Source organism: Glycine soja, chromosome 6, assembly GCF_004193775.1.
Source record: "Glycine soja cultivar W05 chromosome 6, ASM419377v2, whole genome shotgun sequence".
In the NCBI taxonomy this organism is placed as follows: Eukaryota; Viridiplantae; Streptophyta; class Magnoliopsida; order Fabales; family Fabaceae; genus Glycine; species Glycine soja.
In genome coordinates, this window is record NC_041007.1 from 40,684,326 (window position 1) to 40,756,414 (window position 72,089).

The window sequence follows — 72,089 nt, forward strand, 5'->3', positions numbered from 1 at the left end:
AAAATAAACAAATATAAACAAAGAAAGAAAGTCGAGTACCAAAATATAACTTCATAAAAAAAAAGTTTTAAAAAAGTTGAAATATCATCCTAATACACGACTTCATCAAACTTTCTTTTTTCTAAGAAAATGCAAAACTTGAATATTCATATAAATACACAACCTCAACAAATAAATATTAAAAAAATTACAAAAATTTAAAAAGTCCTGTTTGAAAAAATGACTTTTGTAATTCAAATTAAGAAAAAGTTGTACTTTAATTCAAAGTAAAACTCTTAATTTAATTATATTCACTACAAAACATGTAATCTTTAACGTATATTTTTTTTTTCTAATTCTTAATAAAAATATTGTTAATTTTTTTTATAACATTTAAAAAATGTTGTCAAACATAAATAAATAAATGTTAGTAACATGTTTTCACAACATTTTATAAAATGTTGTGTATAGCCCATTATTTTAGCAAACTATATCATGGATGTATGATCTTAAGGTAATCTCCTGTTATACTTAGTATATATATTTTATGAATAAAAATATTCCATGCCTTTCTTCTCGTTAAGTTTAACAAATCATTAACATTTTCCCCCAATAACCAAATCTTACAATTTGTCTCACGTTCTTCCAACACTCAAATCATCTCTCCTATCCAAGTTCACCCAACTACTTATGACATGGTGTAATGCATGTGATGACAAGCAAAGGAAGGCCACACTCTTGTGATAGTTTGCATAGGAATGTGAGTAGGGTGGAAACAAAGTGATAATTTTCAAACACCAATTACTTAGAGGCATGCCTTGGCATGACCTTGTTGGGATTTGGACAATAGTACTAAATCTGACAAGTAATAAAGTGATAAGTAAGTATTGTTTCTACAAGGCTTGTGCAACAATTGGGTAATTAATAGTATAATTTTGAGAGATTAAGGTAACTAAATCTAATTAAAAATTTGCATAAAGATAAAGAAATTGAGGGAAGAATTAAGGAAAGAAATCTAAGTTTGAGAATTTTCACAAACACTTGGAGTGCGTAGTAAACAAAGTCTAAATAAATGGAAGAAATTAGTTGGGATTTAACTTCATTAAATTGTCCTATCATGCAATCACTATTATTATCATTCAATCAATATCATGTTATCATCAACCCACAAATTTATTCAAATCATTATCCCTTATGTGAGAGAACCTAAGTCTCTTGATTCCACTATCAATCACTTGAATTAGTGTAATCAAAGTAATTACATTAAAAATAAGGGTTTTTATAATGCAAAGTCCTTTTTCATAAAAGTTATTGGGTGTTCTCTTTAGTTCACAATTTAATAAAATCTCTCAATTATAATTGAAACAAAAGAATCATGGAAAAGGGTGATCAAGCCAAGTGTAAACATTAAGCATGAAAGAGAAACAATAACAATCCCTAATTGAATAATAAAAAGCATAATTACAAGAAAGTAAATTTATTTACATTAAACTTCAACAAAAGGATGAAATTAGCTATGCATAATCATCGGGGGGAAAGAAATCAATGAAAAAACAATTGGAGAAGAACAAACAAGCATGAGAGCAAGGGACAATCATCTGAGTCAAAATTCTCCCCAAAAACTCACACTATGAACCCTAAGTCATGTGTCATAAGCTCCTTTAATATAACATGAATTTTCAATAGTTTAGATTTTTCTAACTAGCTTAAGCCGCCTTTGCAAGGCTCACTTAAGTTGTGACAAAAACAATCTTCTTCTCTAGAAACTTTTACTAGCTTAAGTCGTCCTTGTAAAGTCTCACTTAAGCAATGACAAACAACACTCTTTTTCTCCAAAATTTTATTGGCTTAAGTCGTCCTTAGTGTTGCTCGCTTAAGCCGGCTTTGCATATTCACAAATCCATTTTCAGAGCTTTGAATGGTGACATTAATCCTTCTTAAACATCTCTCTCAATTGTCCTTCCTCAATTCTACAAAATTGACCTAAAAGTATGAAAGATCACAAAGAAAAAATAATAAAAAATAAGCTCCTAATTATCAAAAGTATCTAATAATTCAAAAGCATAAAAAGTATCTAATAATCGTACCAAAAGTATTGTAGAATACAAGTAATGGTGGAATTATCACCTTGACTTAGCCTCAAAGCCTGTTTACATGGGCTATTTTATAGAAGGCCCATAAATAGGACAATAAGCCTATAGGCCTAATTAGTAGGCCATAAGTCTAATCAAGCAAACAAATTTATCGAGTTTATTATTAATGCTAATATTAATAATTATATATATATATATATATTATGTATATGTATTATATAATATAATATTATATGGTATTATATAAACAAGTGAGTCTATTAAGCTTAATAGTTTTTTTAAAGCCTAAAACCTAGTCTTTTTAATTTAAAAGTTTAAATCTAACCTTTTTAATAAACAAGCAAGATCAGACCAGGGTGTAGGCTCCTAACGGACTGTTTGACCTATTTCCGTTCTTAAGTGTGAGAGAGTAACAATATGCTTTTTTTTGGGGGGGGGGGGGGGGAGGAGGGTGGTTTCTAGGCTGATTTTGGGGTTTCTCATTCATTATTGTTTGGATTGTTTATATATGAAATGAATAATTAACTTGTGGTTCCTTATTTATTTATTTTTTTGCTATTTTTCCTGATTGATTGTTTATGAGATTTCTTGGTTGCTATTTTTGCTAGTTTTTGTTATTGGTTTTTCCTAAAATATTATTCTTTTTTTGAAGATGAGGTGGGGGGAGGGGGGAGAAGGATGAAAAGAAAATAGGGAGAATAATAAGCATAGGAAAAAGAGGGTGGTGTTAGGGGAGCAAGGTGGGTTGGGCGTTTTTCATAAACTTGGCTGAAACTTAGTTTGAATATATGTGGGGTAGTTGCAAAGGACACCATGTGGGAGGAAGAAACAAAGATAATCAAGAAATATGTTTTGAGACTTTGTTTCTAATTTTTGTTTTCCTTTCTTATAATGTTCTTTTAATATTATCTTTTGCATTAATTATTTTTTACCAAAATATCTTTAATTACTTTAAAAAAATAAATTGACAACAAATTTAATGCTATTAACTTAATTAAGTAACTTTCTTAAATTATGTGAATTAGGGAAAAAATCTTATATTTAGAAACGAAATTAGAGTACTGTATAACAAACTTTGAAGTTATTGCAATCTTAGAGCTCTTAATTTTCTAATCAGTGATGTTTTAAATTGCACATTTCTATCACAGTGACACAACCCTTTTACAAAAGAGCAAAATGAAATAATGGACTGATCGAGATTTTAACATTCTTGGTCATTCACTTTGTCCAGCTGAACTTTCAATTTCATGGTAACTTATTACCAAATCAGGCTTGAAGAGGCAAAGAAAACGATTATCTTGTCTGAGTTACTAAAAGCTGACGTTTGAGAAGTCATTGCTATAATTTTAACAGAATGGTGCAAAACTTCAGAATGTTATTTATTTGGTTCTTACTCTTATGGTACTTGAGAAACTCCACTTCATTGGACAGTTTAGCAGTGAGTCAATCTATCCATGATGGGGAGACATTAGTTTCAGAAGAAGGAACATTTGAAGTTGGTTTCTTTAGCCCTGGAACTTCAACAAGACGATACGTAGGTATATGGTATAGGAATCTATCTCCTTTAACAGTGGTCTGGGTTGCTAACAGAGAAAATGCACTTCAGAATAACGCAGGAGTTTTGAAACTTGATGAAAGAGGGCTTCTTGTGATTCTCAATGGCACCAATAGCACAATTTGGTGGTCCAACAACACATCAAGCAAAGTAGTAAAGAATCCAATTGCACAGCTTTTGGACTCTGGAAATCTTGTTGTTAGAAATGAAAGGGATATAAATGAGGACAACTTTTTGTGGCAGAGTTTTGATTATCCTTGTGATAAATTTTTGCCAGGAATGAAGCTTGGATGGAACTTAGTAACTGGTCTAGATAGAACAATAACATCTTGGAAAAATGAAGATGATCCTTCTAAGGGAGAATATTCTATGAAACTTGATCTTAGAGGATATCCACAAGTTATTGGATACAAGGGGGATGTAGTAAGATTTAGATCAGGCTCATGGAATGGACAGGCTTTGGTGGGTTATCCAATTCGTCCATTCACACAATATGTACATGAATTAGTGTTTAATGAAAAGGAAGTGTATTATGAGTATAAGACCCTTGATAGATCGACTTTCTTCATAGTTGCATTGACCCCTTCAGGGATTGGGAACTATCTCCTTTGGACAAATCAAACAAGGAGGATAAAAGTTCTCTTATTTGGTGAGTCAGAACCGTGTGAAAAATATGCTATGTGTGGTGCAAATTCTATATGCAACATGGATAATAGCTCTCGGACATGTGATTGCATCAAAGGGCATGTTCCAAAGTTCCCTGAACAATGGAATGTATCACATTGGTATAATGGCTGTGTTCCAAGGAATAAATCTGATTGTAAAACCAACAACACAGATGGCTTCTTGAGGTATACAGACATGAAAATTCCAGATACATCTTCATCATGGTTCGATAAGACCATGAACCTTGACGAATGTCAGAAGTATTGCCTGAAAAACTGCTCTTGTAAAGCATATGCAAATTTGGATATCCGTGATGGAGGAAGTGGGTGTTTACTTTGGTTTGATGATCTGATTGATATGAGACACTTCTCTAATGGAGGACAAGACCTTTATTTGAGAGTCGTTTCTTTAGAGATAGGTACTCAATTTTTTTGGTTACTTCACTTCCCTTTCCTTTTCATTGTCTGGTTAATCATATATTCCTTTTTTCTATATACATCATCCAAGCTAGGTACTCAATGCTTTTGGTTGCTTCACTTCACTTCCCTTTCCCCTTTGCTAATTGTTGATTATATAATGCTTTTTACTAAGGGAAGTAGAGAGAGTGGAGTGAGGTAATTAAAACTTTTTTTAAAAAAAATTAAAAGATGAGTTTAGCAAAATAATTTGATATTGCAGACCATGCTGATGTTGAGTTCAATTCATGATAATTGGGAAAAATAATGAGGGTGACTATCAGGGATGTTTTCAATGGTAAAGAGCTTCCATATTCACCCATCTATCAGATCATAGTACTGGTCATGACTTTAACTTTTCTCACATAGTACTGGTGATGTTGAATATACTGTTTTTCTCAAAATATTATTGCAGTCTTAAAATATGGAAGCCCTATACCAGTTTGTGTGAGCTGTTGTACGTACTTAAAGTTTTTGATTACTCTTGCGCACTTCACATCTGTCAGATTTTACTGCAGTCAATGACAAAGGAAAAAACATGAAAAAGATGTTCGGAATCACAATTGGTACAATTATTCTTGGATTGACTGCAAGTGTTTGCACAATAATGATACTCAGAAAGCAAGGTAAATTTTGTCTTGGATATTGATAACATCTAATATATGATAGTAGGTTTATGTATCATACGTGCACATTGTGAGTGTCATAGTGCTTCTCTATTGTTATCTTCAAACCTATCAGGGGTAGCAAGAATAATTTATAGGAACCATTTCAAACGAAAACTGAGAAAAGAAGGCATTGATTTGTCCACATTTGATTTCCCCATCATAGAAAGAGCCACTGAAAACTTCACTGAGAGTAACAAATTGGGAGAAGGTGGCTTTGGACCTGTGTACAAGGTGATATGGAAAACCAACTATAGATGTTTGTTTTCCTAACTCAAAATATTTCTAACAATTTGGTTAGCAGGGAAGACTGAAGGATGGCCAAGAGTTTGCTGTGAAAAGGCTTTCCAAGAAGTCAGGTCAAGGGTTGGAGGAGTTCAAAAATGAAGTTGTATTGATTGCGAAACTTCAACACCGTAATCTTGTGAAGCTTATAGGTTGCTGCACTGAAGGAAAAGAAAGAATGTTGATCTATGAATACATGCAAAACAAAAGCTTGGACTACTTTATTTTTGGTAAGAGGCTTTACATATTATATACTAAGATATCTGTTTGAATCTTCCATTTCTTATCTATGGTCTTGAACACTTACGAAGTCTACAAGTGGTATGCTAATCATGTGTATGCAATTGACTAGATGAAACTAGAAGGAATTTGGTAGATTGGCCTAAACGATTTAACATTATTTGTGGCATTGCTCGAGGACTTCTTTATCTCCATGAAGATTCTAGATTGAGGATTGTACATAGAGATCTGAAAACTAGCAACATTTTACTAGATGAAAATTTCAATCCAAAAATATCAGACTTTGGCTTAGCACGAGCATTCTTGGGAGATCAAGTTGAGGCCAACACAAATAGGGTGGCTGGAACATAGTAAGTGCTTTTCTACATTAATGTGGTTTATAGGATTATTCTCATTTAATTTACTTTAAATTCGATGCTTTCAGTGGGTACATGCCTCCCGAGTATGCTGCCTGCGGACATTTTTCAATGAAATCAGATGTCTTTAGTTATGGTGTGATAGTGTTAGAGATTGTATGTGGCCAAAGGAACAGAGAGTTTTCAGACCCAAAACACTACCTTAATCTTCTTGGACATGTAAGCCTAATGATATATCTACATTCTGTTAACACTTATTTGAATTATTTCTTACTAACCTGTTTATTTCTCACCATTAATATTTTAGGCATGGAGATTGTGGACTAAAGAGAGTGCATTAGAACTAATGGATGGAGTGTTAAAGGAAAGATTCACACCTTCTGAAGTCATACGTTGCATTCAAGTGGGCCTGTTATGCGTACAACAAAGACCAGAAGATAGGCCAAACATGTCATCAGTGGTTCTAATGCTGAATGGTGAGAAATTAATATTGCCCAACCCGAAGGTTCCGGGTTTCTACACAAAAGGAGATGTTACCCCTGAATCAGATATTAAACCTGCAAATCGCTTCTCAAGTAATCAAATTTCAATCACCTTGTTAGAAGCAAGATAGAGTATGAAGGCAATAAATAAATAAAAAAGACAAGGTTTTCCTTCGAATCTGAGACAAATTAGATATTTGCTATTATTAGCTCCTGTTTTATCTGTTTTCATTTACCAAGACACACATACAAGTTGAAATACTCTATGGAGACAATAATGTTAAAATGCAATTTGGAAGATTATGATTGTGAAAAATTTTCTGGTTTTTGGAATAGATAATTCGGGTCATGGCATTAAATAATTTGGAAGAATAAGGCATCGGTATTCAAGGAATGAGTACTGAATAAGGTTTGCAACCTAGGGCCTTCATCCTTGTAAACTCTTAGCATGAAAGATATTAAGTTATTTTTTAATACCATGCGTTTACATTATATTGTATGAATGTAATGTGCTTTCCCTAGGCATTGTAAAATGGTATTTCAAGTTAAGAACAATCAATGAAACAAGCTATATATGCCTTCCAATTTATATTTCATAAGCAGTTAGGTTGTATTTATAGTTGAGAAGAGAGACATATATTTTGGAATAACACAAGAAAATTTGAAACCAATCATTTATGTTATTATTCACTTTATGTTTGACTAACCATGATTTTTGTTTTAACTTTTATTACCTATCACTTATGAATTTTTTATCCTCACCAACTCATCATGTGACACATGTAGGTAAAGAAGAAATTTAAAGGATTATGGGCCAACAAATTCCAAGAACAGTAGATCATAAGATCCAAGATTTGCATTTTTAATAATTGATGTTTAGCAAGGTTTTGATGATAAATAAATAGGAAGGATGTCCAAAATGATTATGTTAACACTACTACACAAAATATATTTTATGTTACCATTACTACATTGGTTGTTTGATAACCGATGTATTAAATGGCGTGGTGGCATTTCTGTAACTAAATGCAACTTTACATAACATTAGTTATTGATAAACCAATGTAGAAAACATACTTTTACATCATTTCTTGTTTGAACCGATGTTGAAATTGCATTCTAAAATTGGTTCATGTTAAAATCAATGTGAATGCATGATTTTCTACCTTTTACTATATTTGAACTCCTCTTGTTGTTGCCTACTATTCATGCGCTATTCGCAAACCCTAATTTCTCTATCGATTGATCTAACTGCCACCACTTATCCAAAACCCCACCACCAACACTCACCACCACCTCGCATCCATCATGAACCCATACCATCACCTCCACAAACCCAAACCCCCTCACCATAACTTCGCCTCCACCACGAAAACCTACCACCACCATGGCACCCCACCTCCACAAACCCATACTACCACCACGACCCTTGCCACCACAATGAATGCATATGACCACATTTCCTCTATTCTCTGCTTCATCGTTCCTTCTCAAAAAATACCCTAGATCATGTAGTAACAACCATAATCATGACCTCTCTGCCACCACCATCGAACCTCCACTGCACTGGTTAAGGCCTTCTCAGTTTTTCTCCTCTTTTGTTCTCCCTTCTCTTTATCTTACTCTTTTAGCTCTAATTTCATCCATTTTGTGTGATTCTAATCTTTATTGTAGAAATTTTGTGTGATTGGATCTATTTTTGATGCTAGTTATGTCTAATTAAGTTTCTCCTCAATAATGTCTTTTCCTATATATCATTTATGACATACTTATTTTCACCTTGTCACTCATGAACTCATTCAATAAATAGATCTCATAAACCTCGAAAGAGCTATAAGGATACTTGGAAATAACATTGTAATGCGAGAAAAATCCTAAATGAGATAAAAACACCTAAAAACAAGTTGTAGCTCTATAAGAGTTCAATTTGTTTTTTTTTTTTGGTGTGTCATGTTTTATGTGTTCATTGTGTGCCATTTACACATCACGAGGGGGTCTTGTCGTAGGGGTTAAGGGGGATGTGGATAGATTAAGATTGATAATTCATTAAGTGATGAAAATGAAGTTGGTGACATGATAAGCGATATGGGTGCCTACCCCATGATCTAGCATTGGCTTTTTCCTTATTTTTAATTGTTACTAATACAATTTTGTATAACTTATCGTGTTATTAACTTTGATTACATTCTCATCATTCTTGACATTTACACCAAGGACAACTTGTGTTGGCTAAATGACAAACTATGAACATGTTGAGCACGAAAGACCAAAAATTTCATTTTGTAATCTTTTAGAGCTAAAATTCATTTTTTAGATGTTGATTGTCATTAGGACCTTTTGATAATTGCCTTAGGAACGTTATTTTAATGACCATTTTGTGGAAAATTATGTTAATATTTTATTACATTTAAGCTTGTTTAGTCTTGTTTATAATTAAGTTTTGAATAATTTAGAATAACTTTAAAATAGTTTAAATGTTTGATTTTTAATCTAATTTTAGTTTATTTTGTTGTAGAAATAAAGGAAAAAAGAAGAGAGTTGTTGTTGGAACCCAATTGAAGGCTCTTTTAAAGGACATTTTTTAGGCTGATCAAATTTTTTCCTCTTTATGGTATTTGGACTCAATGTGTATGGCTTAGCCTACAACCTCTTAAATTGGTGCAACTTTTCTATGCCCACTTAGCGAGCAGGTGTGCATTAAGCGCACAACTCAATTACATAGAAATGACAATACTACATGTTTGACCCTATTTAAGCACCAATGGTGCGGATAGAAGGAATATTTGATTGGGAGAACTATCTATGGTTTTAGGTTACAGTTGGGAAGCTCTTCCTTGCCCTTTATGGCTTCCCTACCATTTATCGTCCTCGTTTTCATCTATTTTCTTCTTTTCTTCTTGTTGTCATTTGGTTAGGTTTACCCATTTTGGGGATTGATGTAGTTGAACCCATCCTTATTTTTACATTTTGATTATTAATCTATGCTTATTGTTCATTATTAAGTGTTCTCTTCTATGCATTAATGCTTGCTTTGGCTTGATCACCCTTTGCATGATGCTATGGTTCAAATTGTTATTTGGAAATGCTTTTGAACTTAGAAATGGAGAGGAACACCTAATGGGTTTTGTCCTGGGATGGAGCAAAGCTTGTTAGTCATCTTTTAACTCTTATTCTTAAAGCAAGTCACTTGGTTAGACTAGTGAAGGGATTGATAGTTTGGTAAATGGGCTTTGATTCTTTCCATTCAAGGGATTGGGGTTTAATTTGAGTATTTTGTGAGTTGATGATGATAGTGTGGCTTTAAACTAGATTAGTGACCTTTGTTTGCATGAGGGGATGGTTTAGTGAAATCAACCCCAACTCTTTATTTTTTGTTATTTTACTTGTTTTTATTGTACTCCAAGTGTTCGTAAAAAAAATGAGAAAAATAGTTTTTGTTTATTTATGCTCTTGTTATTTACATTTCCACAATCCAATCATTATAATTGTTGTTTCTGAAAGCCATAGTTAGTGAACATTGCTATTTTGTCAAGTATTACGTGAGTCCCCGTGGATACGACACTTGGACTTCTATTTTATACTATTGGTGCGACTTGGTTTGTTTGCCAAGAAAACTAACAAGCACCTTTCATGCGTTATGATGCTATTGTCATCTATCCTCATAGCTCTTTCTTGATTTTTGAAGCTTGATCTAATTTTTCTCTTAAGCTCTTAATTGACATGTTGAAAATTGTAACATCCCATTTTTTTGTAAACTAATTTAAAAAAGGATTGTTATTTATAAATAAATAGAGTTTTAGAAAAATGATGAGGTTTTTATAATTAATTAAATAAGAAGAAATAACTTTATTAATTAAAATAATGGTTTGAGAGAAAATAAAAAAGGTATTTTATTTATTCATTTGATAGGGAATAAAATAGAGTTTCTTTTTATAAAATAATAAAAATAAATAAATAGAGTAAATGATAGGTTGTGAGTACACTAGCTATAAATAAAGACATGTTAGGTCAATTTTTAGACTAACGATAGTTTCTACATCTTCTCTTCCTCTCAATTTTGTTTTCTCTTTTTCCTTTCCAAAACCCTCTCTTTTTCCCACATACACTCAGATCTGTCTTAGTAAAACAATGATCTCAACCTCGTTAACCGTTGGATTCTCGTGATATTTCAGCACCAGGTTTGCAACTCAATTCCTATAATTTTTACATTGCAAATTGCTCAAAAATTTTGAAGCTAAGAGAAATTTCCTTCGCATTGTAGCTTCTCCTTTTCTGTAGAGACCCAAAACCTATCCCAGTAAAACTATGATCTCAGACTCGTTAACCGTTGGATCATTATGAAATTTGGACACAAGGTTTGGAATTCATTTACTCACATCTCCACCGTTGGGATTTTCAAATTATATGTGGAGAGGGAAAAATATGCATCACACGCAGACGGTGGAATGAAGGCTTCAATCTCTTCTCTTTCTCTCAAACGCTTGGAAACCTCATCAAGAGCAACCAGAGGAAAAGCTTGAGGAATCATAGGAAATTGCTAGAGATGCCGCTATCACTGTCAGAATACCCACATGAGCCTGCTTAGAGGTAAGTGATGAGTTTATCACAATTGGGGTTAAAATGAACATGTGTAGGGATCCTTAGAAGATTAAATTGGGTTTATTTTGGGATGTTTATTAAATTGGAATTTTTCCGTTATGATTATAAATACAATATTTATGTTCTAATGCAAATTGGTTGATAAAATAGAGTGCTCTTGGTGTTTTCATTTTTTATACCTATGATTTTGATTAATTGATTTTGATATAATTGTGTGAAATTATTTGAGGGATTTTACTCCCCATGTTGTGATAAACCTTTTGTATAGATTATTATATTGAGATTATGCAATGGTGGTTCAAATTATGAGTATGTGGTAAATTAAACCTGTGATGAATGGTGAAATACATGTGTATTGAGATGTGTGTATCGAGTTGTGAGCTATGAATCGTGCAATCACACAATTGTAAGACCCTTTAAGGACGACGAGTTTTTGTGTGATAAGTATTATGAAGGGATTCACTGTGCGGACCCGACGTGTTTAATCACAAGCGTGATGAGATAAAATTATTTTGAGAAAAATTGGGTAGTCGTGTGTAAATCATAGTTCATAGGTAAAGTGTATATGATTCATGAGGTGTGATAACATGTTAAATTGAGTATGTATTGACTTGTAATATATATGTTCATTGAGATGTTGTGTGCATTGAGATATATGCATTGAATTATGAGCTATGAATTGTACAATCACACGACTATAAGACTCTTTAAGGGCAATGAGTTAATGCAAGATGAGTATTGTGATGGGAATCGCTGTGGGGACCCGACAAGTTTAATTACAAGCGGGACGAGATTAAACTATTTTGAGAATAATTGAAGAGTCGTGTGTTTTGTACAGTTCATAGGTAGAGTCTGTTTGCTAAAATATTTTCTGGGTTGGACTTGAATTAGGAGGGAGAGGTCCTGACAGATTCTTTGGCGTGTAGGCCTTGGGCATAAATATACCCGGTTGGAGTGCTCCTTTAAGCCTATGTTGATCCTATATGGTTGGAGCATTCTTGCAAAACAGCGTGACCTTGACTGATCTCCCTATGATTTTACCTAGTGAGAGTGACCTGACTTACTAGTGTGTGGTTTGTCTTGTCATGTACTCCTAGGCGCTCGACAAGGTTTTTCACTTATATGGTACCACATTGCATATATGATTGAGTCTTAGTGTATTTGTTGCATAACGCTTGGGTATTGATCGATATTGATTGATTTAGTGATATTGTGTTTTGATCATTGAGTACGTGAATGTTGTGAAAACGAATGAGACGTGTGGTGTTGTGATGTGATGTTGCGCAACAAAGTGGTGAAATAACGTGAGCTATACTTAAGTAAGTTGTATTTTGTTTATATGATATTTATACCTACATGTTGTCTTATTTCTCTCTATTAGTTAGGAATGTGATAATTCACTCCTCGTGTGCTATTTGTGTTTGGATTCTGTGATGATCTCGAACTTTGTGTTCGTGGGAGAAGATGATTAGGTGGATGACTATGAAGAACCTCATGCTAGAGGATACGGGAATCCAATGCTCTTATAGGATGTGACATTGGGGTATAAGTTTCTATATAAATTATATGAAGTCTTGGACGACCTTATTTTGAGCCGAGATGATTTATTATTTATTTGGACAAGTTTTATTATGATGTTAGAAAAGTGAATGTGAGCCTTTTATCCTTTTGAAAGGCTTGTATTTAAATGTGTTTTAAAAACTTTTAATTAATTCTAATTTCTTATTCCTTTTATTATTAGTACATATATGTGAGGGGTAGAGGATGTCACAAAAATAAGCTGACCATAAACGATATGCAGCAAATAGTCATTTTTTCTCAATAATTTTTTTTCATATTGTTTAGCACTCTAATTATTTTAACCATGTACATGATAAGTTCTTTCTCTATTTAGTAACTTGATCTACCTTCAAAAGTCAGCCTATGAAGAGCTACGATGATAGATGAAACCCTCTTATGCCATCACTCCACTGCTATTTGATTCCAACTTTGCAACAAACGAGTACATTTTTTCTCTTCCTACTCATTGTGAATAGTTTTTACTGTAATAATTTTAAGTCAACACTATTTTTTCTTTGTCAAGCATGGCAAATGACAAGATCATGTGTGAAATCAATTGCTTGGATCAAAGGTTTGGAGTGGGAGAACACTTGTTAACTCTATAGACTATGTTTTGGGGATTTTTCATTTTGTATATTATTTGTCATTTTATAAGTTTTGTGCTTGGCTTAATTTTGATCATTTGTATGCATTGTTTGTGCACTCTTGGAAACTTTTTTTTTTATGTTAGTGAAGTTATTTCTTTGGTCTTGATGACCCATGATTTTTACCCTTGTTTATTTTGTCTCTTATGAAGTTTCATTTTATAATTTTATTGACTACAACTTGTGCCTTGATTATAGCATTGAATTTGAAAACTGACAACATATAGGTCACGGTGTATACAAGTATAAAATATGAGATAGTGAACACTATATAAAATGCAATTTTTTAAAAACAAGCAAACTAGATTCTATATCGATTCTAGCAAAACCCGATGCAGTAGGCAAAACTTTTAGAATCGATTTTGTCAATAACCAATGTAGGATGTGCTTTGACTGATCTAGATGTCTCACTTCCTACATTGGGTTTTACATGAACCAATATTCAATTTATGGATTTTACATCAGTTTGAAACTGATGTTGAATATGCCTACATTTAACATCGCCAACATCACATTGAACAACATTGATTCCTGAACTGTTGTAGTATGCATTCTAGAACTGATGTAAAATGGTTTCACTATAGTAGTGTAACAACCTAAGGTTTTCATAAGGTTGAATTATTGTATTGGTCCCCAACTTTATCCAAATTTTTAATTAGGTCCCTATACTTTGAATTGTTGTAAAATGGTTTCACTGTAGTAGTTTACAACCTAAACTTTTGCTTTTTCAGTAGAGCACTCTCATGTAACTGTTGTAATGAAAAATTAACCGTAGACACCTAATTAGAGGTTTGGACAATGGATTGATGCTTCTGGAGTATGTTGTAAGCACAACTAAATCAATTGTAAGAGATTTTTCTAGAGTTTCAACCTTTGTAGATCAATTCAACCCAAGAATTATTTCACAATTCAACCACTTTCTCAATTGATTTAGTCGTGCTTACATTATACTCAAGAAGCACTGATCAACTGTTTGCACCTCTTAATATATGCTTGTGGTTAATTTTTCATAACGACAATTAAACAGGAGGATCTAATTGAAAAACAAAAGTTCAAAGACCTAATTGAAAATTTTGTAAAAGTAGGGGGACTCATGAACTCAATTTAACCTTTTTATAATAACTAAATAGGAAGGAGATTCAAACTGTTATCACAAGATAATTGTAAATATTTTTGAAAAATATTTAATGTTTGATAAAGTCTTCACATTTACCAAGTAGCTAGGAATGAGGTTCAAATAATTATCACTAACAGTTTTATTTTTATAATTATAATTATTGAAGATTGTTTAGAAATGTTTAGTGTTTGATAAGGTCTTCACAATACCTAATTTAGGAAGAAGATACAAATGGTCGTCCAACTATCCATATTAGTCATGGGCAGAGATTTACAACACTTAATTATATCTGTATTACAAATGACTATATGCTTACTATAGCTATAATAGCAATAGATCTGTTGGGAATGTTTGAAAGGGTACAATCCGAAATCTTAGTTGTTGTGAAAATTGGTTAAATATTGGAAAACAAATTTGGGCAGACAGTACCATTAAAAACACTAGTAGTTCCTTTGTCAATTATTGGTTATATGGGTAATAAATGCTGTGAGAATGTATCTCACTTGTGATCCCATTTATTGGTGTGATGCCATTTTCTGCTGCTTACCAAGTTTCATTGGCATATGGATATTATTCCTTGTTGAATGAATGATCTAATAAATGACTGCAAGCTTTATCTTTGACCTTTACTAGGTTATATATCCCAGGTTCTAATTTTTCAATCTAGAATGGATTGGTAGTATAAGGATGGTTATTTGATTACTGATTTAGTCACTTGAATGCATTTTGCAAATTGACAATTTACAGATAAGTTTTAAGAGGTAATGTGAGATAAAGTTGGTGTTGACCTCTCGATTTGATGTTCCAAATAAACAATTTTGTCTTGTCAATGATACCTAGTGTTTAGACATTTTACCTACTTGACCACTATAAATTTAATTTCCTTTTCTACCAAAGTTGAAAAAAATTGTTTTGTTGACTTGACCGGTGATATTATTATTAGTAGTAGTGTTCTCTATATGATCTTTGTTTTCCACACTCAAAATATTTCTAACAAATGTAGTTGTTGGTTTGCAGGGAAGGGAAGATTGAATGATGGCCAGGAGTTTACTGTGAAAAGTCTTTCCAAGAAGTCAATTCAAGGATTGGAGGAGTTCAAAAATGAAGTTGTTTTCATTGCCAAACTTCAACACCGTAATCTTGTCAAGCTTATAGGTTTCTGCATTAAAGGAGAAGAACGAATGTTGATCTATGAATATGTTAGCACTCCCTAAACTACTGGCATCGAGGCACCAGCAACCTCCTAAGGAGAAGAAGAAAACACAGAGAAGAAGAGGTAATTTGTATATTTCTCATTGATTTCCATGCTTGTTATTTACATATATATATATATAGGCTTCCTAATAACATAAAAGCTTCTGGAATGATCTACAATAACAGAATTTGTCTCATAGTGCTTGGTGCCTTTGCTGAACGATCTCACCATTCTTCCTTTCTTTTGGGCTTTGCTTCCTCATGTACCCCTGGTTTGCTATTTCGACCCCTGCCCCTGCTATTATCTTTCGTTCCCTAACAATCCCTGCCCCATCAAAAAAACCTTGTCCTCAAGGTGTTGGGGCTACAACCATGGCTCCAAAATTCGAACCGGGATCCCAAATTAAAATGGGTGAAGGAATGAGTGAATGGAGGTTAGTGTTGCGAAAGTATAGCCATTTTACGGCGTCAATAGTAGCGTAAAAGGTGAAAAGGAAGGAGTGGTCGCGCTCCGTGCCCCCGACCTTGGCGGTGATTGTGACGAGGGAAAATGAGCAGAGGTCCAAGGGAAGGATGCGACAACTAGGGTACTCCTTGCAAATTTGGAAAAGAGTTGCCCAGCGACGGTCGAAGGGCGCGTGGGGCTTGCTGTTAACAAGGAGGGGGATGACAGCAATGGTAGGCGGGGACGACACCGGTGTGGGATGTTGTTGCCTTAGTGCGGGGAGTGGAGGTGGAGTTGGCGTGGGCGGCGGAGTCAGCATGAACGGCGGCAGTGGCGTGGGCGGTGGAGTCGACATGGGTGTGTGTGCGAGGAGTGCCTTCGCAGAGGAAGAGGATGGGATGGTAGTGGAAGAGGAAGGTGGCGGAAAGAGGTGGACTGGTGGGTGCTTTGGTCTAGCATGGTCGGAGTAAAGGGAGAGGCAGCCATGGGAGGCGGTGATGGCGGAAGAAGAAGGGAAGTAGCTGGGTGGTGCGGGTTGCGGTAGATGATGAATGAGCGCATCAATTTTATGCATGAGTTGTTGAATCATGTGAGTGAGATAAAGTTGGTGAGTGGTGAGCTTGGTAAGGGCATCCTCCAGCCGATCCGAAGTAGCTGTGTATCTCGTGGATTCCGCCATTGAAGGAAGAAGAAGAAGTAACGAGAGCAACAATGTTAGCACTCCCTAAACTATTGGCTTCGAGGCACCAGCAACCTCCTAAGGAGAAGAAGAAGACACAGAAAAGAAGAGGTAATTTGTATATTTCTCATTGATTTCCTTTCTTGTTATTTACATATATATATAGGCTTCCTAATAACAGAAAAGCTTCTAGAATGATCTGCAATAACTGAATTTTTCTCATAGTGCCTGGTGCCTTTGCTGAACGATCTCACCATTCTTCCTTTCTTTTGGGCTTTGCTTCCTCCTATACCCCTGGTTTGCTATTCGACCCCTACCCCTACTATTATCTTTCATTCCCTAACAGATACATGCCAAACAAAAGCTTGAACTACTTTATTTTTGGGAAGAGGCTTCAAAAACTATACCAAGACATCTGTTTGAATCTTCCGTTTCTTATCTATAGTTTGTAAACTTATGAAGACTAAGAGTGGTATGCTAATCATATGTATGCAATTGACTAGATGAAACTAAAAGGAATTTGGTAGATTCATTTAACATTATTTGTGGCATTGTTTGATGAAGTCTTTACTTTCATCAAGATTCTAGATTAAGGATTGTACATGGAGATCTAAAGACCAGCAACATTTTACTAGATGCAAATTTGGATCCAAAAATATCACTTTGGCTTAGCATAAACATTATTGGGAAATAAAGTCGAGGCAAACACAAATAGGGTGGCAGGAACATAGTAAGTGCTTTTCTTCATTAATGTGGCAGCTAATTGGATTGTTATCACTTAATTTACTTTAAAAATTGATGCTTTCAAAGGGTACAAGCCTCTAAAGTATGATGCCCGTGGGCATTTCTCAATGAAATCATATGTATTTAGCTATAGTGTGACAGTGTTAGAGATTGTATGTAGCAAAAGGAACAGACAATTTTCAGACCCAAAACACTACCTTAATCTTCTTGGACATGTAAGCCTAATGATATATCTACATTCTGTAAATTCTTATTTGAATAATTTCTAACTACCCTATTTATTTCTCACTGTTTTAGGCATGGGGATTATGGACTGAAGAGAGGGCATTAGAACTAATGGATGGAGTGTTAAAGGAAACGTTCACACCTTCTGAAGTCTTACGTTGCATACAAGTGGGCTTGTTATGCGTATAACAAAGACCAGACCACACATGCCATCAGTGGTTCTAATGCTTTCAATCTGAAATAAACGAGATATTTTCTATTATTAGCTCCTGTTTTATCTATTTCACTTAACGAGAAACACATACAAGTTAAAATACTCTATGGAGACAAGACAAGAATGTCAAAATAATTATTTGGAAGAATATGGCATCAGTATTCAATGAATGAGAATTGAATAAGGTTTGCATGGGCTTTCATCGTATAAGGAAGCAGTACAGGTTGAGCGAGATCGACACATACACACTATGAAGGGTCGAGTAGCGGAGGGATGGAGCTGAGGCCAGTGCAGTGCTTGAAGTGGTTATATCCACCCATTTGCTAGTGGTGTGTGACACCCTCTATCCTGATATACATATAAATAAATAAAATATATACAAATATTGATCAACAAATTCATGTGAGTAAAAGGTTCACATTCACTTCACTATTACCAAATAAGACTTATTAAAAACATATTCGGCTCAAAACAAGATCGTCAAAGTTTACAAAAAAATGTTTTGTTAAATCAATAAGGTAAAATAAAATAAAATAACATCATGCAATTAAAATAAAAACTCATCTCCAATGTCACATTCTATTAGAGCATTGTGTCCCAACGTCCTCTGACATGAGATTCTTTAAAGTCATCCACCTAGTCATCTCCTCCCACGAACACAAGGTTCAAGATCATCATAAGATCCAAACACAAATAACACACAGGGAGTGAGTTATCACACAAAAAAATAGCAAAAAAAAAAATAAACAAGACGTAATCAAAATAAATTATGGAAATATTTATAACATAAATCAACTTAATATAACCCACGTCACTTCACCACTTTATCTCTAAAATTCATTTTTCAATCACTAATCACATTACAAATGAATCACACACTCGAGTCAAGACGCAATAACACTCATCAATTTCATCATAAACGATTAGCAAGCGTTATGCAAAAATTATACTAAGACTCAAGCCTACATGCAATGTGATACCATGTTAGTGAAAAACTACCCTGTGACGCTTAGGAGTACATAACAAGACACACCACACAATGGGTATGTCAGATCACTCTCACTAAGTAAAATCATAAGGTAACCAGTTAGGGTCACTCCATTTTACGAGAATGCTCCAACCATATGAGATCAACATAGACTTAAAGGAGCACTCAAACCGAGTGTCTTTACCCCTAAGGCCTAGACTCCGAAGAATCCATTAGGGTCTCACCTTCCTAATTCAGGTCCAACCCCTAAAACAATTTTTTTTGCAAGTAGATACTTCTCATGAATTATACAATACCCATGACCTCACACTCGTGTTTCAAACACGTTTAACACATTGCGCTACAATTTAACACTGGTTCCTAATTAGGAACCTACACTTTCTCTTTAATACTGTGCATAAACACTTTTCTATATATAAGCACTGTCGGGTTATTGTATAATTCACAACTCACAACACAATTATTGTCACATCAAGTGTTAAACACACACACTTATTCACAACCAAATATCATGCCCACAATTTAACATCTCATAATGTCACAATCCACCATCACAGGTTTACATGTATCTCACAAATTAACACATGTTCAACTTTGTACTTATACTCAATTTCAACAATAATATTATAAGTAGGCACTACTCATGAATTATACAATACCCATGACCTCACACTCATATTTCAAACATGTTTAACATATTGCAGTACAATTTAACACTGGTTCCTAACTAGGAAACCTATATTTTCCCTTTAACACTGTGCAACAACATTTTTCTCAAGATAAACACTGGTTGGGTTATGGTATAATTCACAGCTCACAACACAAGTAATGTCACATCAAGTATTAACCACACACTTATTCACAACTAAAACTCATGTTCACTTCACATCTCATTATATCACAATCGCAACCATCTCATGTTTACGTGTATCTCGCAATTTAACACATTCAACTTTGCACTTATACTCAATCTCCATAACAATATTATAATCTGAAAGTAATATATTATTCTACAATTCATCATATAATCAATTTATCACTTATATACAATTTCAATCATAATTTCATAATCTCAATATAACTATTTATTATGCTAATCTTATTCAAAAGACAAACACATTATACAAAAATATTTCTCAATCCACGGGGAGTAAAACCCCTAAAATAATTTCACATAATCATACAAGAAGAATTTCAATACAATAAACATCTCAAAATAAATCCTAATTTGATCCTTTAAGAACCCGTACACATGTTCATTCTAACCCCAATTGCGATAAACTCATTCCTTACCTCTAAGCGAGCTCACGTGTGTATTCTGACAAAGATAGCAGCATCTCTAACAATTTCTTGAGATTCCTCAAGTTTTTCCTCTAATTTTTCTAATAGAGTTTCCAAGCATTAGAGAGAAGAGAAGGGATTGAAGCCTCCATTTCACTGTCTACGTGCAATGAGTATTTCTTCCCTCCATAGACATTATATTGTAAATTTCAACGGTGAAGATGTGTGAAAATGAATCGCTAACCATATATCAAAATTTAATGACAATCCAACGGTTAATGAGTCCAGGATCATAGTTTTACTGAGACAGTTTTAGATTTCTGTGGAAAAAGAAAAAGCTACGATGCAAAGGGTATTTCTCTCCGCTCCGACATGTTTTCGTAATTTCCATTGGTGATAATGTTTAGAAATGAGTTCTAAACTTGGGGCACAAATTTAATGATGATCAACGATGAATGAGTCCGAGATCGTTCTTTTTCTTAGACAGATTTTATGCTATGCGGGAAAAAAGAGGGTTTTGGGAGGAAGAGAAGGGAAAACGAAATTGAGATCGTCATTTTGAAAATTGACTTAAAATGCATCTATTTATAGTTAGGATACTCACAACCTATTATTTACTCTATTTTTCTTTGTTTATTAATTTATAAACAAATACTCTATTTTATTTCTTTTCAAATGAATAAAAAAATATCATTTTTATTTTCCTTCAAATCATTATTTTAATAAAGTTATTTCTCCTTATTTATTTATTTATAAAAATCTCAATATTTTTCTAAAACTCTATTTATTTTGAAATAAAAGTTATTTTAATTTATATACGAAAAAATGGGATGTTACATGGTGCATTTTCGATTGGTTATATAGTTAGACACACTGTGTGATCCTTCTATATTTGGTTAATAAAATTTCACTTTTGCTTGTCAAATTTTTTTGATAGTGGACAGGTGGGTGGATAACAAACTGTCGTAGCTGTGAGTGACGGAGGAGGAACAAAGTTAGTTAGGTTTACTAAAACGGTGTATTGTTGGGTGCGGAGTGCAGAGACTGAGGCTGGCTAAAAATGCTATTGCTTCGGTTAATTGATTGTTGATTGAATCTTGGGATTGCTTGGATCTTTGTTGCTTGTATTGGATTCAAATTGAAAGACAGCTATGTGCTGAAGTTGTATTTTTATGTTGGTTTAGTGAATATGGGAGTGTTGATTCTTTGAAGAAATTAGGATTTAAGGATTGCTTTTATAAAAATCTCATGCTTAAATATGTTTTTGATCCTTAATAAATATTTGATTTTTATGTTTGATTTCTAATAAATTTTTGTTTTGCGTTGAGTCCCTAATAAAATAACACTTTTATTTTTTATGCTTGATATTTTGTTTTAGTCCCTAATAAGTTAGAAAATTCTATGTTTGCTTCCTAATAAAATAGCAAATTTAGTTTTAATTTCTATTAATAACACATGAGAAATATTTATCATGCAGCAAACACAAAATTTACCCATTTATTAGGAGTTAAAAATAAGTGTCAAGAACCAAAGATAAAATTATTATTTTATTAGAGACTTATCGCAAAATAAAAATTTATTAGGGAGCAAATGTATAATCGGATACTTATTAGGAACAAAAACATATTTAAGCCAAAATTAATTTTAAACTTTTGGTTCATTTTATTCCTTTATCTTTTATAAAGCTCACTTTGATCCTTAATGTTTTTTTTAAAAAAAAACAAAATGATCATTTCTTCATTGCAAACTTAACACTCCTAACGAAATAAAAGTATTAAGGACTAAAAATCGTCATAAAATGTAAATTTTTTTCCTCCTCTTTCTACCTTCTCCTTCCTCCTTCCTCATCTTCTGCCATCTTCATCTCCAATTCAAAAAAATAAAAAAGCACAGCAATAACAATATCTTCTCCTTCTTCTCATTCAATTCCACTCACTTTCATATTCACGCTCTCACATTCCTTATCATCTTCTCCCATGAGTGCTGTAACATCCCATTTTTCATAAGTCAATTTATAAATAATTTTTATTTCTAAATAAATAGAGTTTTAGAAAAATGATCAAGTTTTTATAAATAAATAAATAATGAGAAATAATGATTTGAAGGAAAAAAAAAGACATTTGATTTATTTATTTGATAGGGGATAAAATAGAGTTCTTTTTTATAAAATATTAAAACAAATAAATAGAGTAATAATAAGTTGTGTGTGCTCTAGGTATAAATAGATATATTAGGTCAGTTTTCAGACTCACGATGCATCCTCTTCCCTTCATTTTCATTTTCCTCTCTTCTTCTCTCAAAATCCTCTCTTTTTCCCGCAGGCCACCAAACCTGTCTCGGAAAAACGACGATCTTAGACTCATTCACCGTTGGATCATCGTAAAATTTGAGCACCACGTCCGCAACCCAATTCCGAGCATTTTCACTGTTGGGAATTTGGATATCATGTTTGAGCTGAGAGAAATACCTTTCACATCGTAGCTTTTTTTATTTCCCGCTGAAACCCAGAGCTGTCTCGGTAAAACTATGATCTTGATTTCGTTAACCGTTTGATTGTCGTAAAATTTTGATATGTTGTTTGAAATTCAATTTCACACTCTTTTACCGTTGGGATTTGTGAGATAATGTTCGTGGAGGGAGAAAAAGGAATCATATGAAGATAATACAAATGGAGACTTCAATCCCTTTTCCGTCTTTCTGACGTTTGGGAACTCAATTGGAGCAGTCGAAGGAAAAAACTGGAGGAATCTCAGGGAACCGCTAGAGATGCTGCTATCGCTGGCTGAAGACACGTGAGCCCGCTTAGAGGTAAGGGATGAATTATTCACAATTGGGGATTAGTGAGAACATGTGTAGGGATCCTTAGAGATATCAATTGGAATGAGTTTTGGGGTGTTTTTGCAATTTTCATTTTATCCTTAAAATTATTATAGTGAATTATATATGTTTGATGAATCAGTTGATGTCCCAATGAAAAACTGCTGTGAAATTGATGTGTTCTTGTGTTGAGTGTGAACCCCTTAGAAAAATTAAGCTCCTTTTATTAGCGTAAATTATATTTTAAATAATATTATCCAATGACTTATTTTATACAAATTATTATCTTGTTCTAATTTTTCTATGATGATGATCAACATGTTATGTGTATATAATCATTGTAATACTAGAATAATAAATTAAAGAAAATTGTAAGATTAATGCTTAGTGGTAATTTCTTTTGATGTAATATTAAATTAATTGTTATAGAAATTCTTTGATTAAAAATAATGTAGTTTAATTTACTATATACATATACATATATATGTTTTGTATCATGCAAATATTATTATGGTGTGATGTGTATATGAGTGATAAGGTGTAATAAGTTATTATATTGGTATTATAATATTATAGTGAAGATTGAGTAGTACAAAGTTGAATGTGTCAATTTACGAGATACATGTAAAAATGAGATGGTTGACGTGATATGATGAGATGTTAAATTGTGGGCATGATATTTGATTGTGAATAAGTGTGTGTGTTTGACACTTGATGTGACAATAATTATATTATGAGCTATGAATTATACAATAACCCGATCAATGTTATCTTGAGAAAAGCGTTGATGCGCAGTGTTTAAGAGAAAATGTAGGTTTCCTATTCAGGAACCAGTGTTAAATTGTAGCGCAATGTGTTAAACGTGTTTGAAACGCGAGTGTGAGGTCATGGGTATTGTATAATTCATGAGCAGTGCTTATAAATGAAATATGTGATGAATTGTGGAATAATATGTTGCCTTGAGATTACAATATTGTTATTGAGATTGAGTAAAAGTGTAAAGTAGAACAGGTGTTGAATTGTGAGATACGTGAAAACATGTGATGGTGGATTGTGACATTATGAGATGTGAAATTGTGAATGAGTTTTGGTTGTGAATAAGTGTGTGATTAACTCTTGATGTGACATTATTTGTGTTGTAAGCTGTGAATTGTACAATAACCCGACCAGTGTTATCTTGAGAAAAGTGTAAATGCGCAGTGCTAAAGAGAAAGTGTAGGTTTCCTATTTAGGAACCAATGTTAAATTGTAGCGCAATATGTTGTATATGTTTAAAACACGAGTGTGAGGTCGTGGGTACTGTATAATTCATTAGCAGTGTCTGTGTGCTAAAATGATTTTAGGGGGTGGACTTGAATCAGGAGGGAGAAGAGCTAACGGACTATTCGGAGTGTAGGCCTTGGGGGTCACTGGGTTTGAGTGCTCCTTTAAGCCTATGCTGATTCCATATGGTTGGAGCATTCTCGCAAAACATCATGACCCTGACTGGTCTCCCTATGATCTAACTTAGTGAGAGTGATCTGACAAACCCATTGTGCGGTGTGTCTTGTTATGTACTCCTAAGCACCCCAGGGTGGTTTTTCACTGATATGGTACCACATTGCATATAGGCTTGAGTCTTAGCATAACTGTCTCATGCGCTTGCTAATTGTTTATTATGAAATTGATGTGTTATTATGTCTTGATCGAAGTGTGTGATTCTTGTGTAATGTGATTGATGATTGAAAAGTGTGATTGATGGATGAAAAGTGAACTTTGAATGACAAGTGGTGGAATTACGTGTAAGTAAGTTTTATTTGGTTTATATGATATGTATATCTAGTTGTCTTGTTTCTTTATTAGTTAGGAATGTGATAACTCACTCCCCGTGTGTTGTTTGTGTTTGGATCCTGTGATGATCTTGAACTTTGTGTTCGGGGGAGCAGATGACTAGGTGAATTGCTTTAAGGAACCTTTTGCGGAAGGACGTCGAGACACAACGCTCTTATAGGATGTGACATTAGGATATAGGGTTTTATATTAATTGTATGAAGTCTTAGACGGTCTTATTTGAACCGAGATGACTTTATTATATGATGTAGAAGAAAGTGAATGTGAACCTTTTATCCCTTTGAAAGGCTTGTATTTAAAAATGTAAAAAAAATACTTTTAATTAATATTTGAATTTTTATTCCTTTGTTAGTATATATGTGAGGGGTAGAGGGTGTCACAAGTGCTACGCTGGAAGCAAAACCCTATTCGAGAAGCACGCTGGAAGCCCAAGGCAATGGGGTCCATGCTCTCCAGGCCACCAAAGCCCCCAAACCCAAAATCGATCGACACCGCCATAAAAACCCTAAACACCCTCATTCTCTAGAAAAACTCCTTCGAGAGCTCCCTCATCGACGGCTTTGACACCTGCAAGGCCTTCTGTTAGTCCATGGTGAACAAGCCTGCAACATCGCCTCTTCTATATCCCTTCCTTTAAGATCTAATGCAGTGTTGCTGGCCTCTTCAACTACTGTCTCCAAGTTGCACCGTGGAGTCCAACGTCCTCTCCTTCTAGAGCAACCAGTTCAAGCCCATTTCGTGGGAATGGTCAATGGCGGACCTACATTAGATTGAGGGTGTGCACTTGCACCCCCTCATTTTTTAAAATCCACCAATAAATTTTCATTTAAATTAAAAATTGTAAATAAAATCTTATATTTTTATATTTTATTCCATTTATATTTATATAGTTGAACCCACTCTATTTATTTTTTATAATTTGCCCCCACTAACTTAGGGTCTTGGTTCCGCCACTGGGAATGGTGATTATGGTGGTGCTGTGATTTTCGTTGAAGGTTGCTGAGTTGGAGATGAAGATGACAAAGATGGCAAAAAATGAGGGAGGAGGAAGGAGAAGAGAGCCGATGACGAGGAAGATGAAAAGGAAAATTTTCATTTTATTTCATTAATGACGTTAACTTTGCACTAACAAAAGGATCATTTTGATCCTTTTTTAGGGTGCATTTGATTTGCTAAAATGACAGGATAGACAAAGCAGCACTAGATAAGTAACTGAGTCACAAAATAATTTTTTGTGCTATATGTTGTTTGATGATCAATGCACAGTACAAGTAATTTTGTGTTGTATCTTGTTTGATGTGTTTATGTACTGGACAAAATAATACAAATTTTACTATAATATCCTTTGTATTGTACAATGTTTGGTTTGCACTAAGAAAAAATATAGAACAAGATTTTGAAAATTTTTAAATTATTTTATTATTTAACATAAAATTTATCATCATGCTTTGCTAATATTTATAATTAATTAATATTGTGATATACTTTAAAGCATGATTTTAGACTTATTGTTATAAAAAAATTTACAATTTATTAATTATGTTGATATATTTATAACTATATCTTATAAGTATCATATTATAAATTGAAAAATAATTCAAAAAAAATTAACGAAATGCATAAGTAAGCTAATAATAATTTATGATACATTGTATCTTAGTAGTATTTATTTTAATTTAGACAAGGATCACCTTTCCTGCCCATTTCAATTCCTTTTTTTGTTTTGTTTTTTTTTTGGGGGGCTAGGGTTGGAACCAAGTTAGAGTGACCAAACCCAACCTACAAGTAAAGGAATGAGTTGGAAAATCCTAGGTGCATTAGCAGCACCTTAACGGTACAACAAAGGAGAGGCATCTCCACAGAGGAGGCGTGCCCCCTAATGCCACCGGATGCAGGGCTTGGCAGTGCAAGGCTGTCACAGGGTCAAAACGATGGCAGCGGCGGCACGATGGCACGACGCAACCTCTTTGGAGTTGGCAAAAAAAAAACATAGCAAGAAGGAGGAAGATGACGATTTGAACATTTGAATAAATTAACAATGAAAAGAAAAAAATAATAAGCACAAAAAAAAAACAATAACAATCCATACCGTCCTCGTCAGTGGCCAAGGTGCCCACTAGCGAGGTGAAGTGAAACAAACAAGCAAAAAGAGGAAAGAAATAATGAAATACGAAAGGGAAGAAGAGGGGAAGAGCGAAGATAGCGGTTCGGATCCCTAGCATATGAAAAAGAAAAAATGTGGGATAATGAAAAGTCAAAAAGTAAGGATAGTATTGTATTTTTACTTTTGTTAGACACAACAACAAGTTCTACAAGAATTTAGTGGGTTACAAGTTTTTTGGTATTTGTCCGGTCCATCATTTTTTATTTTGTACTATCTATCAGTCATCTTTTAAATCAAATGTTAAATAAATATTTTTGTCTTATCTCGTTTCTTATTTTTTAGCGAATCAAACACACCCTTAAAATATAAATGAACCTTCTAAAAAATAATTAACCAAACTAAACCAAAAACATAAAATAAATGACCAAATAGGTCATTTGTCTTAAATTAATTGTTTTAGTTAATTAAAGAATTAAAATAATTAATTTAAACATTTTTTCAGCCTTTAACCATCACTATATGTTAAAATCAATTAGCTATAAATATAATTTTAATTTTCATATTTTGCTTAATCAATAATTTTAGTCATTCCATTATAAAATAGAGATATTTAGTTCAAAGTTTTAGTAAATCTACAATTTAATGGGTTCAATATTCAATTTTGCCTGCATTGTATTTGTCTTATTTTGGTCTAATAGAATCATAAATCTAACATATACATTTAAGATATCATAAATATTATTAATAATTAAAAATAACAGTATATTATAACAAATTATTTATTATAATATAAAATATATTTTATATTTTATTGATATTTATTTATTATATATAAAGTATAAATTTTAGTTATATAAAATAAATATTTATTTGTTGGAATGCACATACTACAATATTATTCTTCTTCATTAAACTTCTGCACACAATTTTATTTCTAGGCTGAGTCACGTGTTTAATTTGCGAAAGAGGATAGCATCAATTTTTTTCCAAACAACTTTATTAATGGGTTAAATAAATGACAAAAATACTCGTGTTATGTGCTTTATATTTCTTTCATCCTTAAAAGCTACTTAAAATCACATTAGAGACGGTAGTTTGAGGAAGATGGAGACTTCCGTTGACCTGAGATGATGACACTTGTGCCTTTTGTGCACACACACATATATATATATATATATATATATATACTGGGACAGATTAATTTCACGGTTCAGTCTTATGGATACAATCACTTTCTTTGAAAAGTCTTGTATTATATATACTGACATCTAACTGCAAACCAAAAATTAATGGTTCAGCATATATAATTTATTTTTCTCCTCAACTAACCATCTAACATTCAAGCACACTATTCTCCCCATTCTTAACTCTTCATTTGAACGCTAACATATAACCTCGTTGTCTAATCTTAAGAATAAAATAATTATTCATCGGTCATTAAGGCAACAGATGCCATGTTCACTCTTGGTTTACTTGAAAAAATATGCACAAGCAACATGGAGAGGGAGATGGAACGAGTGCCCTTGAAGGAAAATTGAAACTGAAGAAAGAGAGGAACTGATAAAGCTCACCTGGAAGTATTACAAACTCGAAGAAGATATATATACTGCTAAAAAGGAAAGGGAAAATAAGATATCATTTCCCAAGAATTTAATTTCATGTGCCCCGGCAAGAAGGTACGTCCTGACTGATATTAAAATCTCATGATTTATATTGTGCATAAATCGCCATTTTCGTTGTTGAGTTTTATACCAAAATCTTGTTCTGTATTTTTTTTAAACTGCAAGTATTTTTCACATAAAATTATACTGCTGTCAAGTTGAATAAGATTATTATAAATATAATAAAATATTTTTTTTATATTTAAGACAATTATATATTCATAACTCAAATTTGAGACATTGATTAAATTAGAATAACTCAGCACCGATTGTTTCACACTTTTAAAGATAAGTCTCATACCATATTATGTTTAATTGTTATTTCGTTTAGCTAACTTCCTGCTGCATCTTATTTCAAAGTGGTTAGCCGGTTCACATCTATCTTAGTGTTTTTTTTTCTTTTGTATTCTAAGAACACCATTTGGTTTATTACAAACTGTTTATATTTAGTAAGCTTAAAAATATTTTTTTATCCCTAATAAATATTCGATTTTTGTGTTTGTCTTTTAATACATTTTTCTTTTGCGTGAGTTCCTAATAAAATAACATTTTTATTTTTTATCCTTGATATTTTATTTTACTACCTGAATTAATTGTTAAAAATGGAATTTTATAATTAAATGGATCTATGTAACTGTATTTTTTTTCTAAACAGAAACTTTTATGGTTTCTCATAGATCATTAAAGGCTTAAATATTTTTTATCCCAAACAAATATCTGATTTTGCATTTTCTTCCTAATAAATTTTTGTTTTGCAGTGAGTTTCTAATAAAATAATATTTTTTTAATCTTTGACACTTATTTTTAACCCTTAATAAATTATCAAATTTTGTATTTGTTCCATGATAAATATTTCTCATTTGTTATTAATACATACTAGAACAAAATTTGTTAATTTATTAAAAAGTAAATACAAAATTTTCTAATTTATCATATATTAAAAACATAATATTTAGGATCAAACATAAAAGTTTTATTTTATTAGAGACTCAATAAAAAACAAAAATTTATTAGAGAACAAACACAAAAATCGAATATTTTTATAGATAAAAAACATATTTAAGCCAATTATGAGTACAATTGGAAACATAATTGAATAATTGACTAAAAGCATGAAATCTTGAAACTCTTGCTAATGTGTGAGTTATATGATTCATTTGAAGCCTTACATAACTCACCCTTGAGTTTGAGATAGAATTAAAAGAAATACGAGACTTGTTAATGATGGATGACAAAATCTGTTTGGGGGAGCAAGTCTCTTGCTGACCTATGTAACTATATTAAGCGTACTCAAATTTGAATAGAGTTGTACTTTTTACTTTATCTTTAATTGGATACCTTTAGCATCAACATGTAGTGTATAAATTACCGAAATGGAGTAAATAAATGGATCTAAATTTAAGTATACTTGTCTTAATTATACTAGTCAGATAATTGTTTTTTATTTGGGATAAATTTGATGGATCTTTAAAAGTTAAGTGCATTTACAGTAATTGATTTAAAAAAAAATTATTATAAAAGTACATGGATAATAAACAATAATGAAGTTACTTACTAAGGGTTTGCCTTAAATGGTTGAGCAATGTACCTAAGTTGTTGTAAAACTATTTGAGTTCAATTCCTAAGATCAAAAGAAAACATTGAAGTAAGTTACAATCTTAACTCTTAATTTTCTAATCATCAATGTTCTAAAGTGCATTCATCTCATAGTGAGATAATCCTTTTATAAAGACCAATTTGAAAGAAAAAAACACAGATTTTATCATTCTTGGTCATTCAGCAGTTATGGTGTCTATTGTCTCACAGAACTTTCAATTTTATTGTAACTTATTACTAGATGCAGTCTTGCAGAGGCCAAGAAAACCAGCATCTTGTCTGAGTTAATAAAAGTTAGCATTTGAGAAGTCATTGCTTTAATTATAGCAAGATGGCGGACAACTTCAGAATGTTATTTATTTGGTTGTTCTTACTATTATCCTACTTGAGAAACTCAACTTCATTGGACAGTTTATTACCCGGTCAGTCTATCCGAGATGGGGAGACATTAGTTTCAGAAGAAGAAACATTTGAAGTTGGTTTCTTTAGCCCTGGAACTTCAACAGGACGATACTTGGGTATATGGTACAGGAATGTATCTCCTTTAATAGTGGTATGGGTGGCTAACAGAGAAACACCACTTCAAAATAAGTCAGGAGTTTTAAAACTGGATGAAAGAGGAGTTCTTGTAATTCTAAATGGCACCAACAGCACAATTTGGTGGTCCTACAACACATCAAGCAAAGTAATAAAGAATCCAATTGCACAGCTCTTGGACTCTGGAAATATTGTGGTTAGAAATGAACACGATATAAACGAGGACAACTTTTTGTGGCAGAGTTTCGATTATCCGTGTGATAAATTATTGCCAGGAATGAAAATTGGATGGAACTTAGTAACTGGTCTAGATAGAACTATATCGTCTTGGAAAAAGGAAGATGATCCTGCTAAGGGAGAGTATTCTTTAAAACTTGATCTTAAAGGATTTCCACAACTTTTTGGATACAAGGGGAATGCAATAAGATTTAGAGTAGGCTCATGGAATGGACAGGCTTTGGTTGGTTATCCAATTCGTCCACTCACAGAATATGTACATGAATTAGTTTTTAATGAAAAGGAAGTGTATTATGAATATAAAACCCTTGATAGATCGATTTTCTTCATAGTTACATTGAACTCTTCAGGGATTGGGAATGTTCTTCTATGGACTAATCAAACAAGAGGGATACAAGTTTTTTCACTTTGGTCAGATCTGTGTGAAAACTATGCTATGTGTGGTGCAAATTCTATATGCAGTATGGATGGTAACTCTCAGACATGTGATTGCATCAAGGGGTATGTTCCAAAGTTCCCTGAACAATGGAATGTATCAAAATGGTACAATGGCTGTGTTCCAAGGACTACACCTGATTGTAGAAACAGCAACACAGATGGCTTCTTGAGGTACACAGACTTGAAATTGCCAGACACATCTTCATCATGGTTCAATACGACCATAAACCTTGAGGAATGTAAGAAGTATTGTCTGAAAAACTGTTCTTGTAAAGCATATGCAAATTTGGATATTCGAAATGGAGGAAGCGGCTGTTTACTCTGGTTTGATGACCTGATTGATATGAGAAAATTCTCTATAGGGGGACAAGACATTTATTTCAGAATCCAGGCATCATCAGTGCTAGGTACTCAATGTTTTGGTTGCTTAACTTCTGTTTCCCTATTGCTATTTGTTTGATTATATATTTTTTTTTAATAATGGATGTAGAGGGAGTGGAGTGAGGCTGTTATAATATCTGTTGGAGATATACTTTTGTAACTGCATAATATTTTATTTTTCAGTTTTTAAAATAGGATTTAGTAAATAAGTTGATTTTCTATATTTTAGGAGTAAGTCAGTTTTAATGAATTAGTCTAGTCAATAAGTGGTTCCTCTTATCTTTGAGGAGCAAGTTAGTTTTAATATTCTGTTTTGCTAATATCTTGTTATCTAATTAGTTTATCTTTTGCTATTTATTGTATCACTGCTGAGAACAATTTGAATTAGAATAGAATAATTATATTTCCTCTGTATACGTATTGTCTCTCTTCTCTCCTCTGTTTTTTATAATTTCCTCCACAAAACCAATAATTGGTATCGAGAGCCTTATTCTTACAGGACTTGTAACATGGAAGGTGAAGCAAGTTTTTCCCACATAACTCTTCCAATCTTTGATGGAGAGAATTATGATCATTGGGAAGTGAAAATGCAATCCTACATGGAGTCTTTGGATTTATGAGATGCTATGGAAGAGGATTATGAAATATATCCGCTGCCTGAAAATCCCACCATGGCCCAAATTAAAAATCACAAGGAAAGAAAGATGAAGAAGGCAAAGGCGAGGTCATGTTTGTTCACTGGTGTTTCACAAATGATATTCATCAGAATCATGACTCTTAAATCATCCAAAGCAATTTGGGATTATCTGAAAGAGGAATACGCTGGAGATGATAGAATACAAAGCATGCAAGTGCTGAATTTAAGGAGGAAATTTGAGCTTCAAAGGATGCAAGAGTCAGAAACAATCAAAGAATACTCAAACAAATTGTTGGGTATTGCCAACAAGATAAAGTTGTTGGGAAGTGATTTTACTGATTCGAGAATTGTAGAGAAAATTTTGGTAACGGTGCCGGAGAGGTATGAAGCATCTATAGCTTCATTGGAGAACACAAAGGATCTGTCAAAAATCACATTGGCAGAAGTGCTACATGCCCTACAAGCTCAAGAGCAGCGAAGGTTGATGAGGCAAGATCATGTTGTCGAAGGTGCTTTGCCCGTCAAACATCATGAAGTTGATGAAAGCAAAAAGAATTTTTTCAAGAAGAATCAACCAACAAGCAGCGAAAACAATGCAAACAACCAAGGTAAGGATAAAAAGAAAAATTATCCACCTTGTCAGCATTGTGGCAAAAAAGGTCATGCACCTTTCAGATGTTGGAGGAGACCAGATGCAAAATGTAACAAGTGCAACCAGATAGGGCATGAAGCGGTGATCTGCGCCAACAAAAATCACCATGATGAGGGAGCTCAGATTGCTAATCAAGAAGAAGAGGACCAACTGTTTATGGCCACATGCTTCTTGAGTAGTGAATCAAGTGAAAGTTGGTTGATTGATAGTAGTTGTACGAACCACATGACATATGATAAGACTCTATTCAAGGATTTGAAGCCAACTAATGTCTCAAAGGTTAGAATTGGGAATGGTGGCTATATTCCTGTAAAAGGAAAAGGAACTGTTGCAATTTCAACGTGTTCAGGTATCAAATTAATATCAGATGTTCTTTATGTACCTAACATTGACCAAAACTTGTTAAGCGTAGGTCAGTTGATTAAAAAGGGATTTAAAGTGTCATTTGAACATCAACATTGCTTTATCTATGACAATTTTGGCCGGGAAGTTCTAAGGGTTAAAATGAAAGATAAAAGCTTCTCATTTGATCCAGCAGAGGAGGAGCATACAACCTATTTCACTCAAGTCACACCCACGGAATTCAAGCACAAGAGACTTGATCATTGCCATCTTGAAAGAATGCTAAACATGAAAAAAAAAAGAAATATGCAAAAAAAAAATTGAAGAAGTTTCAAATGGAGGAATGCAAATCTGCTAGCACACTAATGAATCAAAAGGAGAAGTTCAGAAAAGAAGAAGGTGTTGATAACATTGATGAAGGATATTATGGGAGCTTGATTGGATGTCTAATGTATCTCACTACAACAAGGCCAAACATTCTATTTGCTCAAAAGAACAAAACTGAATTTTTTGTTGACAATCAAGTAGCCATTGCTATTGCAAACAATCCCGTGTGTCATGGAAAGACTAAACATTTCAACATCAAGTTCTATTATTTGATAAAGATGCAACAAAGTGGTGAAGTGGACTTAATTTATTGTAAGTCTAAAGATCAACTGGCTGACATGTTTACAAAGTCACTACCTATCAACAAACTTGAACTCAAAGAATTGGAGTTTGCAGTTCCAAAAGCAAGGAGGAGTGTTGGAGATATACTTTTGTAACTGGATAATATTTTATTTTTCAGTTTTTAAAATAAGATTTCGTGAATAAGTTGATTTCCTATATTTTAGGAGTAAGTTTTTAATGGATTAGCCTAGTCAATAAGTGGTTCCTCTTATCTTTAAGAAGCAAGTTAGTTTTAATATTCTGTTTTGCTAATATCTTGTTATCTAATTAGTTTATCTTTTGCTATTTATTGTATCGCTGCTGAGAATAATTTGAATTAGAATAGAATAATTCTATTTCCTCTGTATACGTATTGTCTCTCTTCTCTCCTCTGTTTTTTATAATTTCCTCCACAAAACCAACAATATCTACTACAAATCGAAGATGAGTTTAGCAAAACATTTTGGTATTGCAGGCCATGCTGGTGTGGAGTTCATCATAATTGGGGAAATAATTATATAATATGAAGGTTACAGTTAGAGAAGGTTTGAATGGTGTTTGTCAATTGTTATAGGACTTCAATATTCTAGATGACTTTCAGTTTTATCACATAGAACTGGTGAAATTGACTATGCTCTTTTTCTCTATATTCTCGCTGTCGTAAGAAATTAGCTAGTAACTTTTGCAAGCTTGTTTGAGCTATCGTTCATATTTATAGTTTTTGATTAATCTTACTCCACATCTGTCAGATCACGTTCCCGTCAATGGCCATGGGAAAAACAAAAGGATGATAGGAATCACAGTTGGTGCAAATATACTTGGATTAACTGCATGCGTTTGCATAATAATGATACTCAAAAAGCTAGGTAAATTTTCTTTTGGTTATTGAGTTTATGTATCATATGTGCACATTGTGAATGTGATAGTTCTTCTCTATTGTATCTTCTACCCTATCAGGGGTAGCAAGAATAATTTATAGGAACCATTTCAAACGAAAATTGAGAAAAGAAGGCATTGATTTGTCAACATTTGATTTCCCAATCATAGCAAGAGCCACTGAAAACTTTGCCACGAGTAACAAATTGGGAGAAGGTGGATTTGGACCTGTGTACAAGGTGATATGGAAAACCAACTAAAGATATTTGTTTTCCTTACTCAAAAATATTTCTAACAATTTGGTTTGCAGGGAAGACTGAAGGATGGGCAAGAGTTTGCTGTGAAAAGGCTTTCAAAGAAGTCAGGACAAGGGCTGGAGGAGTTCGAAAATGAAGTTGTGTTGATTGCAAAACTTCAACATCGTAATCTTGTCAAGCTCATAGGTTGCTGCATTGAAGGCAATGAAAGAATGTTGATTTATGAATATATGCCAAACAAAAGTTTGGACTGCTTTATTTTTGGTACGAAGCTTTACAAATTTTACTATGGCATGCATCTATTAGAATCCTCCATTTTTTTGGTTTGTTAACTTATGGAGACTACAACTGGTATGCTAATCATATGTATGCAATTGACTAGATGAAACCAGAAGACATTTGGTGGATTGGCCTATACGATTCAACATTATCTGTGGCATTGCTCGAGGAGTTCTTTATCTTCATCAAGACTCTAGACTGAGGATTATACATAGAGATTTGAAAACCAGCAATATTTTACTAGATGCAAATATGGATCCTAAAATATCAGACTTCGGCTTAGCACGAACATTCTGCGGAGATCAAGTTGGGGCAAACACAAATAAGGTGGCTGGAACTTAGTAAGTTTTCTAATACATTAATTTGGTTTATGGGATAATACTCACTTTATTTACTTTAAAATTGATAGTTTGATACTTTCAGTGGTTACATGCCTCCTGAGTATGCTACTCGTGGGCATTTCTCAATGAAATCAGATGTTTTTAGTTATGGTGTGATAGTGCTAGAGATTGTAAGTGGCAAGAGGAATAGAGAATTTTCAGACCCAACACACTCCCTTAATCTTCTTGGACATGTAAGCATAATGATATAACCACATTCTGTTAACAATTACATGAATCATTTTTATCTCACGAGTTTGATTCTCACCATTTTAGGCATGGAGATTGTGGACTGAAGAGAGGGCACTGGAACTACTGGATGGAGTGTTAAGGGAAAGATTCATAGCTTCTGAAGTCATACGATGCATACAGGTGGGCCTGTTATGCGTGCAACAAACACCAGAAGATAGGCCAGACATGTCACCAGTGGTTCTAATGTTGAATGGTGAGAAATTATTGCCCAACCCAAAGGTTCCTGGGTTTTACACAGAAGGAGATGTTCACCTGAATCAGTCTAAACTTAAGAACCCCTTCTCAAGTAATCAAATTTCAATCACGATGTTAGAAGCTAGATAGGATATGATTGAAAAAAGAAAAAAAAAACGACAAGGTTTTCCTTCCATTAATCCAGGATAAATGATATTTGTTGTTATTAGCTCATGTTTTCATCTCTGTTTCATTTATCCAGACACATACAAGTTCAAATACTTTCATGCAAACAAGAAATTTAAACGAAATTTTGAAGATTACGATTCTGAAAACTTTTTTGTTTTTTGAAATTAGATAACTCGGATGATGACATTAAATAATTTAGAAGAATATGACATCAGTATTCAACGAATGATAACCTTAAAAGCTTTCTCGAAAACTCTTTCACATATATAAGATCGAAATCAAGTTCACAAAACAACGTCCATAAACAGAGTTTGAAAAAAGATTGTCTAATAGTGTTAATGTGAGGAACAATAGAAATGGACATTAGAACAAGATTATGAACTCTTCTTTTATATTAAGTTCACTCAACCTTGAGCTATATTCAGTTTCCGTCTAATTAATGAAAAATTACAATAAATATTATATTATTGTCACTTCTGAGTACAAGTATTCTGTAGGTTATTTCTGATAATTTTTTATTTTTTTTTACTATGTCACTCATGACTTAATTTCTCAAACAACATGGTCTGAAACATTTGCACAAAAATCAACTCTCAAATTAAGAGAGAATAAGCAAATAAAACGCAATACAAAAACAATTATGCTAGGCAAATGATTGAGCTTTTAGTATCGAAGCAGATTATCACTACAAGAAAATCTTATTTATTGACAAATTTAAATACGTCAATAATTTATTGACAAATTTAAATCTATTGGTATTTCAAATTTATCAATGGATATTCCAACGGATTCTAAAGCCTTCTATAATTTCTAATTGCCGACATATTATTAGGAACTTCTGTTGTAGGCCTATTTGAATCACACTTTAGATTCTGAAATTGCTCCTCCTCAATGTTTTCCAACTTCATAGCTTCTTCTAAACCAACGTGTGACCTTTTTCTTCCATATTCCACTGGAAAACTTTTATCCTTAATCTTAATCGATGTAAGTTCACAATCGAAATAATCAAATACAATGCAACTCATATTGTTAAAACACAAGGGATAATTCCTTTCTAGCATTTATCCAACACTCAAAAGACTTTGTTTTATCTTAGGCACAAATAAAACATCCAAAATATATTTTGTACCTGCTTAGAGTTTCAATAATAACAACAACTCATTTTCCTTTGACATCAACGCATATTTTTTTGTTGCCAATGGTGACTTTGGTGAGGTAAGACTGGTCCAATTTCTTGAATAAGCATTGTGGGTCATATGATTTGTACAACTAATGTCTATAAGCCACACTTCTTTGTTATTTAAATAAATGTTCTTCAATTTGTTCTTTATTCTCAACAAGTTGAGCTTGTTGTGCCTGTTGGTTTGCTTTAGTTTTAAAACCTTCTCCATATGACCAAACTGATTGCAAGCACTACATTTGATGATTCGCCTAAACAAACAAATTTTAGTATGATTGTTCTTCTTACTTACTATTGGGGCAGGGCAGAAACTTTTTCAAACCTCCTCCTTTCTTGTTGCCTTTTTCCTCCTCAAAAAATGGTTTTTTTCCAAAACTTTTGTAACTTTGGGCTTTGCCTTTTGTGTGTACCAAAAAGGACCTGCAATGTCTTCTTCATTCCCCAAAGATCTTTTATATATGTTTAGTGGCTTGCAAAGCATTAACAAGCTCTGAAATTGATACGAAAAGAGGATCATCAGAACAGCAAACAGAGGTGCAGGCACAGAACAAAGGGGTTCAGATAGCATGAAAGGCAAAGAGGGTCATCACAAGGCCCTCTTACCTTAGTGACTACGTATGAAGAAGGTTTCAATGAAGGAAGCTGACCTGGAATTTGCTCTGGAATTGCTAAGCGTGGCTGGTTGGTCTTGGGGCGGGGGGGCAGCATCACAACCGTAATCACTTGGCCAATTATTTCCTAAATATCCCTTGGCACAAAATGATAAATTCTGTTAGCCAGGAACTATTATAAATAAAGCAATTGTAATTCAAATTGGATATATGAAAATTATCAAGCTTCCTTCTTACACTTTCCTTTTTCTTATCCTTTCTAGAGGTGCTGGCCTCGAATCCAGTCCCTTAAGCTTGTTCTTCTAACAATTTGGTGTTCTCGTTGCTCTTTCCTTCTACCATGAGCTCCTATGACACCCTTTACCCTCAAATAACAAATAAAAGGAAATAAAATTATGCGAATTTTTTTTAAAAAAACACATTGACTTTAAATTGATTTCAATAGATAAAGAGTTCGCATTCACTTAATGAAAACATAGTAGAAATTGTTTGAATAAAAATAACAAAGTTATCCCGGCTCAAAACAAGGTCGTCCATGCTGAAAGAATAATAAAAAAAACTAAAATAGAAAACATAACACAATTATATCGTTTACGGAAAATATAACATGCGAAGTAAAATCTTATGCCCCAATGTCACACTTATCAGAGCATTTCTCTATCATAAACTAAGTCTCTTCGACCCTATCATGGAACTCATCATGTGATGACTCACGTGAACAAATGACAATAAGCCCAAACACAAACACACACCGGGAATGAGTTATCACATTCATATATGATAAAATATTAGAGCATGTAAAACATATAATACTTAAAGCTGAATTTATATAATTAACATCACTTCACAAAATCACACACATTATGCATCCATTCAAGTTCATCCACTCTAAAAATGACATCAAACCACAATTGTTAACTTAATGAAAGTCAAACACACGCGTTATGCAACAAATACTCTAGACTCAAGCCTCATGCAATGTGGTACCATTTTTCAGTGAAAAACCTTGTCGGGCGCCTAGAAGTACATGACAGGACATGCCTCACAATGGGTAGGTCAGGCCACTCTCACTAAGTGAAATCATAGGGAGACCAGTCAGAGTCACATTATTTTGCGAGAATGCTCCAACCATGTGGGATCGGCACATGCTTAAAGGAGCACTCAAACCGGATGACCCCCAAGGCCTACACTCCGAAGAGTCCGTTAGAGCCTCTCCCTCCTGATTCAGGTCCAACCCAAAAAAAATATTTGAACACACAGACTCTACCTATGAATTATGCAATGCACATAACTACTCAATTGTTTTCAAAACTCAATTTTTTTAAAAAATAATTTTAACTCATCGCGCTTCAAGTGATTAACTCGTCGGTTTCCACAGTGGATCCCATCACAACTCATGGCGCATTAACTCGTCGCCCTTAAATAGTCTTACAATTGTTTGATTACATAATTCATAGCTCACAACTCGATACAAACAACATCTCAACAATCATGTAATTTACAATCCATTGCTACCAGATGAGTATCACTTACACACAATCTCAATCACAATTTAATAATAAAATAATTTATGGCATCTCATGTATCCTACACATATCATTCAATAGTAACATTTACTTGACACAATAAAAATATAAATTAAATTGAAATATATTAATTCAACAAAATAAAATAAAATAATTTTTTTTACAACAATTAATTTATAAAATAACAAAAATAATCACTATGGAACAATAATTTCTACAACAACCTTATTTTATTTATTCTTATTATTATTATTATTATTATTATTATTATTATTATTATTATTATTATTATTATTATTATTATTATTATTATACATCACACTAAAAATACATACTTAGAATGCACTAAGACAAAAATAAATAGAGTACCAAATCATTTTTTTATACTTCCAATATTTCTTAATGCTAAAAAATATATTAATTCAACAAAATAAAAATAATTATTATCACACAATAAGTTTACAACAATATTTAATTTATTATATATATATATATATATATATATATATATATATATAACTGAAAAAGCAAAAAAGCATGCATATCAATATTACTATGGCTGCACTTACCAGTATAATATCTTTAATGATTAACATATTAAATATAACATTAAATTAACACATAAAATATATCGTATAATTAACATATATAAAACAATATATAATTTACGTATTTAAAACTGTTGTACAAATATTTGATTATTAAAATATATATATATATATATATATATAACATTTGCAATTATTAAAACGTGAAATATAAGTAACAATATTTAAAACGTAACTACTATTTAATTATTTAAATTTGAAATATATGTAACAGTAATTATTTTTAATTATTAACGTACATAACAGAAAAGAAATAAAATAATAATTTCACAATAATATTTGATTTATTTCTGAAAAACAAATAATTTCTATAACCTTATTTTATTTATATAAAACTGAAAAGCAAGGACATGGACCACAAGCACTATACAATGAATTAATTAAATTTGTTTGATATTTTTTCTTTGTAATTCGCAAGCATGTACGTACAGAGAATCAACATCTAGTATGAATATAGATACAAATAATTAAAAGCAAGAACCACGCGTATCAGTATTGTCAGTGTTGCACTTACAATTATAATATTTTTAATGATCATCATATTAAACATATATTATTGCACCTTGAAAAGAATTTTTTTTTCCAGCTACCATCCATTTACCAATTAGATATGCAGGATCATTAACAAATTAAACATATATATTACACCTTCAAGGGAAGCATCTAAGTATCAACATTTTTACCAATTAGAATATTTTGTTTTTTTTTCTCATGAAAAACATCAACGGACCCTAGGTTTATTGTTAGAATTAATCCACTCCGCACAACTCAAATTGGAGCCCCACTTCCAGTTATATACATATTATATAATTCAAATTGAAATCAAACTTTGCAATAGGCAAGCAATTCATGTGAAATTAAAACTTGCACCATATGTAAATAAATTGATCTTTGCACAAGTAAATTTAAATCACAATGACAAACAAAAAATTTAAGAAAAACAGAGTTTAAATTAAAAAGAAACAATCCAAAATAACCGAGAATTGATCCTCTATGGATTCTTGTACATGTTTATTCTAATCCCCAAGCGTGAGTAACTCATCCCTTACCTCGATGTAGTCACTCAAACGTTCTCCGTTAGCAATTGTGGCGTCTCTGGTGCTCTCTAGAGCTCCTCCTCCGATTGCTCTGTTAGGCTTCTTGTGCATCAGAAGAAGAAAAAGAAACAGAAGTGTTTTGTAAAATTTGTTCTAGGTTAACATTTGGTTTATATAATGGGAATTTATGACCTAATTACTTTTACTTATTTATTTATTTATTTTATTTTATAGGAAAACTTAAAAAAAAAAAAAACACGGCTATTACAGCTCCTCTGACAAGCTCGATGAAGTTCTGCTTCGCCTTTCCAACCATAAGCTATCCTTGGGGGAATCCATGAAAACCTTAACCCAGAAAATTGATGAGCTTCTCAACAAAGTCACTCCCATCCTCTTGCCATCCTCTTCTCCATCTCCATCACCTTCTTCACCAATCCCTATACACAACCATAAAATGAAATTAGAAGTACCATGATTTGATGGTACTGAACCGCTTGGCTGGATTTTCAAGATAAATCAATTTTTCGAGTACCATGGCACCCCTGAGAATGAAAGACTCACCATAGCCTCGTTCTAAATGGAGGGCAGGGCACTCGCGTGGTTCCAGTGGATGACTGGAAATGACCAATTCACCTCATGGCCAGTTTTCCTTCAAGCCCTACAAACACGCTTCGCACCATCACAGTACGAAGATGCCACAAGAACGCTATTCAAAGTAACACAGAGAGGGTCTGTAGCACAGTACCTTTCGGAGTTCGAAGACCTTTCTAATCGAACCATTGGGTTACCGCCACCCTTCCTCCTTAGTTGTTTTGTCTCCGATCTCACGTCGGAGATCCGCCGTGAAGTGCAAGCGCATCAGTCATTAACTCTGGTTCAGGCTGTCGGTTTGGCGCGCTTGTAAGAGGAGAAGCTCCTCGATATCAGACACCCACCACGTCCGCGAGCGGCTCTGGTAACACTAGGGTCAGCACCCCCTTTTGCACCTCCACCACTGCTATCGTCTCTTAGCCATGCCATGCCGACACCGTTGAAGTGCCTTTCCTCAGACAAAATTGCGTCTCACCGGGAGAAAGGCCTCTACTTCAACTACAACAAGAAATTCCATAGAGGCCACCGTTGTGCCTCTAGGGTTTTTCTTCTAATCGCTGAAGGAGAAGACAAGGATCTAGACCCTAATACAGTGCTCAATGACCCACCCGACCCGCCAGACAAAGTGGACTTACCTAACCCAAGCCCAACCCAAATTAGCTTTCACTCCTTAACGGGTCACCTTGCACTGAAAACTTTACAGTTGTCGGGCTCGCTTTCCGGTCGCCAGGTGGTGGTTCTAGTAGACGGTGGAAGCACCTACAATTTCATTCAACAAGACCTGGTGACGCAATTGAATATGTCTTGCCGTGATACACCATTTCCCTTGTGGGTCATGGTAGGAAATAGTCAACACCTATTATGCACAAGCTTGTGTGAAGCCACTCTCATTGACATACAGTCGATGCAGTTTGCTGTCGATCTCCATGTCCTCCCCATTTCCGGTGCCAATGTAGTGTTAGGTGTCCAATGGCTTAAATCATTGGGCCCGCTACTCACAGATTATAACATCTTGTGCATGCAGTTCTTCTATCAGGGACGCATGGTGGAACTGAATGGTGATCAGGATGACACTCCGAACTTCATCACACTATCACAATTTTGGCGAATTTCGCAGACCCAAGCTTTAGGACTGTACTACCACATCACACTTCTATCGAAGGACTCGCCCAACCCACAGGACCTTCACCCAGATATTCAGTCCCTCCTAACTAAGTTCGCACACTTGTTTCACCAACCCAGCACCTTGTCATCGAAGTAGGACACCGATCATCACATTCATCTCCTCCCTCAGTTCACTCCGGTCAACGTGAGACCGTATCACTACCCACACTTCTAGAAGTGTGAAATTGAAGCTCAGGTCGAATTAATGCTGCAGAAGGGGCTCATCCAACCAAGCATGAACCCTTTTTCTTCTCCAGTGTTGCTCGTGAAGAAACACAACGGGACGTGGCGGTTCTGTGTTGATTATTGCGCCTTGAACACCATCATTGTTCGCGACCGCTTTCCCATCCCAACCATTGATGAACTTCTGGATGAGCTGGGTGGTGCTAGATGCTTCTCCAAACTTAACCTCCTCCAAGGCTATCATCAGATACACATGCACTCCGTTGACGTGGCCAAAACAGCATTTCGCACTCATCACGGTCATTATGAGTTCCGGGTGATGCCTTTTGGGCTGTGCAACACTCCTTCCTCATTCCAGGCAATAATGAACAACATCTTCTAGACATATCTCCACCATTTTATCATTGTGTTCTTTAATGATATTTTAATATACAACACCTGCTTTGAGGATCATCTGCTCCACCTTGAATTGACATTCTAGGTATTATTAGCTAATCAATTTGTTTTAAAATTGACCAAGTGTTTCTTTGCGCAAAGCCAGGTAGAGTACATGGGCCACCTGGTGTCGCACAGAGGGGTGGAGTTTCTTGGGATTGGCCAAATTTTATCGCCGCTTCATCCGCAGCTATGCCTCAATCGCAACTCCCCTGGTCCACGTCACCACATTAACAAAATTTACCTGGACCCCATAAGCCCAGATTGCTTTTGATCAGCTCAATCAAGCTCTATCTCATGCTCCAGTTCTCACTTTGCTGGATTTCAAGCTACCTTTCACTGTCGAGACTGATTCCTCAAGGATAGGGATGGGCGCAGTGTTGGATCGAGTGGCCTCAGAATAATTAAGAAGGGGGGGTTGAATTAATTATTCCTAAACCTTTACTAATTAAAAATTACTCTTCTAAGGCTTTTACTAAATTGTTAAGAGAATGAGGAGTAGAAGAGAAACTTAACAGAAAGTAAAAGCGGAAATTAAATGCACAACGGAAAATAAAAGAGTAGGGAAGAAGGAAACAAACACACAAGAGTTTTTATACTGGTTTGGCAACAACCTGTGCCTACATTCAGTCCCCAAGCGACCTGCGGTCCTTGAGATTTCTTTCAACCTTGTAAAAATCCTTTTACAAACAAAGATCCACAAGGGATGTACCCTCCCTTGTTCTCTTTGAACTTAGTGGATGTACCCTCCACTAGAATTGATCCACAAGAGATGTACCCTCTCTTGTTCTCAGTCAAACCCAAGTAGATGTACCCTCTACTTGTATCACAAAGGATGTACCCTCCAATGTGTTGAGACAAAGATCTCAGGCTGTTAAACCTTTGATACTTTGTGAATGGGGATGCAAAAGAATTCTCAGGCGGTTAGTCCTTTGAACACTTTTGTATTAGGGAATGGGAAGAATCAAAAGAATTCTCAGTCTATGTCGTTTTGAATTCTTTGACAATGGAGATGGGATACACAAAAGAATTCAGGCGGTTAGTCCTTTGTTCTTTTGGAAAAAGGAGAAGAGAGACACAAAAAGAATTCAGGCGGTTAGTCCTTGGCGAATTCTTTTTGGCAAAGGGAGAAGAGAATGAAAAGATGAATAGCACAAGTTTTCAAGGTTTAGAAAACCAGAAAACTTCATAAAGCTTTTGGTACAAAGAAGAAGAAGAAGTTCAAAGAGATTCAAGGCTTGTAAAAGATTGATTGAATGAATGTAAAAAGTATATGAAAAGCAAATCAAAGCCTTGCTTTTATAGACTCTTCATATCTGGCCAAGAAGACCATTTAGAAGAGTTATAACTTTTAGAAAAACTTAAAACCAATTTGAAAAAGTCAAAACCTTTTTGAAGAGTTACATCTTTTGATTTATTCAGAAACAGTCACTGGTAATCGATTACCAAATAAGTGTAATCGATTACACAAAGCTTTTATGTGAAAAGATGTGACTCTTCACATTTGAATTTGAATTTCAACGTTCAAAGGCACTGTTAATCGATTACCAAAACATTGTAATCGATTACAACATTTTAAAATTAATTGGAACGTTGTAAATTCAATTTGAAAATTTTTCAAAACAATTTTGCTACTGGTAATCGATTACAACAATCTGGTAATCGATTACCAGAGAGTAAAAACTCTTTGGTAAAAGGTTTTTTCAAAAACTCATTTGCTATTCAAAGTTTTGAAAAACTTTTTAATACTTATCTTGATTGAGTCTTCTCTTCATTCTTGAATCTTGAGTCTTGAATCTTGATCTTGATTCTTGAGATCTTGACCCTTGAATCCTGATTCTTGACTCTAAACTTTCTTCTTAAGTCTTGAATTCTTCATGATTCTTATCTTGAACTCTTGAATTGTTCTTGATTCACTTGAGTTGTTCTTTGATTGATCTTTGAGCTTTTTGTCATCATCTTTTGTTATCATCATTGTTATCATCAAAACACCTTTGAATCATCTTTGATTCACCATGAAGCTTTGCTTCTACACGCAGTACTCTCACAAAGAAACCATCCAATAGCCTTCTTCAGTAAACAATTTCCTCCAAAATTGCTCCGAGCTTTGGCATACATCCAGGAGTTGTTTGTGATTACGACCACCGTCAAGAAGTGGCGGTAGTATTTTCTTGGTCATCACTTCACCATCATCATGGACCATAGAAGCCTCAAGGAATTATTAACTCAAGCGATTCAGACGCCAGAATAGCACACGTACCTCGCTCAATTGATGGGGTATGGTTACCAAATCCATTATCATGCTGGAGCTCACAATCAGGCTATCGATGCCCTCTCCAGATGCTTTCATCAAGATAATTATAACTCCTCTCTAATGAGTCTCTCGGTCCCTTGTCCTCTCTTCTTGGACGAATTGAGTCGACAACTGGATGACCATTAAGAATATTGTTTTCGCCGGCAAGAAATCATGACAAAACCAACGAAGCACCCTGAGCTTACTCTTGTCCATGACTTAATCAGAACAACAAACAGAGATGCAGGCACAGAACAAAGGGGTTCAAATAGCAAGAAAGGCAAAGAGGGTCATCACAAGGCCCTCTTACCTTAGTGACTACGTATGAAGAAGGTTCCAATGAAGGAAGCTGACTTGAAATTTGCTCTGGAATTGCTAAGTGTGGCTGGTTGGTCTTGGGGGCGGGGGGGCAGCATCACAACCGTAATCACTAGGTCAATGATTTCCTAAATATTCCTTGGCACAAAATGACAAATTCTGTTAGCTAGGAACTAGTATAAATAAAGTAATTGTAATTCAAATTGGATATATGAAAATTATCAAGCTTCCTTATTACACTTGCCTTTTTCTTATCCTTTCTGGAAGTGCTGGCCTCGAATCCAGTCCCTTAAACTTGTTCTTCTAATAGAAATTGTTATTTCGGAAAAGTCTTTATTTTTTTCTTCAAGAGAGGAAACTATCGACTCAAACCTCTTTGAAAGACAAACCAAAATTTTCTCCATAACTCGTTGATCGATGAGTTTTTCACTAAGCAATCTGATTTGTGTAATAACCTTTAAAAGTCTATCAGTAAAATTTTTACAAATTTACTTTCTTTCTTCTTCACTGCTTCAAACTCTCTTCTTATCAAGTTCAACCCCTGCATTCTTTTCACCCTTTCACTCTTTTGGAACTCCTCCTTCAAATGATCTCGTGCCTCTTTTGTCATCTTATGAATTAGGATCTTCACAAAAATATCATCATGTAGTGTTGCTTGTGTAATGACAAGTGCTTTGTCTTGCTTTGCCATATTTCTTCATTGTGTCTCCTTATTTGAGCTATTGTCGGGTTTTTTGTTAATTGGGGTGGTCTTAAGAATTATGAACGACTGAAATAGAAATAAGAAGAAAGGCATAGTAATGGATCAACATGGAGAATTGCATATATAGTAAGAAAGAAAATGCAATTGGATGTGTATGACAGCTTACAACCCGCCTGCCCATCATTGAGGTTGTTAGAAATGGAGGGAAATTGAAGAGAGAGGTGATGAAATGGATGGAAAGTTTGTTATGAACCTACTGAGTTGGCACATAAATGACTCATCCCTTTTTTGCTTATGTTGCCCGTTTTGCATCATCATTCATGTCATGTGCATTTGTAAGTTTTGCATCATCATCCATTATGTAATTTAACATCCCCTCGCAAGCTGGAGCATGGTAAATATCATCATGCTCAACTTGGAAATGAAAGGAATGAAAGCTGGAGGAGACAAGGCTTTTGTAAAGAAGTCAGCCAGTTGCTCTTTGGATGAAATTGGCAATAAGTGGTGTACACCCTCTTGAAGCTTGTTTCAAACAAAGTGGCAATCTATCTCCAAATGCTTAGTCCTTTCATGAAAAACTGGGTTAGCAGCTATGTATAAAGCACTTTGGTTATCACAATATAGGACTGGTGTTCTCCAGCAAGTGGTGCATAGATCATGTAAAAGGTATAGTAACCATTATAGCTCACATGTAGCGGTAGAAAGTACCCTGTACTCGGCTTCAGAAGAAGATCTAGAAACTGTTTGCTGCTACTTGGCTCTCCAAGAAATTAAAGAGGAACCTAAGAAGAAGCAATATCCCGAAATGGACCTTCTAGAATCAAGGCAACCAACCCAATCTGCATCAGAGAAACCTAGGAGCTGAATTTCAGATTTCCTTGGAAAGAACAAGCCCCGACCAGGATTGTTTTTAAGGTATCGAACTACTCTGCAAGCTGCAGTGTAATATGTCATAGTAGGCTTACTTAGGAATTGACTGAGCTATTGAGTAGCAAAAGTGATGTCAGGTCTAAAGGTGTTCAGGTAAAGGAGCTTTCCAATCAGACTTCTATAAGATGCAACATCTTCATATGGCTTCCCTTCATCTTGGTACAGTTTAATGGAATGATCAAGTGGTGTTTTGGCAGGCTTAGACCTGAGTAGACCAGATTCATGCAACAAATCCAAACAATACTTTCTCTGACAGACTGAGATTCCTAGCTTGGAATATGCTACTTCCAGCCCAAGGAAGTATTTCAATGTACCAAGGTCTTTGATTTTGAAATTGGAGTCCATAATGTTCTTTATTCTAGTGAATTCAGCAATGGAATTGCCTGCTAGAATCACATCATCTACATAAATGAGGAGAGCAATGAAGTTTTTGCCATTCTGGAATGTGAACAAGGAATGATCTGCATTGGATTGCTGATAACCTTGGCTGATCAATAATGAGGTGAGCTTTTCATACCACTTTTTGCTTGCTTGTTTGAGGCCATACAAAGACTTGAGCAGTTTGCAAACTTGATTGGGTTTGGAACATTTGACACCTTGTGGAACAACCATGTAGCCATCCTCATGTAAGTAAGGCATTGGTGAAAATGTATCAAAGAAGTCTAGACCTTCCACTTGATTGTAAGAAGGCATTGTTTACATCCAGTTGATGTAAATGGCAACGATAAACAGAAGCTAGAGCCAGCAGGGTCCTGACTGTGGTGAGTTTAGGCACTGGTGAAAATGTATCAAAGAAGTCTAGACCTTCCACTTGATTGTAACCATTGGCCACCAGCCTAGCTTTATATCTTTCTATGGATCCATATGCTTTGTATTTCACTTTATAAACCCACTTGTTGCCAATTGGACTTACATCCTCTGGCAGATCCATTATTATCCATGTCCCATTCTTTTCAAGAGCATCCCATTCAAACTTCATGGCATTATTCTAGCATTCATGCTTGCTGGCTTCCTGGTATATGTGTGGTTCTGAAGTGTGTGTGATTGACAGTGAATAAGCATGATGTGTGGGTGACAAGTTTGAAAAAGAATGGAAAGATGAGATAATATAGGAAATACCTGAGGCAATTGCATCTGCTGAACTGCTTGAAAGGCTACACACATAGTCACTAAGATGTTTTGGTGAAAGTCTTTGCCTCTGTGATTTTCTTGTATGTTTAGTAGCTATTTCTGTCATGTTTGGAGCAATAGGGGTCAGGAAAGGTACAGAGTCAGAGATTCCAGGCTCTGCAGGTTCAGTGTGAGTTGGAGGAATGATAGGTGCAGACTAAGTAATGGAACATCATTTTGGTGTTGGATTGATGGTGTAGAATGATAGGTCCAGGTAGATAAGGGTGAGGAAGGCATATATGGTAGAATAAGTTCATAATGAGTGACATTTCTAGAAATAAAGATTTCCCTATTACTGAGATCGAACAAGACAACCCCTTTTACACCATGTTTATAACCGAGAAAGATACATTTCCTAGCTCTAGGTGCAAGTTTTGTTCTGTGTGATTGTAGTGTGGATGCATAGCATAAGGAACCAAAAACCTTTAAATCATGTAAGTTAGGTGCATGATTGTATAATAAAAGGTAAGGTGATTTATTTTTAAGGAGAGTACTAGGTATTGTATTTATTATGTAAGTAGCATGAAGAATGGCATAGGACCAGAATTGTTTTGGCAGTTTTGATTGAAAAAGGAGTGCCCTCCCTACATTGAGAACATGTTGATGTTTCCTTTTAACTCTTCCATTTTGTTGCAGGGATTCCACACAACTTGTTTGATGCACTATGCCTTTTGAGGCATAATATTGTGGCATAATGAATTCAGGACCATTATTAGTCCTTATGATCTTAATTCTTGCATTATGTTGATTTTCAATCAACTCAATAAAGTTTTGTACATGTTGCCTCACTTCTACTTTAGATTTTAGTAAACTAACCCATGTAAAACGGCTAAAGTCATCTACAATAGTTAAAAAATATGAATGACCATGAATAGAGTGTATAGATATAGGCCCCCAAATATCAAAGTGAAGCAATTCATAAGGAGAAGTAGCTTTGTTTAAACTAATATTATATGGCAACTTCTTATGTCTAGCATAATGGCATACATCACAGACTGCCTTTGGATCAACAACAATAAAAGGAAATTTTGAATTCATGGAAATCATTCTAGAAATAGACAAGTGGCCAAGTCTAAAGTGCCATAAGGCATCTTCGGGCAGAATTTGTGTCTCGACTGTTTGGATAATGGAACAAAAGGCATGCTTGTCATCAAGTACTAAATGATATAGCCATTCAAACTTTTCAGCAGAACCAATCGTCCTCTGTGATTTCTAGTCCTGAATAAGACATATCAAATCATTAAATGAGACAACACAATTTAGCACAGAAGACAACTTTGACACTGATATCAGATTTAAAGAAAAGTTAGGTACATACAAAACATCTGTGATAGAGAAATCAGGGGAAAATCTGACAGTACCAACATGTTTTGCAATGGAGAACTGACCATTAGGTAACCTTATGCTAATTGGTTTAACTTCATTAAAGGTATAGAAATTTTTAAGTGAAGCATATATATGATCACTAGCACCTGAATCTATGATCCAAGAGCCAAGAGAAAAGCTATTAAAGGAAGAAGAGATATTAATTTTACCTGATTTGTGTTTTTCAGATGGTGAATGACCAAACTGAGTTGTTGTATTAACCTGGTTAGCTGTAGTAGTAAATTGTTGATTAATGCCAGAACCTTGAATCAGATTGAGTATCTTCTCATATTGCTCATGAGTGAAGCTGGGAGGAGCAATGTGTATGTCTCCATTAGCCGAGAGATCTTCCTTCAAATTTGTAGTATCATTGCAAGCAATGTTTGCTACTGAGGAATTCCCTTTCTGAAAATGAGGAGGAAATCCATGTTTTCTATAACAAGTCTCTGATCCATTGTGTGACTTGTCTTTCCACAGTATGTACACACTTTCTTTGATCCAGAGTTTTGCATAAAGCCTTTACCTCTTCCTTGTGGCCTCTTATAGTCAACAGTATTTATGAAAACCTTTGAGTCATCACCAACAACAAAATTTCCTTGCCTTTCATGTTGAATGACCATAGAGAAGATTCATTCTATTCATGCTAGGAAGTGGATCCATTAGTAAAATCTGGGATTTGACTACTGAAAAATTCTCATTAAAATCGGTTAAAAACCTTATGGCATGATTAAGTGTGTGGAAATGTCTTACATTCCTCATTGCAGCACAGTTACAATTAACATGACAAGAGCAGCATGGGATAGGCATATATGTTTTAAGTTCTTCCCAAAGCATGTTTAATTCAGAGTAAAATTCAGTGACAGAAGAGGAACCTTGCCTTAAGCCATAAATTTTCTTGTTGAAGTTCAGAAATTCTGATAAGGTCTCCTTGGGAGAATCTCTCCTTCAAATCATTCCATACATCAACAGCATTTTCCAAAAACACGATGCTCTAGCCAATGGATTCAGCTACTGAGTTAATAATCCATGAATGAATAATCATGTTGCAACAACTCCAAGCTTTATAACTTGGATCCAGAGTTTCGGGAATTGGTATACTCCCATCAACAAAATTAAATTTGTTCTTAGCACTCAAGGCGCGCCTCATGGATCGAGCCCACACATGGTAGTTTGTCCCATTAAGCAAAGAAGTGACCATGACAGACGAAGGTCCATCTCCCGCATGGACATAATATGGACTAGAGGGATCTTGTGAAGGATCTATAGGACCTCCACCATTGTTGTTGTTGTTGGAACCCCCACCTCTCACCATCAAGGTTTGCGCAAGCAGAGAGCTAGACGCTCTCTGATACCATCTTAAGAATTATGAACGATTGAAATAGAAATAAAAAGAAAGGCATAGTAATGGATCAACGTGGAGAATTTTATTATTTCTCAATCTCTCAAATTACATGAGCTAAGAGATCCTATATATATAGTAAGAAAGAAAATGCAATTGGATGTGTATGACAGCTTGCAACCCGCCTGCCCATCATTGAGGTTGTTAGAAATGTAGAGAAATTGAAGAGAGAGGTGATGGAATGGATGGAAAGTTTGTTATGAACCTACTGAGCTGGCACATACAATGACTCATCCCATCCCTTTTTGCTTATGTTGCCCGTTTTGAATCACCATTCATGTCATGTGCATTTGTAAGTTTTGCATCATCATCCATTATGTAATTTAACAGGTGGGTTACTTTCATTTTTCACTGTATCCCACAAACTTTGTGCTCTAAGATAAGTCGTCATCATTTTCGTAGCTCACTAGTGAAAGTTTTAACATGCAAATTGTATAGGAGGTGGAGGTAAAGAACTATTGCTGAAAGCCATTTTTTGTTTTTGAAGGTTTTATTGTATGGGCTTTCTCACACTCTATTTTTGGGTTTTCCTCTTCCACCCTAACTCTTATTTTCATTCCCTCACAGACCCTTCAAGATCAGTCTTAAAGATCAATGAAGCTCTCATATCATCTTAGAAAAATAGAAACTAAACATAATACAAAAAAAATATAACTGTATAAGGAAGAAGAAGAGATGAGCAAAAACTGATCTAATATATTTCAGATTTGTAACAAAGATTTTGCACACTTTAAACTGTTACAACAATAGAAAAAATCTAGAACTAAACTAGCAAGTCCCTAATTGGCTGAAATAAACAGCAACTTCAAGCTAATCTAAAATAGGCATAATTAGCAAGCAACTACAAGTTTTTTTTCTTCTAAACATAAGCAATCTTTAAGCAAACTTACTTGCAATCAATAAATCTGCATAGCTATTTAAATATTTTAATATGATAGCAGAAAAATCTCAACTCCCAACAGTTTCACATGTTTAAACACCACTAAAAAAACAGTTTTTTACATCGATGATTCTACATCGGGGCTAAAGGAACGTCTTTGTAAGTTAGGCGGTGGCATGATCGTCATTAAGATAAAGACAATGACGAGGTTTGATGAAAAACCTATCGTTGTAACCTAAGCAATGAACATACAAAGTCATTCTTGTACCGAGAATCGTCTTTGTATATTTAATGAGTGCACGTGCCGCACACGTGGTTTTTGTTTCGTACATGTTTGCATTCGCACCCTTCCACTTTCGTCACCTCATTTCAGAAACATACGCTCTCGCGCCCTAGCAGCCCCGCCACTCTCCTTCGCCATTCATACCATTTGCCATGTCGTGAGTGCACTCTATTCAACTCTTCTGGCTGAGCTCCAATGATGTCTTGAAGACACCCTTCGCCGCAGAAGCAACTTCAATTCTATGACCACTCTTGACCTGACTCAACAAGTTCTTTACGATGTGAGGTTTAGTGAAATACCCTTTTGATTTTTGTTCCCCTTTACACTTGTTATCAACCAAAATACTTACTTTTTTTTTTACTTTGTAACTTACCCAGATAACGTGGTTGGGCACTTTCGTGTAGTTGGAAAAGCTTGACCTGAAGCTCAACATTCTCACTTCAGTTCAGGTACAATTTTCTATTTTTTTTTTAAAAATGATTTTGATTTTTAAAAGTATAATTGTTGGCTGCTAACATTGGTTTGTTCTGCACATTGCTACAGGAACTTGTCATTCTAAAATTTTATTATTTAGAAATTTAGGTTACACTGTTTTAACTTGCACTAAAGATTTTAGGGACAAGTGCTAGTTACATTTTTTCCCTCTTGTGTGTGAGAATGTGATTGGAAGTGGGACACAATTTTGATTTTGATAAGTAGAAGCAATTAAGGCAGTGGAAGATGTAGGATGGCTTTGAAAGCTGAAGGTTCCTCCCTCTATATAGGCAAATGCATATATATATGTGGTATCCTAAATAATACGAGTTGGGGTTGCTTTTGCTTGTTGCTACTGCATGTAGTCCAAATCAATACTAACTTATGTAAGCCTTGTTGGAAAATCTTAATCCAAACAGAATAGAGAGTTGTATATACCTCCAAAATGTTCTTTAGTTTGCTTCCAACCACATTGAGATCAGTAGATGAATCATGATGCATTGCACACATGTCAGGTGTTCTGAACATCCAATGCTGATGGTCATGAAACGCAATTTTTAAACAATGCCAGTAAATTATAAGAAACACAACAATTTTTAATATAACATTTTAGCGTGTTATTGTTATGCTTTTTTTATTTTTTGAAATATTTTCTCATGATACTTGGAAATTGCTTTGATAAGAGGAAGTTAAAGTACCATAAAAATATTGTAAAATTGCTTTTTATAATTTTGTTGATTCTACATCTGTTTGCCCCATCTTATTCAGCACTTCTAGAGAACCATGTTTGTGTAATTAGGAAGAAGATATAAATGGAAAATCTACTCCTGATTTGTTGTATATACTATACAACACCAGTTATGACGGCTGAACTCAAAGGATTTAAAGTGCAGTTATGTAGTCTTGGGCTTCAATTTGTTAAAATTGATTACTATAGTTCATACTGAGCAACAAAATAGGCAACTAAAGGAGGGACAATTTTCCAGTAACATTAGCCTTCAGTGTTAAATGAATGTTCTGGCAAATTGTCAGACTTGTACATTTGCAATGTTAATGGTAGATTAAATTTTGAATAGAAATTAAAGAAGGAAGCAGATGGTTTATTTTTTTCTGAGATGAATGTCTATTTATCATGTCCTGACATTGATTTCTTATTATTTTCAGATTTTACAACAAATGAGAAGTGATGTAGCTTTGCTGACATTGGAAAATGGTGGTTAGCCTATTCAAAATCCTTTTGCTGCTGAGGATGCACGATTAGCATCTCTCATTTCACTTGATAGAATATTGAAGCAAGTCAAGTTTTCTTTTTTGTTATTGAAATCTGTTTTTTAAAATTCTAGTGTTCGATCTAATAGGAAATACTTAATAATTCAAGGTATAATTTGAACAAGATCTATCTAGACTTTCTACTATGAATACCATTGAGAAAAGTAAGAAAAGAATAGTGTTCGGTTATCTTGATAAACTGACAGAACAAATGTCTTCACTTCTTGAAATTGATCATCATGTGAGATACATAATTTTTATTACTTATTGTTAGTTTTTACTAAATTTAATATTATTGTACTATATTTTTTTATAATTAGTAATATAGATAATTTTTATTACTCATTGTTAGCTTATAGTTAATTTAATATTAATTAATTATATTTATTGATTATTTTAGATAATTTTTATTACTCATGGTTAGCTTTTAGTTAATTTAATATTATTTTATTATATTTACTAATTATTACTAATATACATAATTTTTAGTATTCATTGTTAGGTTTTAGATAATTTATATTACTTTATTTAATTTTATATAATTTTATTTATTCATTATTATTAACTTATTGATTATTATGCAGGTTAAACATCAGTGGTGACGTTGGACCCATTGTAGAAAGCGCACCTTACTACATCAGTGTTGACGTAGGTACCGATGTAAAAGACAAGTGGAATTCTACATCAGGCAATTGGTGACCGTTGTTGAAATTTTTTACTTTCAACCACATTACATTCTACATCGGTTAAGCATCGATATAGAATATTCATTTCGACCGATGTAGAAAGCGTGTTTTCTAGTAGTAAAATATAATTTTATACAATTTTATGTCTTTTATTTTGTTATTTGGTTTGGCTAGCTTCCTGCTACATCTTATTTCAAAGTGATTTACCGGTTCATCTATCTTAATTTTTTTTCCTTTTGTTTTTTGAAGAACAAGATTTGGTTTATAACAATTAATCTTTATACACTAAAATATGTTTTGCGTCTTTTTGATAAATTAGTAAATTTTTTTAGTCCCAAATAATTATTTTACTTGCATTAACAAAAAATTATTCTTGATCCTTGATATTATTTTAGTCTATGATAAATTAATAAATTTTGTTTATTTATTGTTAGTCCTTATCAAGTATTTTTAAAGGGACCAAAAATAAAATTTGTTAATTTACGAGGGATCACAAATAAAATGAACAAAATAATGAAGTCTAAGTAAAAATTTACAATCATTAATTAAAAAATGAAAAATGAAAATCATTATAAAAATAAGTCAATGTATATCAAACATTGAAGTTATTTAAAATCTTAACTCTTAATTTTCTCTAATAATCAATATTCTAAAGCGCATTTCTCTCGGTGAAAAAAAAAACCAAGATTTTAGCATTCTTGGTAATTCAGTTATAGTCATTGTTATCCCAACCGAACTTTCATTTTCGGGTAACTTATCACTAGTTGTAGTCTTGTAGAGGCCAGAAAAACTAGCAACTTGTCTTGAGTTACTAAAAGTTACTCCTTCCATACTGAAATATAAACAAAAAAAAATAATATTAATGTCTTCAACTAAAATATAAGTAAATTTTCACCAACTCTATTATTTAATGATAGTATCTCTAAAATACCTTTCATTTAGTTGGAATTTTATTTCCAACAACTTTCTCATCTTTTGTCGTATGCAATTAATGTAGATGATTTTTTAGAAAGTGAATTAACTTTTTTTATTGAAATTATAAAATTAAATAATTTTAACTAATTTTTTTATGGGTGTGATTTATTTAATTATTTACTTTTGCTTATATTTCAATTTGGAGGGAGTAACATTTGAAAAGTCATTGCTTTATAAGCAAGATGGTGGACAACTTCAAAATGTTACTTATTTGGTTCTTACTGTTATTATTCTACTTGAGAAACTCGCCTTCATTGGACAGGTTATCTCCCAGTCACTCTATACGAGACGGGGAGAGATTAGTTTGAGAAGAAAAAACATTTGAAGTGGGTTTCTTCAGTCCTTGAACTTCAACACGAGGATACTTGGGTATATGGTACATGAATGTATCTCCCTTGACAGTGGTGTGGATGACTATGACACTTTCTATCCGACATATATGTAAATAAGTAAAACATATAAAAATATAAATAAATAAATTTATGTGAGTAAAAAATTCACATTCATTTTATTATTATCAAATAAAACTTATTAAAAGTATATTTGACTCAAATTATATATGGTACATGAATGTATCTCCTTTGATAGTGGTGTGGGTGAATGTGACACCCTCTATCCGACATACATATAAATAAATAAAACATATAAAAATATAGATAAATAAATTTACGTGAGTAAAAAATTTACATTCATTTTATTATTATCAAATAAAATTTATTAAAATTATATTCGGTGGTTGAGATTATATATTTATTAAAACACATTCATTTCCACTATCCAAATAATTAGTTAAATAGTTTCGGTTAATTTATTATTTTTTCTATTTTTTTTATCTATTTCTTATTTTATATTTGAGTGTAGTTTCTGTTATGATCTCCCGTTTTGTCTGTGTCATTTATCCAGACAGATACAAGTTGAAAACTTTTTTGGTTTTCTCAGATTATATAATTCAAAAGATGGATTAAATAATTTGAAAAAATAGACATTAGTATTCAAGGAATAAGGATTGTGTGAGCCTTCATCCTTTGAATTAAACTCTTAGCATCAAACAAATTGACTTATCTTTTTAAAGGATAAAATATATTATTGATTCTTAATAAATTTTATTTTTGATTTTTAATATTTTATTTTAGTTTCTGATAAAATATTAAATTTTATTTTTTATTCCTAATAATTTTTAACGTAACTAATACATAATGAACAAAATCTATTAGGAAAAAGAAATTCATTAATTTATCAGGATTAAAATAAAGTATCATGAAAGAAAAATAAAATTATTACTTAATCAAGGACTCAACGCTATATATATATATATACTAGAAAGTAAAAATAAAAATAAACTCTAACTTTTCAATTGATATTTCCAAAGGAGCTAGATTGTATTTGGGGCGCACAGGCTGCTATGGTGGAGAAACAAATAGTGTTTGATTTTCTTGTGTACGGTGCAAAAAAATAATGCCATTTAGATCGGGCTTATTTCATTGTATTATGATGCACCCTCCCAACTTTACTACCACTTCTCTTATTCTCCCCAGCTATCACCAACCATGTTCCGCAACCATTTCCTTTCTCTCTTTATAAAATTCTACACTTCTATACCTTCAATACAAGACCTTCCTTAATTCTCTTCACCGCTGCTGCAAGAATCAACAACAAACGGATGAGTTTACTCTCAAAAAATTCAAAATAAAAAAACACGAAGATGTCTTCATGGGGAGTGATCCAGAATTTCCTCCTCTTTATCCGTGCACTGCATGTCCGCGGAGCTGACACTTCCGTGCAGGGTTGTTGTTGTCATTGTTGTTGCTAGTGCTGTGGTGTGGGCGAAGAAGGTCCGGTGCCGATTTCAATGGCGGCCTTGGGGAGGAGTGCGGTTTGCGAAGGCGGAGGTTCCACGGCTTGTGGACGGAGTTGTCGGTGTTGTCGTGCTCGGCTTCGTGCAGTGGTGGCGGTTTAAGGGGGAGGGAGAGTCGGTTGCGAATGATCGATGTTGTTCTTACCCCATTTAAGAGGGGGAGAGCGAAGTTACGCAAAGGTTGCAAATTCACCGGAGCTGGTTTCGTTGCCTGAAATTGTCTTTGATGGTGGTGAACGGTAGCCAGTGGCAGAGTAGATGGGAGAAGAAAAGAAGTGATAGTAACATGTGCATAATTCACCATTATACGATGGAATGAGATAAATCTATAGGCTATTAAGTTTTGTGTACCAACACAAAGAAATTTACTTTTCCAACGTAACCCACGTTTATAATTGGAGTACGGAAGAGTGACAGGTTCAAAGTTAGATATACTTTGGAATAACACTAGGCCAATTTGGATCAATCATTTATAATACTCACTTTATCTTTGACTAACAATGGCTTTTGGTTCATAGCCCCTTAAAATATATTTAAGCCAAAAAGTACTCTTAATTTTACGAGGTTTAAGCATGCACGTGTTAAGAATATTATTACACTTATTCATTTATTATTTTATCTAAATAATGAATATTTTCTCCCCTACTATTATATTCGATTTTTCTAAAATTTCTAGTATTTTCTGTCCTAATTGTCTCCCTACCCTTTATTTTTTATGTCGAAAAAAAACTGAAAATATTTTTGTTTATACATATTTTAATTTAGCTTATGGCTATACACGATAAGTGTAAAATATTTTAAAATATTTTATACGAGAGAAAATCAAATTTCTATATTTTGTCAAATGAAATCTTTTTATATTAATTAAAAATTTAAATATGTTTTTATATATGATAAATAATCAATTTTATATTTATTTCTTAATAAATTTTTATTTTACAACCACTCTATAATAAAATAAAAATTTTATTTTTAATTCTTAACACTTATTTTTAATATTTAATATTTCTTATTTATTATTAATATAAACTAAAACAAAATATTTTAATTTATTAACAAACAAACACAAAATTTCTAAATAAAATAACAATTTTTTATGTTGATTTCATAATAAATATTTTTCATTTATTATTTCTCACATATTAAAACAAAATTTTTTAATCTGTTATTTCTCACATACTAAAACAAAAAAATTTAATTTATTAATAAACAAACATAAAAAAATTTAATTTACCAAAAACTAAAAAATAAGATATAATCAAAAATAAAAATTTATTTTATTAGAAACTCAAAACAAAATAAAAATTTACTTAAATAACAAATATAAAAATTATATATTTATATATATTTAAGTCTTACTTCAATTAAAATAATAATAAAGAAGCTAAAGAAAAGGAGGCATTGGGCTTTCCGGTGGGTAAGTATGGTACGGTGGAGGAGGGTTGGAGTTTTCAGAAGAGAAAAAATGAGATGAGATGAGAGAATGGGTTGAAAGAGGTGACCGTAAAAATGAAGAATTGGGGTGGAGGAATGTGCCCGATAAAAATAAGATGAAGGATTGGAGTTTTGAGATGGGGAAGTGAGACCGGGGATGATGACCAGAAAAATAAGGTTTGGAGTTTTGAGGTGGAGGAGTGAAGAGGAGAAGGGTGGCCGGAACAAATGGGGCGTTGGGGTTTTGATTTAGGGGACTGTGGTTAAAGAGAGTAGCTAAAAAAATGAGGAGTTGGGGTTTGAGATTGGGAGGTGGAAAAAAAGGTGACCAAAATAATATTAATGGGGGCAAAAAATATTCTAGCCACAGGTCACCATAACTTAGTTCCAAAATAAAACGCAAGCCAAAATTTCATCCATGACGAAAAGCATGCGAGGGGAGAGAAAGATAGGATGAACAACAAAAATGAAAAGGGAGCACTACAGAAAAATATGGTGTTAACAGGGGTTATAATCCCTGTAAAATGCGTTTCCTGCAGCTGGGTTTTTCGTTGGCAAAGCATCCGTGGCAAGTGTCTTAGCAACGATTTCTATCAATTCTCGGAAACACGGATGTTGCCTGTGGTTTCTAAACTCCCTGGGGTTTATATATAAATCCCGTTTCTTAGCATAAGTCTGTTAGTGAATCTGTTATTTGTTAGTTATAATCTGTTAGTCTTTCAGTTTTTTCTGTTATACCAGCTTTCTTCCTTTTCTTCCTTGTATAAATATCCTTCACGTAAACAATAATAATAAAGCAGTCATTTAATCATTCTTCTGAATAAACAATATTACTTTCTCTCTCCCTTCATGGGCATTAAATGCTTTCACATGGTATTAGAGCACTTTTCATAAAGTGTTCTGCTGCGCATTCATAACTAGCTTTTCTCTTTCCCTTTCCACGTTGCTCACCATGAACGAGCCAACACCAAACATAGATAGCTATCTCTATCTACATCCAAGCGAGAATCCGGCAGTAGCTCTCGTGTCACCAGCTTTAGACTCAAGTAACTATCATTCATGGAGCAAGTCTATGATCACAGCACTAAGCGCTAAAAATAAGGTGGAGTTCATAAATGGGAACGCACCAGAGCCTCCGAGAACCGATAGGACCTACAGTGCGTGGAGTCGCTGCAATAATATGGTAGTGTCATGGATAGTGCACTCGGTATCAGTCGCGATCAGGCAGAGCATCTTGTGGATGAACAAAGCTGAAGAAATATGGGATGATTTAAAGTCACGATATGCGCAAGGAGACCTCTTGAGAGTCTCGGATCTTCAACAAGAAGCCTCATCTATGAAACAAGGAACTCTTACAGTCACGGAATACTTCACCAAGCTTCGTATCATCTGGGACAAAATAGAAAACTTCAGTACCGACCCTATTTGTTCTTGCACCATTAAGTGCACATGTTCAGTTCTTACCACCATCGCGCAACGTAAATTAGAAGACCGAGCAATGCAATTCCTGCGAGGTTTAAACGAGCAGTACAACAATATAAGATCACACGTGTTGCTCATGGAACCCATGCCCACCATACCAAAAATCTTCTCATACGTAGCCCAGCAAGAACGACAACTATCAGGTATCAATTCTCTTTCGAATCTCAGCCTTGAATCAAAAGAAAATGTTTCCATTAATGCCGTGAAGGTTACTTGTGAATTCTGCGGACGCGTTGGTCACACCGAAAGTGTTTGCTACAAAAAACACGGAGTACCCACCAGTTATGAAGGAAGAAGCAAAACCTACAGCAGAAATATGAAAACATGCACTCATTGTGGAAAAATAGGACACACCATTGATGTGTGTTACAAGAAACATGGCTACCCCCCAGGATACAAGTTTGGTAACATCAAAGTAGTCAATAATATCATGGAAGGAAAAGCTCTGAATGATCAAATGCAAAGACAAGAGTCTCATGATTTGGTTCATTTCACACCTGAGCAGTATCAAGCCTTGCTCGCCTTAATACAACAGCCATCTTCAGGAAGCTCCGTTCCTACCCAACCCCAGGTTGCATCTATATCCTCATGTCCCACTAACACGTCACCAGGTATAATTCTTTCCCTCAAAACCACAAAATCTAGCTCCTGGATATTAGACTCAGGAGCTACTGACCATGTTTCTTTTTCTTTGACTAATTTTGATTCATATAACCAAATTGACCCCATTCTTGTTAAGTTACCAAATGGACACGAAGTACATGCCACCCACTCGGGAACCGTCCATCTCACCTCTTCAATTACGTTGAAAGATGTTCTATACATACCTTCCTTTAGCTTTAATCTCATATCCATATCCAAACTTATTTCCACAAACAGCTACGAGTTAATCTTCTCCTCTAATACTTGTGTTTTGCAGGATATCAACACCAAAGCGAAGATTGGTACAGTTGAAGTGAGTCATGGGCTTTATCAGCTTACCTTGAAACCATCACACTCAAGAACCATATGCTCCACCATTACACATCCAAAATGTAATATCATCCCTATAGATTTGTGGCATTTTCGTATGGGTCACCCCTCTATAGAAAGATTGCAAATCATGAAAGCTTATTACCCTTCATTGCATAATAACAATAAGAATTTTGTATGTAATACGTGTCATTACGCAAAGTATAAACGCTCACCCTTTCCATCAAGCATTTCTCATGCATTCAGCATTTTTGATCTCATACATATAGATATTTGGGGACCTTGTTCCAAAATTTCTATGCATGGGCACCGTTATTTCTTAACTATCGTGGATGATCATTCTCGTTTTACATAGGTTTATCTAATGAAAACCAAAGCTGAGACTCGAGAACTCATTATCACTTTTGTTACATATGTTCAAACGCAGTTTAATAAAACCATTAAAACCATACGTAGTGACAATGGTGCTGAGTTTCTTATGAATGATTTTTATGCTCAAAGGGGAATCATACATCAAACCACTTGTATAGAGACCCTTGAGCAAAACGGCATCGTTGAACGAAAGCATCAACACCTTTTGCATGTTACTCAATCTCTATTATTTCAAGCCAATCTTCCTCTTAATTTTTGGTGTTTTGCATTGCTTCATGCCACATACCTGATCAACTGCATCCCTACTCCCTTACTTCATAATAAATCTCCCTACGAACAGCTCTATACACACCCTTGTGACATCTCAAACCTTCGGGTCTTTGGTTGCTTGTGCTACATAAGCACTCTCCAATCTCACAGACAAAAGCTCGACCATCGTGCTCACCCATGCATTTTTATAGGATTCAAACCAAACACTAAAGGGTATCTAGTATATGACCTTCATTCCCATAGCATAAACACATCCCGTAACGTTGTTTTCTATGAAGATCACTTCCCTATCTTCCCTGATACCTCACCATCATCATCCTCTTCTACTTCCATATCACCCTACCTTTCTCTAACAATCCCGACAACTTTGAACATCCCACTCCACCCAGTGCCCATCTTTCTTCCCCACATACATCTTTCACTCCCAAACGGTGTTCCACGAGACTAAAAAAGGCACCTACCTATCTTCAAGACTACCACCATGCACTCACTTCACAAGATGATACCAATACGCGTGGGGTTAGATATCCTCTACACTCGGTATTGTCTTACTCTAGACTTTCCCCTTCCCATAAACACTTTGTAATGTCTATCTTAGTTAACACCGAACCCAAATCTTATAATGAAGCTTCCAAATTTGACTGCTGGATTAAGGCTATGCAGGCAGAATTACAGGCTCTACAGCAGAATCAGACATGGACTCTTACACCATTACCACCACACAAAACAGCTATTGGATGCCGCTGGGTCTATAAGATCAAGTATAAAGCGGATGGTACTGTTGAAAGGTACAAGGCGTGTCTCGTGGCCAAAGGATACACCCAACTCGAAGGATTAGATTTTCTTGACACGTTTTCTCCCGTAGCTAAACTCACAACTATAAGGTTGCTTCTTGCTCTTGCTTCTCTTCACAATTGGCATCTCTGACAGCTCGACGTGAACAATGCATTCCTTCACGGTGACCTTGACGAAGAAGTATACATGACTCTTCCTCCAGGTCTTCATGTGCAGGATCGTAATCTAGTGTGCCGCCTTCAACGTTCATTATATGGTCTGAAACAAGCCAGCCGTCAGTGGTTCACACGGCTTTCTTCGTTTCTTATTTCCCACGACTTCCTTCAATCAGCAGCAGATCATTCCCTCTTCATTCACTTCAATAAACATGATATCACCGTTATCCTTGTGTATGTTGATGATATAATTCTAGCAGGGAACAATCTCGACACCATCAAGCATATCACAAACCTCCTTGATACAGCTTTCAGCATTAAGGACCTTGGCACCTTAAAATTTTTTCTCGGTCTAGAAGTTGCCCGCAATAACAACGACATTCATTTATCTCAACGAAAATACGTCTTGGATATATTGTCTGACTCCGGCATGCTCGCTTCTCGCCCCGCCTCCACTCCCATGGATTACTCCACCCGTTTAACAGCTTCACTAGGTACTCCTCTATCAGAAGCTTCTTCCTCATCATACCGCCGGCTAATTGGTAGACTCATTTACCTGACAAACACTCGCCCTGATATAACCCATGTTGTTCAACAACTCAGCCAATATATGGCTCATCCCACCTCAGCTCACTCCCAAGCCGCTTTTCGTGTCTTACGATACCTCAAAAGCTCTCCAGGTTCCGGTATATTTCTTGCTGCCAACGGACCTCTACAACTCAAAGCTTTCAGCGATTCCGACTAGGCCGGCTGCCGGGATACGAGGCGTTCCATCACAGGGTTCTCGATATATCTCGGATCTTCCCTCATTTCTTGGCGTTCGAAGAAACACCCTACTATTCCGAAGAGCTCTTCGGAAGCCGAATATCGGGCTTTGGCATCTACAACGTGTGAGCTTCAATGGCTCACGTATCTCTTACGAGACTTCAAGGTTCCCTTCATTGAGCCAGCAACTTTGTACTGCAATAACAAGTCAGCCATCCAAATCGCCTGTAACCCCGTTTTCCATGAGCGAACCAAACACATAGAAATCGATTGCCACATTGTGCGTGAAAAGGTCAACCAAGGATGCATCAAACTACTTCCTATCTCCTCGCAACTACAGATAGCTGATGTTTTTACGAAGCCTCTCCCACCTTCTTTGTTTCAAGGCCTTTGTTCCAAGCTGGGAATGTTGAATATCCATTCCCAGCTTGAGGGGGGCTCTTAGCATAAGTCTGTTAGTGAATCTGTTATTTGTTAGTTACAATCTGTTAGTCTTTCAATTTTTTCTGTTATACCAGCTTTCTTCCTTTTCTTCCTTGTATAAATATCCTTCACGTAAACAATAATAATAAAGTAGTCATTTGATCATTCTTCTGAATAAACAATATTACTTTCTCTCTCCCTTCATGGGCATTAAATGCTTTCACACCGTTATTATCATAATCATTACCTATGGTTATTCAGTTCAGTACTTCTCGGGGTTCGGGGCTAGGGTTAGGGCTAGGGCTTGGGCTAGGGCTTGATCAGAGAACAAAATGGTGGGAGTTGAGAGAGAGCTCAAGAACAAAGACAGTGGCTAGGAGAGAGAAAGTATTAACAACGCTTGTGTTTAACCTAACGTAAAGGACCATTTTGCATCTCTTAATTCAAATAAAAGATCAAAATAAACATTTAAAAAATAAAGTATTAAATTAAATAAAAAATAAGATAAATGTTAGTTGTTTGGACAAGTTATATTCATGCATTCAATGCAACCGTGGGGGGTGGGGTGGGGTGGGGTGGGGCTTGCACGTTTATTTTTGTCCTCACTAGATCATCTGTCAAAGACTGAGTCTATTCATAAATACCTAGCCCTTTCAAAATGTTGGTTTTCCTACACGGTAATCGATGGGACAGACTATTGATTTCAATCTGGTGAAGTAGACGCGAGTTGTTGAAAACAATAATTGAGAGTGTTCCTTTACGGACTCCTTGACCTTGGTCAGCACTAAGGATTATTCATAGATATCGAAATATCAAAAGAATTTGATACTAAAGTTGGAGATATTTGCTAAGCAAATACAAAGTTCAAAAGTAATAAACTTTTGGAGTTGAGATAATTACTTTGGGATATCATCAAGGACTTAAAAGACCATGCTGGATCTGACATATGCAATCTGTTTTGCTTATTCTAGCACTAATTCATCAGTAAATTGGAATACTTACGGTGACAAGGAGGCACACTCCCTCATCTCATCCGTAAACAATTTTTTAATTGTATACATCTGAATATAGTTGTAAACATTCATTAGGAAAAATGGACGGTGAGATGGAGATCAACAGAACATTATACAATCTCCACAAGATGGGACACTCTCCTTAAGAAATTAAGACCTCTGCAGGCAATTTTTCGTGTGATGCTAACTATCTCTCTAAAATGCTCAAACTACATATCTTTGAAATATAAATCTTAAACTACATCAATTTTTAAACGAACTGAGAAGTAAGGAGCTGCGAGCCCGACTTCTCCATGATCAATTTCATTTTTAATTGAATTTATTTTTTAATTTTAAATCTTTTTATTTAACATTTCAATTAATTTTTAATATTAATTTTGTATTAATAAAAAATTTTAAAAAAATATTTAACATTTATTTATTTTAAAATGCTATTTTTGCTTTAATAAAAAACTAAATATTTTAATAGTATTATTTTATTAAATATTTTTTTAATAATGTCATTTATTTTTTAAATGATAATATTTTTGTTTAAAAATTTATTTTTCGAAAAACATTACATGATAGATAAAATACATAAACAAAAATAATATTTGTCTAAAGGAAAGCTAGAGATAAAAATATACTGGGACAATTATTTATGTTATGATCTTGTTGTCGACAAGAGTTTATAATTTTTTTCTAGTTTTTCATTCATTTTCTTGTTCGTCCATCTCAGTAAGAATGTGAGTTGAAACTGGACAACCCTTTGCACTCTTCCTTTTTCTTGGATTAGGACCCGATTGTTGTACCAAGGAAAAGGAGGAGTAAAATCAGTAGGATAAAATCATAGTCGAAATTGACAACACTTTGTAATTTACTCATGACTCTTAAAAAACAATATATGCTTCATTAGTACAACTAACATTGAATTGTTAACTCACAATTTAAATTTAAGTATGAAAGTAATAATAATGGACGTTTGATTCATCAGGTAGTAGGGTAAAATCATAGTCAAACTTGACAATACTTTGTAATTTACCCACATCTTTAAAAAAATAATAGATGTTTCACTAACAAAATTGACACTGAATTGATAACTCATGATTTAAATTCAAGTCTGAAACTAATAATGAACGTCTCGTGCACTACGTAACAAGGTAAAATCGCAGTCGGAAATTCACAACACTATGTTTTATATCGATAAAAGCAAAATTACAATAATGACATGTGTCAATAAACATCAATGAGGTGAAGCTTCAAGCAACTATAAATAACATCAAACACCCTCAATATAGCCACACACTTCTCCGCATAAGCTACCTTCATAAACCATATCAAATCTCAATGCCATGACATTCTTGGGAGAAACAAACACTCAAATCAATTGTAACCCGAGATTAGCATTCATTTTCCTAAATGAATCAATCATTCACAACCAAGCTGATGTTTATTTTCAATGTCCTACGTCAATACCGATGTTCGTTCTTGAAAAATGTTCTTTTGATGCACTGAAGAATATTATTCACAACACCCTTCAGCTAACCAATGATTCATTTATGGATGAAATCTACTATCGAAAACCATTCATAGATGTAGGTCAACAATTTTTTTTCATTCTCTACAATTGAAAAATAATGACGATTTTTGCACAATGTTAATGTACAATGAGCAATACTCATGTGTTGGTCCTATAGAATTATTATGTACCATAAACAAAACACCTGATGGTATACTTAACCTACTTCGATCTATCATCCTTCTTACTCATGATGCAATGTTGTATCACAACGACAAGTGAAATATACCACACTAGAGTGATTTTTTGTCCAATAAGATTTCAAATTCCTTCGGAAAGTAGCATCGAAAAACTCAAGGATGTTATAAAGCAAATTGTACTTATAGGGGTTTCTTTATGAAATTCACAAATCACAACTGATCAAACAATTGTTCTTTCGATAGTCAAACGATACAAAATATTCAAAAAAATTAATCGAGCATCAAATAATATTAGAGTTGAAAACCAATGAAGACGTACTAAAGGTGTTAATATAATCTAACTACTAAAGTATTTTTGTCCAGTAGAAATTTTAATTATTTTAAAAAACCAATAATCCAACTATTGGAAGTAAACATTTTTGCTACGCAACACCTTCCAAACTAAAATTAGTTTTTTCATTTTTAAGTTTGAATTATTATTGTTAGTACATCCTATTATTTTCGTTTAATTATGTTTCTTTTATTATGTTTGAATTTTATTTTAGTATTTTCAATTGCCATTGATAATATTTTTCATTATTTGATAGTTTTAATTTCTTTATTAAATATAATTAAAATGTGATAACTATATATTTATTGTGTTCGTTGTAATACATATTTCACAAAAATCAAAAGTTTGAAACACTTCCATAAATTAATTATTATCAACCCAAAATTATTATCAACTTTTAAAAATTAAATAATATAAGCAAAATAAATTATATTTAATAACAACATCAATTTTCTTTAAAATTAAATATTATTTTTAAAAAAATTATATTTAATAAAATATTACTAATAAAATATCTAATTTTATATTAATTCAAAAACAATATTAAAAAAATCTGTCAATAATTTTTTTAAATAATTAAAATGTTAACTAAAAAGATTTTTATTTTTTTAAAAAAATTAATTTAAAAAAAATTAACCATTGAGAAGTCAGAAAAATTGGTGTAATTTGAGATTTATATTTTAAAGATGTATAGTTTAGATATGATAGATAGAGAACGTGTGCAGTGCAGAAAATATTCGCCTCTGCAGTGTGGTTGTATCATCATTCGAAAACTCAGCCTTTGCTAGTTTGCTATAGGGTCTGTCAAAACCCAGTTCAAAAATAATTCCACACACACACACACACATATATATATATATATATATATATATATATATATATATTGAAATAGAAAATTGTGTGTAATTTTCTCTACCTGGACTTCCTAACCCTATCCATGGACCAAATTATATTTAGTTTTTTAATGTCCATTCTAAACCTGCAGAGATGGGAGCAGGCTAGTCCTTTGCAATGTCAAATTACATGAAAGGTGACTAAAAGCAGGAAATCAGACTTGACATTTATTGAAAGAAAAAAGGAAAATTTGGAGAACCTATTCTTGAGAGATGCAAAAGATTAAAAAGTTTGAAATGAGTGGTTATGTGATCGAGGACTCTAATAAAATATTCATGCGTAAATTATTTTAATAAATTATATTTTTAATTTGACATCAATTAATTTACTCATCAAATCATCAATTAGTATGCATGCATGTGGGATTAAAAACTTTATCGTTATAGAAGAAAAATATAGGGACTGAAAACACTAAAACATTTAATTAGGAACTAAAAAAAATTCAAAAAATTTTTGAAAAAAAAAATTAAATTCTATTTTTTTTGGTAATGAAAGACTTGGTATGGATAATGTAAATGCTATAACCTTCCAATAGACTGTCATTGACTTAGCACAATCTTCTTCTAACAACATTGGTTCCATAACTTCACAATAGACTCTCTATTGACTTGGTATAGGGGCGATGTCATGGTAAATATTACTCAACGAAAGAACCAGCATTGTTCATTCTCACTGTATGTTATCCTCATCATCTTCCCTGCTACATAATTTAGAAACCATTGGTATCATAACTTCACGATGCTATTCATTTGGTTTTTTTTATTCTCCTTCATGACTAGAACTTCCACATCATTGGACCGTTTAGAAGTGAATCAATCTATCCGAGATGGTGAAACTTTGGTTTCTGCTGGTGGAATTATTGAAGTGGGTTTTCTTCAGTCCCGGAAATTCAACAAGAAGATACTTTGGTGTATGGTACAAAAATGTATCTCCTTTGACAGTGGTGTGGGTGGCTAACCGAAATACACCTCTTGAGAATAAATCAGGAGTTCTAAAACTCAACGAAAAAGGGATTATTGTGCTTCTAAATGCTACAAACAGCACCCTTTGGTCATCATCCAACATATCAAGCAAAGCAAGGAATAATGCAACTGCTCATCTCTTGGATTCGGGAAATTTTGTAGTGAAACATGGACACAAAACTAACAGTGTCTTGTGGCAGAGTTTTGATTATCCGGGTAATACATTGATGCAAGGGATGAAACTTGGATGGGACTTGGAGACTGGTTTAGAAAGATCAATATCATCTTGGAAAAGCGTTGAGGATCCAGCTGAGGGAGAATATGTTATAAGAATTGATCTCAGAGGATATCCTCAAATGATTGAATTCAAGGGATTTGATATTATATTTAGATCAGGATCGTGGAATGGCTTGTCTACAGTTGGATATCCAGCTCCAGTTAATCTATCATTGCCTAAATTTGTGTTCAATGAAAAAGAGGTGTATTATGAGTTCGAGATTCTTGATAGTTCAGTCTTCGCCATATTTACGCTGGCCCCTTCAGGCGCTGGGCAGAGAATTTTTTGGACAACTCAAACTACCACCCGGCAAGTCATCTCAACTCAGGCACAGGATCAATGCGAGATTTATGCCTTTTGTGGTGCAAATTCTATATGCAGTTATGTTGATAACCAAGCAACTTGTGAATGCCTGAGAGGATATGTTCCCAAGTCTCCTGATCAATGGAATATAGCAATTTGGTTGGGTGGTTGTGTTCAGAAGAATATATCAAATTGCGAAATCAGGTATACAGATGGATTCTTGAAGTACAGACACATGAAATTGCCAGACACATCTTCATCATGGTTTAATAAAACCATGAACCTTGGTGAATGTCAGAAGTCATGTCTTAAAAATTGTTCCTGTACAGCATATGCAAATTTAGATATCCGTAATGGAGGAAGTGGCTGTCTACTTTGGTTTAATATTCTAGTTGACATGAGGAATTTCTCTCTATGGGGACAAGACTTTTATATCAGAGTCCCTGCTTCAGAATTAGGTACTCAATCAATTATTTTGTTTTGATTTTAATGTTGGCCTTTGGTTTCTTTTCTATTTTCTTGTTGATTATTGCATTATTCTAAGAGAAAAGGGTGGAGTGAGGTATGGCCGTAAGAATATTCAAAGGCGAGTTAAACAAACATTTTATTGTTGCACCTTGAAATTCATGATCAACTAGAGGCAGTAATATTTGAAACAAAGAGATCTGTGAGTTGCAAGATTTTGTTAACAATTGTGCAGAAAGTTATAAGTACTGCATGTTATTTATCAAATGGAATTTATTTTTCAAATTAAATACTATGCATTTCTCCCCTATTCAGTCGAAGGAAGCTAGACTCTCTCAGCTTCAGTCTATAGAGCTGTTTATTTTAAAGTTGGCCTTGACTGATCCAACTATATGTTTCTTTTAGATGACACTGGCAACAGAAAAATCAAGAAAAAGATAGTAGGAATCACCGTTGGTGTGACCACTTTTGGATTAATCATCACATGTTTATGCATATTTATGGTTAAAAATCCAGGTAAGTATATAGGTATGATTTAGCATCTAATGCAGTCAAATAGGTACCAAAGTGAATATTATGTGTCCATGTATATATACTGTTATTTTCCAACTAATCAGGGGCTGTAAGAAAATTTTACAACAAGCATTACAACAATATAAAGAGAATGCAAGACTTGGATTTGCCAACTTTCAATTTGTCAGTCTTAACTAAGGCCACTCGAAACTTTTCTTCTGAAAACAAGCTTGGAGAAGGTGGCTTTGGACCAGTATACAAGGTGATAAAAAAAATG

General features: G+C 34.0%; 4 protein-coding genes across 4 annotated transcripts in view; 3 read left to right on the forward strand and 1 right to left on the reverse strand.

The window, feature by feature from the left end:
* The first annotated feature begins 3,311 nt into the window (after positions 1–3,311).
* Positions 3,312–7,306, forward strand: LOC114416252 (G-type lectin S-receptor-like serine/threonine-protein kinase At4g27290). Its single transcript, XM_028381121.1, has 7 exons — positions 3,312–4,804; positions 5,255–5,374; positions 5,490–5,647; positions 5,718–5,928; positions 6,051–6,288; positions 6,363–6,513; positions 6,602–7,306. The coding sequence occupies exons 1-7, from the start codon at positions 3,427–3,429 to the stop codon at positions 6,905–6,907; spliced, it is 2,562 nt and encodes an 853-aa protein (XP_028236922.1). The 5' UTR covers positions 3,312–3,426; the 3' UTR covers positions 6,908–7,306.
* Positions 7,307–16,240: 8,934 nt separating this feature from the next.
* LOC114416253 (putative bifunctional UDP-N-acetylglucosamine transferase and deubiquitinase ALG13) lies at positions 16,241–17,014 on the reverse strand. Its single transcript, XM_028381122.1, has one exon. It carries the CDS (start codon positions 17,012–17,014, stop codon positions 16,241–16,243), a length of 774 nt encoding a protein of 257 aa, XP_028236923.1.
* An 11,577-nt stretch (positions 17,015–28,591) lies between these two features.
* LOC114416947 (G-type lectin S-receptor-like serine/threonine-protein kinase At4g27290) lies at positions 28,592–36,875 on the forward strand. Its single transcript, XM_028381996.1, has 8 exons — positions 28,592–28,893; positions 30,722–32,093; positions 35,096–35,212; positions 35,304–35,461; positions 35,533–35,743; positions 35,862–36,099; positions 36,182–36,332; positions 36,415–36,875. The coding sequence occupies exons 2-8, from the start codon at positions 30,806–30,808 to the stop codon at positions 36,712–36,714; spliced, it is 2,463 nt and encodes an 820-aa protein (XP_028237797.1). The 5' UTR covers positions 28,592–28,893; positions 30,722–30,805; the 3' UTR covers positions 36,715–36,875.
* Positions 36,876–70,021: 33,146 nt separating this feature from the next.
* LOC114416952 (G-type lectin S-receptor-like serine/threonine-protein kinase At4g27290) overlaps positions 70,022–72,089 on the forward strand; it is a 3,535-nt gene continuing 1,467 nt past the window's right edge. The window contains exons 1-3 of the mRNA XM_028382001.1: positions 70,022–71,292; positions 71,705–71,815; positions 71,917–72,074. Of these exons, the coding sequence (XP_028237802.1) occupies positions 70,119–71,292; positions 71,705–71,815; positions 71,917–72,074 (1,443 nt within the window). The 5' untranslated portion in view covers positions 70,022–70,118. The remainder of the gene's footprint in view (positions 71,293–71,704; positions 71,816–71,916; positions 72,075–72,089) is intronic.

Bases quoted from the DNA above. Each gene is read 5' to 3' on its own strand.
- LOC114416252 (XM_028381121.1), top strand. From the start codon at position 3,427: ATGGTGCAAAACTTCAGAATGTTATTTATTTGGTTCTTACTCTTATGG. The intron at 5,375-5,489 runs GTAAATTTTGTC...CAAACCTATCAG, and splicing joins AATGATACTCAGAAAGCAAG to GGGTAGCAAGAATAATTTAT. The intron at 6,514-6,601 runs GTAAGCCTAATG...TTAATATTTTAG, and splicing joins ACCTTAATCTTCTTGGACAT to GCATGGAGATTGTGGACTAA.
- LOC114416253 (XM_028381122.1), bottom strand. From the start codon at position 17,014: ATGGCGGAATCCACGAGATACACAGCTACTTCGGATCGGCTGGAGGAT.
- LOC114416947 (XM_028381996.1), top strand. From the start codon at position 30,806: ATGGCGGACAACTTCAGAATGTTATTTATTTGGTTGTTCTTACTATTA. The intron at 32,094-35,095 runs GTACTCAATGTT...CACATCTGTCAG, and splicing joins CCAGGCATCATCAGTGCTAG to ATCACGTTCCCGTCAATGGC. The intron at 36,333-36,414 runs GTAAGCATAATG...TCACCATTTTAG, and splicing joins CCCTTAATCTTCTTGGACAT to GCATGGAGATTGTGGACTGA.